The sequence below is a fragment of the Seriola dumerili genome, unplaced genomic scaffold (assembly GCF_002260705.1).
Source record: "Seriola dumerili isolate Sdu_G_001 unplaced genomic scaffold, Sdu_1.0 BDQW01000003.1, whole genome shotgun sequence".
In the NCBI taxonomy this organism is placed as follows: domain Eukaryota; kingdom Metazoa; phylum Chordata; class Actinopteri; order Carangiformes; family Carangidae; genus Seriola; species Seriola dumerili.
Window position 1 is genome coordinate 16,205,348 of NW_019174258.1, and position 72,089 is coordinate 16,277,436.

At 41.7% G+C, this 72,089-nt stretch overlaps 2 protein-coding genes across 2 annotated transcripts; one reads left to right on the plus strand and one right to left on the minus strand.

Annotated features, from left to right (window-relative positions):
- Positions 1-25,723: 25,723 nt before the first annotated feature.
- mthfs (methenyltetrahydrofolate synthetase) lies at positions 25,724-35,027 on the minus strand. The gene is made up of 3 exons (XM_022740675.1): positions 34,704-35,027; positions 33,208-33,472; positions 25,724-27,366 (listed from the first exon to the last, which is right to left on the minus strand). The coding sequence occupies exons 1-3, from the start codon at positions 34,812-34,814 to the stop codon at positions 27,140-27,142; spliced, it is 603 nt and encodes a 200-aa protein (XP_022596396.1). The 5' UTR covers positions 34,815-35,027; the 3' UTR covers positions 25,724-27,139.
- A 1,997-nt stretch (positions 35,028-37,024) lies between these two features.
- Positions 37,025-59,067, plus strand: fah (fumarylacetoacetate hydrolase). Its single transcript, XM_022740662.1, has 14 exons — positions 37,025-37,144; positions 37,690-37,800; positions 39,899-40,020; positions 40,363-40,412; positions 41,166-41,256; positions 43,507-43,604; positions 44,298-44,350; positions 44,551-44,650; positions 50,443-50,573; positions 52,289-52,364; positions 54,179-54,225; positions 55,640-55,741; positions 56,308-56,425; positions 57,562-59,067. The coding sequence occupies exons 1-14, from the start codon at positions 37,064-37,066 to the stop codon at positions 57,636-57,638; spliced, it is 1,257 nt and encodes a 418-aa protein (XP_022596383.1). The 5' UTR covers positions 37,025-37,063; the 3' UTR covers positions 57,639-59,067.
- The last annotated feature ends 13,022 nt before the right edge of the window (positions 59,068-72,089 follow it).

Genomic DNA, 72,089 nt, shown 5'->3' on the forward strand with positions numbered 1-72,089 from the left:
ATGTATGTATGTATTTATGTATTCATTCATGTGGATGTTGGTTTGACATATACCACCTACCTGAACATTGTTGCAGACCAAGTACACTCCTTCATCCTTCCACACTGCAACAATGGTTGAGGAACGGTTTGAGGAATAACGAGTTGAAAGTGTTGACTTGGTCTCCAAGTCAACTAAAAGAGGGGAACAGGGAAAAACGGATGCTGCTCAGCTCAAAACAAAATATAACAGAAAGAGGACTCTGTCCTTACAGAGTTGCAAACTCGATTTCTAACTAAAAAGGAAAATGAACCAAAAGAGCCTGGCTATAGTAATTCCGACAAACCAAAAAATACACAAAAAAGCAGCACTCCTGGTCCTAGTGTGGCTGACAACTTTTCTAAAGGTGTGATGTGCAATCAGTGTTAAACTAACCCAGTCGCCAACAATGGCTACAAGTACCTCCGACAAAATCACAATTTAAGTTCGAAACAAAGAGGTACAGAGGCGAGCTGTCTGGCAACGTCAGCCACCCTGAATGATGTGCAGGCTGAGCTTTTAAACGCTTCTTCTCCTCTTCTTTATTCGAACGGCTGCAGCTGTGAGTCGTTGACGGGAGGAGTCGCTGCCGCACCAATAGGAGACGCTGACTGTGGAGTTGGTCTCTGCTCCGACCAATCCTGTCGTGGAGTCAGCGCAGCCTTATTAACATAGGGCGCAGGCTGCAGCCGTAACACCAAAGCACACCTTCAGAGGTCTTGTGGAGTCCATGCCTCGAAGGGTCAGAGCTGTTTTGGTGGCAAAAGCGGGACCTACACAATATTAGGCAGGTGGTCATAATCTTATGGCTGATCGGTATATGGTATATATATATATATATATTGTTTTTGGACACACACACACACACACACACACAATCCCTATATATATATATATATATATATACCAATATATATTAAAAATTGAAGGGGTCTGAACACTTTCTGAATGCACTGTAGGAGGAGTTTTGCTCTTGTCTCATATGTTTAGATATCTGAACTGTGTAATTTGTCAAAAATCTCTTGAAAGTTTCATTATTTCCTGGAGGCTCAACAATAGTCTGTCCATAGCTGTTTTCAACTAAGGCAATATTTTTTCATCTTGTAACTGCCAAAAATTTTCCAGGCTTTCGCCCTAATCATAAAATATCTGTTTAATATGTATGGGATGTGAGGCTGCTTTGCTCATTATACTGTGTCTTAGCAGCAGAAGTTTTTAATGTACCTTTGGGCTGTTGGATGATATTCCCCCACTCCACCTCCAACTTATTTGTTTTCTGATGAGCCATACATAGGCCTTAAAGGCTTCACACCTAGTATAGGCTGAGGTTTCATCTGTATTCATCCCAAAAAATACATTCATTTGATTGCCTATGAAATTCAAATCACCACCTGTTATATCCCAAATTGGGCAGAAAGACTAAAAAATAATCAAGAGTGTGATTTATACGTAGTTGAGTAGAAGGAGTTTTTAAGCCATTGGGGTATGGGAATTATCAATACCTGAACTTCTGTCTAGTGATGGGTTCAGTGCACAGTTAAAGTCTCTGTAGCTTCCAGACAGAGCTGAGATTGTAAGAAAGAGGTTATGAATAAACTTTGGATCGTTTGGAGCACAGATATTTATCAGGTTCAGTTTTTCTGTAATAAGTATATACCCACCAGGTTTGTCTTTAATCACCCTTGTCTCAAGAAATGGTGTTAATTTATGAATTACAGTCAGAACGCATCTCGCCTGTGCCCTGCTACCTCCTCCTCCTGGCCACATGGCAGAGTTTCCTGACCCATTTGAACTTATCTCATCTCCCCCCTCCTCTGCTACAGAGACTGGAATCTCATTTGTAAATATGAAAGTGGTTAAAACTGCTTGTGAGCCTCTGAGCTAAGTTACCACATGACAGACCAGCTATGTTCGTTTTTCACACTTCCAGACTCAGTCTGTGAACAGTGACAGCATCATCTTAGACTGGTCCACAAAGTCCTCTCCTTCACCTGGTTTGTTAAGGATGCGAGACTGTTGTGTCACCAGTAGTCGAGTGGGAGGAATTATGCCATACTGGATTCCCATGGATTGAAGTTGTTGTCTCACTTCATTAAACTCTTTCTAAAATGTTGTGTACGCTAGTTGCCAGGTCATCGCAGAATCTCACCAGATGGTTGTTGTAATGAATCTGTGCCCTCTCATCACAGACTTTTCTGCAGACGTCCTCCGACCCTTGATCTAGTCTCCAGATCCAGCCGGTTTATTTTTGAAGGTCTTTTGTCATATTGTCTTTTACTGACAAAATCTCATCCAATTTGGATGAAAAATACAATTTCAAGTTTGTGATAAACACCTAATATCACCTCTCAGCTCTTCCCCACCTGTGGACTCACTGTCTTCTTCTCTCTGCCATGGGCTCAGCTGTGCTAGCGTTAGCCTCCCTATCTTCACAGTTATCAGAACTCAACTCAAAGGCGAAGTCAGACAACTGTGTCTGACATGGCTTGTTTGAGTTTTTACCAAGTTCCTTTTGCGAGAGAGGCATAACTACTGTCAATCACCTAGAAAGAACCAAGTATGCCAGACCATTTGCTAACTTCTCCCTCACTGCAGGATCTGCTGAGCTAAAGGCTGATTTCCTCAGAGTGAGGGGTCAAATATGAGGAACTAAACATTACTGCACACAAGTGTGTAGTGGATTCCTATTTTTTCTTTTATTATTATTATTATTATTATTTTGGAGTTGAGGGATACTCCCACTGGTGTTTATTGTTCACTAATGAAACAGACAAGAGACATCAGTTTTGGAGGAGGAGAGTGACATATGATGGAGTGGCATGTCTGTATGGCAAAGGGAATAAAATATTTCTTGTATATGCTCCAGCTGGCCCTTGGGGCTTTGGTGTGTGACTGTGTGCGAATGGTAGAGAAGTTCTATACGTGTAGGAAAAAGCACTGTCTGAATATGTGTGTGAGTGGCTGAAGGTGCTTCCATTGTAAAGTGCTTTGAGTGGTATATACAGTGGGGCAAAAAAGTATTTAGTCAGCCACCAATTGTGCAAGTTCTCCCACTTAAAAAGATGAGAGGCCTCTAATTTTCATCATAGGTTCACTTCAACTATCAGAGACAAACTGAGAAAAAAAAAATCCAGAAAATCACATTGCCTGATTTTTAAAGAATTTATTTGCAAATTATGGTGGAAAATAAGTATTTGGTCAATAACAAAAGTTAATCTCAATACTTTGTTATATACCCTTTTGTGGTGGCCGCATCAGTTGCTGTCCACCACCAGTGTTAGTAATTTTGTTTACTTTTTCTTTACACAAACATGTTCAAATAAATACATTACACATAGTCTTTTGCGTTCATATATTACACTTTATTTCATTAGACAGTGTGTTTTCTAGTTTGGGTATACACAATTTAGTTAACATTCTGTTTGTTGTGAATAATTACTTTTTCTTTGTTCTCTTCCTGAGTTCCTCTGGCAAAAGGCCGGAAGCAGGGGAAAGGGAGCCTTTTATGGATCGCCCACAGGAAGTGGGAAGCAGCCATCTTGAAGATGGGAAAAGGGGAAGGCTGAATTACCAGAGCCTAAAGTTCTTGTTTGATTTGTGAATGGACTATTTATTTTGAAATAGTATTTATTTTTTTTGGTAGATAGGCTTCAGTTAACTTGTTATGTTTAGTTATTTGATAATGATGTGATAGTTTAATCGTTAGTTACTGTCCCCCTTTTTGGGTTTGTGTTGGACTAGTCCATGTGTATATATAACCCGGTCTCATTTGTGAGGGAGGTCAGTTTTGATTGTGTTGTTTTAGGTTGAAGCCTTAGTTTCATTATTGTTTATTTGACCTCAGATTTGTGGGCCAAACTTTTGTTGTTTTTCCAGTTATTTGATAATAACTTTTGTAACTATTTTTGGATTTTTGGTATACTTTAATTAAATATTTTCCTTTTTACACTGGTGTCCTTTGTCTAACTGCTTGGTCCATGACACCTTTGTTGGCAATGACAGAGGTCAAACGTTTTCTGTAAGTCTTCACAAGGTTTTCACACACTGTTGCTGGTATTTTGGCCCGTTCCTCCATGCAGATCTCCTCTAGAGCAGTGATGTTTTGGGGCTGTTGCTGGGCAACACGGACTTTCAACTCCCTCCAAAGATTTTCTATGGGGTTGAGATCTGGAGACTGGCTAGGCCACTCCAGGACCTTGAAATGCTTCTTACGAAGCCACTCCTTCATTGCCCGGGCGGTGTGTTTGGGATCATTGTCATGCTGAAAGACCCAGCCACGTTTCATCTTCAATGTCCTTGCTGATGGAAGGAGGTTTTCACTCAAAATCTCACGATACATGGCCCCATTCATTCTTTCCTTTACACAGATCAGTCGTCCTGGTCCCTTTGCAGAAAAACAGCCCCAAAGCATGATGTTTCCACCCCCATGCTTCACAGTAGGTATGGTGTTCTTTGGATGCAACTCAGCATTCTTTCTCCTCCAAACACGACAAGTTGAGTTTTTACCAAAAAGTTCTATTGTGGTTTCATCTGACCATATGACATCCTCCCAATCCTCTTCTGGATCATCCAAATGCTCTCTAGCAAACTTCAGACGGGCCTGGACATGTGCTGGCTTAAGCAGGGGGACACGTCTGGCACTGCAGGATTTGAGTCTCTGGCGGCGTAGTGTGTTACTGATGGTAGCCTTTGTTACTTTGGTCCCAGCTCTCTACAGGTCATTCACTAGGTCCCCCCGTGTGGTTCTGGGATTTTTGCTCACCGTTCTTGTGATCATTTTGACCCCACGGGGTGAGATCTTGCGTGGAGCCCCAGATCGAGGGAGATTATCAGTGGTCTTGTATGTCTTCCATTTTCTAATAATTGCTCCCACAGTTGATTTCTTCACACCAAGCTGCTTACCTATTGCAGATTCAGTCTTCCCAGCCTGGTGCAGGTCTACAATTTTGTTTCTGGTGTCCTTTGACAGCTCTTTGGTCTTGGCCATAGTGGAGTTTGGAGTGTGACTGTTTGAGGTTGTGGACAGGTGTCTTTTATACTGATAACGAGTTCAAACAGGTGCCATTAATACAGGTAACAAGTGGAGGACAGAGGAGCCTCTTAAAGAAGAAGTTACAGATCTTTGTAGGTGACCAAATACTTATTTTACTGAGGAATTTACCAATTAATTCATTAAAAATCCTACAATGTGATTTCCTGGATTCTTTCCCCCCATTCTGTCTCTCATAGTTGAAGTGAACCTATGATGAAAATGACAGGTTTCTCTCATCTTTTTAAGTGGGAGAACTTGCACAATTGGTGGCTGACTAAATACTTTTTTGCCCCACTGTAAGTGCAGTCCATTTACCACATATGTGAAAATAATGTGTGTGAACTCTGTAAAACCTAAGAACAAGATGGTTCAATGATGTTTCTGAGCTGTATTGTATGACTCACATGTGAGCACCCTGAAGCCTGCACACTGGTCCAGCAGCAGCTCTCACTCTGTTGATTATATGTGCTCAACCTGAGCTCAATGATCCACAGCATCAGTCATCACACCATGTCTCAAACATCTCCTGATTTCAGCACGCATTTAAATGTCCCCTGCTCATGTACAAGCTTCACCTGAGTGTGTATATTGTAGTGTAACAAAGGCCACACTTTAACAAATCTTTGTTAGGGCACCACCTCCCACTTTTTAGGGAGGAGCATTACTAGTGATATTCATTTATATCACTATCACTATATCAGTACTTGATCAGTGTTGCCATTATATGATGTTATTGCCCTGTTTACATGTCACAAGTCACATCATGCAAAAAGAAAACATAAATGAAAAACAATTTTAAAAAAAATTGCAGATTAAAGAAATTGCCTTTATTTAGAAATATTTTCATAGATAAAATAAAATCATATTTATCCATTCTCATAGTGTTGTTTTCAGCTGAAGCAGGCAGATGTTTTCAGGGAAACAGCTGTAAAAAAAAAAAAAAAAAAAAAAAGCCACTGCCCACGACCTGCTCAGCAGCAGACAGACAGACACAGTCAGAGAGCAGCTGGTGAAAATAGTGGAGCATTTAGCAGCTGAAGAGACAGATTTCTCTCAGGAAATCATTCAGTAGATAATCATTGGTTGGCCAGCAACATTCACTGGAATGAATTGGAATTCACATGGAGTCTGATCTTATTGTTGCTGATCTATTGCAGGACTCACTCAAGTTAGTGGCAAATAACAACTACTACGCTGTAGCAACATAAATACTAACATTGGTAGCAAACCTTATCATAACAATGAATCAAATGACATTTAAAAACAATGTGACAAAGTGAAAAGTGTTTGTTATTGTGTTGAGCCTAGAGAGAATTATCAGCTCAATCTGCTACTCCCTTCAGCCTTACTCAGCTTTTCTCTACATTCTGATGGTGTCATTTTCAATCACAGCATCTCTTTTCTTAAAAAACCTCACCACCTGCTCAGCAGCAAACAGCAGACAGACACAGTTAGAGACCAGCTGGTGAACATGGAGGAAGAGCGAGATATTTCCCTCAGGAGTCCGTAGGGACCAAAAACAGAGCTAAAAGAGGGAAGAAAATCAGTTACTGCAGGGCGTTACTCAGCATAGTGGTGAGCATGGCGGAGCATTTAGCAGCTAATGAGCCAGATATTTCCCACAGGAGTTTGTAGAGACCAAAAACAGAGGTAAAAGAGAGGGAATACTAGACTTAGATTCACCACTCCACATGCATGAGTTAAGAAACAAACAAATAAATAAATTACGTACATGAAATAAAAAATAAAAAATGAAGAATGCAGATAAAAGAAAAGGTAGAATGTCTCTCAGTCCAGGCTGTTGTCCTCCTGCCCCCTATATATATATATATATATATATATATATATTTCTTAATCATAATATTCAGGTCACACATATATTAATACTCACAAACACAATGACTTTATAATGAATGTAATAAACAGAACATCATTTTAACTCAACTTAAAGGTTTAACAGTGGATCCTTTGTTGCACAACACAAACTTCAAGCTTCTATGAGAAATATGATGATTTACATTATTACAAAAGCTTCCGTGTCTGGCAGAAATAATAAATAGTCAGTTATAACAATGAATGCCACTTGTAGAGCAACAATATACTGGCCTTATACTGATGTGTAATGAGAAATTGGTCAGTTGGTTTTGTGTTGTAAAACTGGAACCATGTGAAGTTTAATTTTAAAAAAAACAAAAAAAACAACCTTCCATCCCTTCATTAGTGATGGTGTTAATGTTTTTTTTAATGGCCTTAAAAACAAGAGTATTCAGCACTGTCCGATAAGTCATTCAGCCTATAGTGTGTAATGTACAATGTAGTAAATCAAAGTGAGAACATGTGTTTGCTCAGTCACTGGAATAACCCAAAAGAGCATATTATTTCTGCAGTAACATTAAATTCATGGTTTATTGCTTCTATACACACAATAAATTTAAATTAAATCTGTACTTAGCTTAAAGTGCACAAGGTATACTTGAAGTTGTTCCACTTTAGCACATAAAGGTTCACTAAGTACACTTCAAATTGTGTTTTTGTACAATTTAATCACAACTAAAATATAAGATTATACTCGGTTTGTCTGACATACTCATGGTGCTGACAAGATATGTGTGTGTGTGTGTGTGTGTGTGTGTGTGTGTGTGTGTGTGTGTGTGTGTGTGTGTGTGTGTGTGAGAGAGAAAGAGAGATGTATTACTGTGTTGTATTATGTGTTTTGTCTTTTTTTTGTCTGTTTAGTTTGATTTGTGCTGTTTCATCACTGTGTGGAAGTTTTAATGGGGACTGCAGATGAAAAGTAGCCACAGGCAACATGTTTAAAATTGTAACATTGGTTCCTTTAAAGGACGCTTGAACAACCAGGTTTTGTTCACGAACTAACATATATATATATATATATATATCAGTTTACTTGGAATGTTGTTAAGAAATTAGCTATACATTATTATTTTGTTGTTATTATTGAAATTCATTGAAAATAGAACTGCCAGCTGGAATGGAATGCTGATGTCACTGATGTCCTATGACATCATAAGAGGCTCATTTGCATGTAATCCATAGCAGAACACAGCTTCAAAGTCATTTGCACATGGACCTGTGGACAGGTAAGACCTCTGTGGAGCTGCTGCTCCTTCACTCTCCTGTTTCTCTTTGGTAAAACTGTGTCGTGTTGTGGAACAAAGAATTTACTTTTCTGTCTTTTTCTGTTACGTGAGTCACAATTTTTCATTACTTACAATCCAGTCAGCATTATATTAAGATGTGCATTGATTAGTTTAAAGGTTTGAAATTGTTGCACTTGTGACTCTCTGCAGTTTCTTTATCCAACAACATGAAGATTAAAGATTGTGTAATAAGTTTTAATAGTATTTGACTAAATATGACTGCATTGTTTTTCAAATTCCTGTGTGTGGTTTGTTGATCACAAAAAAGTTTTCATGTTACAGAAGAAGCTTCTTTTGAGCTATTTGTTGACAGCAGTGGAAGTTCAATAACATTTGTTTGATTGACTGCAGTAGTTGCTACAATATTATGTTGTGAATTTAGATATGTAACATGTCAGTCATAGTTACATTTCTGCTCCGAATCCACAGTGTAATGAATAAAGATTTTGCTCAGTGAGCTACTCAAAAAAAAAAAAGAAGATCATCAAAGAAATTGTTCATTTCAGGCAACACTATTCATCAGACAGAGATGGGGACAAGAAGCAGCTGCTGATGTTCTAACAAAACACAGACCAGCAGAAGGTGCATGAGGAGGAGAGGCAAAGACCTGAGAGACAGAGGTAGGACAAAGATAAGTCCAGAGCAGAGGGAGTCACACTGAGGTAGGACACTGCGTAACCCTCCCACACAGTCAGTGACACCAGGGGACTGAATATATCAGTCACACAGAGAGCACCAGATGGTTTAACATTTCAAATCTGACAAAACTGAGATACACAAAAGTCAAATGCTTGAAAGACAACTGCAACCACCTAAATATAACTTAACAACCCCTTGATAGTCAAAAAGTATAAATGGTATATATGGTATATATATCCTAATCCTAACCCCCAACCAGAACTTAACTTAACTGGGTGGTGCAGTCAAATACAATACACCTGAGACTGTGACTGGCTGGCAACTCTGGGACACATGGCAGCAGATCATCATCCAGATCTTGAAATCAAATGATGACGCTGCTAAAACAATGATACACTAATGTTCACAGCTGCCAGAAACAGACACGTTAAAGTACCCTTCAGCAAAAGATGAACCTAATGTCATTTTGTAGCATGATATATACACATAAACGTGTCATAGTATGATAGCAAATGTCTAGAAAGCAGACACATGCCTCTTTTTGAAATAAACCTGACCTGAAGAAAGAACATAAGGCAGTTAGGGGGAATCCTGAGTCCCACAGGTATTGATTGTGCACCAATCAGGTAAGGCACACTCAAATTCTCCTTACAGCTGGACTCGTTTTTATCTCAAAGAAAAATCCAATAGGGTCATGCCACTCCTGAGAAAAGGTCAAGTATGGAAGACTGGTTGGCCTATGACAAGTAAGATCCCCCTGTGAAACCTTGGGACAACCTAAGGCGGGCACAGCCAAGAATACTTGGCCTTGCTGCCACTGTGTGGGCACTGTGCAACCTGGTTTCTCATGGTCTTACACAAGGACTGAAGACCTCAAGGGAAACGTTTAGATAAACAGCAGAGTGGTAAGGTTTTGAGGAGGCTTTGGTGTGCCTTGTCCTTTAGTGGTGCATGTTTGATACCTGGGACTGGTGCCCTAACCTTGACCTCTAATTCATGTTCAGGGTTTAAGAATGAAGTCAAACAGACCTGAACAGTGTTGGGCCTGAACACATGGTCAGACAAAGCAGGCCTGGTCAGGCCTACTTGTAATCCCTGAAGCCTGACCTCAAGTATGGTCTTTTGTCCTCAAACCCTTGAACAAAGGAAAGAGCGCCAAAGGCCACCCCACAGACTCAAACTCCCAGCATGCTCCACGTTTCACACCTGAAGTGGATTCTGGGGAGTCTCAAACTCACGTTCCTCATTGGCTACAGGGAATCCTGACGACACGGCCATGTTGTCACTCCATCTATAAATGCCCGCTGTGAATACACACCATTGCCTTTCCATTATAACTAGACCAGAGATAGTTCGCTTTCTCTGTGAGCTAGTTTACTAAGGGGGTAACCAACCTTGTGCACGTTTGTTTCCCCTTTTCCCCGTGGAGTTTGAACATTCTCCCCTCACTGGACGAGTTGAGACTTCCCCCTATGTTCAGCCGAACACAAACTAAAGGATCAAATATGAAATTCCACCAGCGCAGCTCAGCCTTCTCATTTTTGCCTGCAGAAGGAAGAAGTTACTTCTTCACGGAAAACCTACACCCACTACCCTCCGATTACGCTGACTCTGCTGTGTTTCTGTGCTGCCAATCAAGGAACCAGCTGCCATGATCATCATGGAACGAGGACGGCACCGTCAGGACTGCACCGGAGGACCCATGCTGAACTTTACTCACGGACATTCACATGCACCTAATCGCTTGGAAGCGATCCAAGTAAGAGGTTTACATCTAGGCAGAGACAGTGATTGCATGTTTAATTTAGCTGATGTTATTGAATTATAGTTGTGAATCCTTGTTACTTGATCTATTATTTTGTGTTGTGATAGACGGACCACCAAGTCCTTTGTATCATACTTTGAAGAGTGATTAGAATCGCTGGTTAACTGTTCACTGCGCTAGAAAAATCATGTGCCCGTTTCAGGCCTGTTGTGTGTGCCAACACAGGTGTAAAGCGAGCTGCTCAGCCCATAACAAACCAGGCAACAGGCACACAGCCTCCCGGCTGTACACACGCTCTCTGTGGGTCTAGCGTCTGCCACTCTCCTCTCACGGTCACCCAACTCCGCCACGAGTTGCCTTTCCTCTCTTTCCACCAACACACACACATTCAGACCTCCACATACACATTAAACATCCCTCCTCACTAGCGTGAGCACAAGAGTTCCAACTATTAGTCGGCCCTGCTTGTGGTTGTCTAGCCAAGACAAACCATGTCTGCCATTTTGGCTCACTTGACGCGACCCCTCACCAACTCATGTCCGCCATCTTTCAGATCACATCCACCATCTTGTCACCCACACACACACACACCATCTGAATGCATTTACTGTATTGCTGTCTTTTCTGTATTTTTAGTTAGTTGGATGAATGGGCTGCAAAAATCCACGTAGCTGGAGCCAAGGCTCCTGGAGGAGCAGATGACCAAAGCCTGCAGAATGTTGTCACTGCCCTCCTTCATTTCTCTACAACAGAGACAAAACCTAAATGACTATAGCATCTACACTTGCAATGAGATGCTACACAAGCTGGTGGACTACGCCAACAACCCAGCTGGCAAGCTGGGTTGTTGGCGTCAACCCAGTCATCCCAGAATTATTCAGCCATATGTTTTTGGTCCATAATAGCAAGAATCAGCTGCAACTGACTGAGAGTCAAGCGTGGGTCACCGGGCTGCAATGCAGCTACCATGCTGTGCAGAGGGACAACACAAGCTTGTGACAAGATGCTCAGAAGGCCCAAGCTGAGCTGACCCAAGTCCAGGCGCAAACGACCCAACCAGACACTGTCGACAGTCACCAGGAGCACCAGGTCAGTCAGGTAGGCACGGCAGGGCCCCTGTCAGGGCAGAAGTTGGCAGAGTGGGAGAGTGAGAACAGTCTACTGAGCCGGGACCTTCAGGCTGTGAAGCTCCGGGAATTCAATCTGCGTACCAAGCTTGAGGCTATCCAGCTGGGCCAGGTGGCCCATGCTGGGGACGAAACAGCCCCGGGCAACACAGCCCATGAATTTGCAGTACTCAATGAGTACCACGCACTTTCAATGAGCAGGTCGCAGGACATGCAGATGCTATCCTCAAGGGATGGGCAATGGTCCAACTGGAGCTGCAGGGGCCACTACTACAACTTGAGCCCTTCTCCACCCCCCAGGAGTGTGCAATGCACCACGCAGAGCTGTCGGGGCCACCATCATGACTCAAGACTGTCTCCACCAGCCAGTCATGCACAAGGTTCGGCCCAGAACCACAAGGGTCACCATCGTGACCTGAGTGTAACAAATGTTGGTAGGACCCAGTTGCAGCACGACACACCACAGGTATGATTGGTAATGACTTTTATTAGCAAGAATGAGGATGAGCAGGTGAGCAGCAGTATGGTTCAGAGTTATACACAGGTGGGTAGTCTCTTGTGGTATGGGGTGGGCCCAGGGGCCAGGGCCGGAGGACCATGAGTCAGGTGAGTGAAATGAGGTCACTGAGCTTGCACACACAGAGGAAAGTTTGTGAGGGAAGCAACAGTACTGTTAAGGAGCAGGCTGGAGACATCGTTAGGGAGGCAGGAGAATCAGAACCGGGTGAGCAGTCAGTGGGGCAGATGGACTAGGAAGGAGCAGGCAGGTGGGTAATCAAAGGTAGATGAAGAATCAGGAAATCAGCCAAATAGCCACTGGGACAGGCAGACGGGGACCAGGAAGTGCACATGCAGAACTTGTGGTCGGGGACGGAAGGCTGAGGCGTTTACCGGGGCAGAGACGAAGCAGGATGGTCAGGGACAAGCAGGGTTGTTACCAGGAAGTCAGTCTATAGAAAACCGCTGGAAAGTCTTGCATGAGTACTAAGAACAATCTTGCAAAGAGTGAGTGAACCAGAGATGCATATATACTGGCTTGATTGGAGATGAAGTGCAGCTGGGGGCAACAGGTGAGGACAGTGAGACAGATGAGGAGGTGTGGCAGAGTGGAGAGTGAGACAGAGGCAGGGTGAGTGGAAAATCACTGAGAAGCAGAGCAGGCTGTGACACTGAGCCGTCTCCATCATGAGAGCAAAGGCACAGACCTCGCTACCATGGTGAGCTGAGTGATGAAGGGACATCTGAAGATGTAAACAGCCTGCTGCTGCCAAGTCGTGGCTTGAGGACTTCACAACTCGAGTGCCTGGCAGGAAATATAGAGCGCTTCAACCCGTTTACTAGCGATTCCAATATCGACAACTACCTCAGGGAGATAGAGCAGTGCCTGGTAGATCTGCCAGGTGCCTCATCATGAGAAAAACTAAAGCTCGTGTGGAAAGCAACCATGAGGAGTGTCCATGTTTTCATGGAGACACTGCTGGTCAATACCAGGGACCGATACTCAATGCTTTGCAAAGCTTTGCGAGAGGGGTACTCTCCATACCTGGATGAGGCCTCTGCCACTTTCGGTGCCCTCACAATAACGCAGAGGAAGCACGAATCTCTGCATGAATATTACAGGTGCCACAGAGCTGTCTACTTCCAGGGACGAGACGCACCTTGCTTAGAGAAAGAGCATTCCTTCAGATCCCTCTTCCTCCACAACCTCCACGAAAGCATCCGGTATGACGTTATCATGCACTGCATCCCGGAGATATAAGATGCAAGAAATATGGAGGTATGCACAGATGGCGTGGGAAACACGCATCCACACAGCCAGAGGCCATGACGCTGATGCTAGGGTCCTGGAGATCCAGGCACCACAGAGTGACACCTTGGCACTAGAAGGCAATGAAATGCCTCATGCCAAGACCAACTTCAGGGCTGGGCCCCAAGGACATCAGGGAGTGCAGAGCTGAGGAGGTGAAGCACAACAACAGGGCCACGGCAGCAGGATTCCTTCCAACCCAACAGAGGATGCCGTTTCAAGCTGAACATTAAGGTACAGAACCAGTCAGGTAAGCCTACGAACTTCCCCAAGACGGACCGTTCAAAGCAGGAGATGGAGGACTTGGTTAGGAAATGCATGGCTGAGGTAGCGATGGAAAATGGAGGCACCTCACGGCCTGCCAGGACTGCTGGAGAACCCAAAGGATCCTGGCCAGGCCCCTCCTTCAACCTGACTAGGCCAAGCTCCTTCCCCTGCTGCTGCCAAAGTTTACTTTGGTGGGGAAAGGAATCAGGGGAGGCCCAACCGCCATCTCAGCCACTCACCCTGACCTTCAGCACACTCCTTTTCTGACTTTCCTGGGCGACCTTGTATGTAAAGATAATGCTTGGGTCGCTGGGTCACTGTTGTCCGAGAGTCAAGAGGCCCTCTGCCAACCATCATGCCTCCAAGACCACACGTTCTTCCTCTGTTCACTGGATAACACCAACCCATCACTGTACAGTCCTCAAGTGGACCTTGTGTCCTTGTCCCCAGAAAACTTGTGGCGTCATGGTCAGGGAAGTCTGCCATCAGCCAAGAGCTTCTTAATGAGTTGTGTCAGCACAACTCACCTTGGTTCCTCACCCAGTGAAGCCACCTTTCTGCGGGGTCACCGCAGACACTCCTTAAGGCCGTGGGGGTGTGTGCTGTCTCTATCCAACATGTCAACCACCTAATGAGTGTTGTCTCGCAACTCGAACCCCCACTCTTTGTGGGAGCAGACCTGCTTGACAGGCTTGGGGCCCAGCTGGACACGGTGAACCAAGTCCTATGATCCCAGGCTAATGCCAACCACTCTTTAACCATCAAACCTGAACATATGCAGTCAGGACAAACCATTCCCCAAGCATGTCAGTCTACTAGTGAAGCTGATCATGTGGTCCCTGCACAAACAGCAGGCTACCACTTTTGCTTCGTGACCCTTAAAGAACAGAAGCTCCCTGGCCCAAAGACATTCTTTCAGCCCTCGCCCCTCTTCTGGGAGCAGTCTGGGGTACACCGTTGCTTACCATTGATAACCGCGCCACCTACATCCTGGTACAGGACTTGACGTACCTTCCAATCCGGATAGCGGCGTGACGCCTGCTGGGGATGTCAGTTTGATAGTTCCTTCTATGATTTTGAGCTAACTGTGCCGATCATAGGAAAGCTTCCCCCTTCTCTAGTTAGAATTGGAGCGCTTGAAAATGTCCTCTTCACATACTCGATGAAAATGATCACCATCACCTGCCACATTACACTGCAGAGCGAAGCTATCTGCAGCGCAACCCCTGGCTAAGAGGGTGATCTAGTTATGTATGACCTTGTGACTCAGCCTGGAGACACAACCCCAGCTCGGTAGGGACCCAATCCCCACCCAAGGAGCTTGACCCCGGCTTTTAGTCTGAAATCGATCAGCAGCTCACAAATGCAGATGCGCTGACAAAGGAGGAGCAGAGGGAAGCACTTCAGAATTGTTTCATGACTTCCAACCGATTTTCTCCTGGGACTCCCAAGACTGGGGAGTCACAGACCTGCATACTGTCCACATAACGACTGATCCAAATGCGCCACTGTCCTTTGTATGTCAATACAAGATTCCTTTGGCAACTTATGAGTTGATCCAAGGGATCCTCGACCAACTGCTACAAAAGCAGATCATTTGGGGGTGTAACTCCACTTACAACTCCCCAATCTGGCCAGTTCTGAAACAAAATGAAACAAACGTGTCTGAACTCAGAAGCTTCTTGGGCATCTGTAACTACTCACAACCATTTGTCGAGGACTATGCAGAGATAGCCAGACCCCTCACAGAGCTCCTCCGTAAAGACGAGCTGGTCACGTGGAAAGAGCCTCAGGAACAATCCTTCCACCGCATGAAGGACAAACTGGTCAGCTCCTTACTTGGCCTACCTGGACAAGGACAAGTAGTTTTACCTGAAGGTAAGCTTCTCCTCCCACTGCTTGAGTGCTACTCTGGCACAGAAATATGACACAGATAAAAGAGTTGTCGCTTTCACAAGATGACCCCTAAGCAGCGTCGAGATTAAGTTCTCCGACTGCAAGAGGGTCCTCCACAGCACCGCTATGGACTGTGGAGCACTTCCACAGCTACATCGGAGGTCAGACGTTATTAGTGAAACATGCCACCAACTGGTCACCTTCCTGAAAGGCAACCAGAACCCCATCCTTTGATCAACATCTCACTTTCCCTTCCCTCCAACCACCATTATAAAGACAAGAAAGCCTGCTTAGACCTCCCTTAGGTCTATGTGGACGGCTGCTCACGTGTTCAGTCACTGGGGATTGCCACTCTCAGTAGACTCAGACAGGGGCACTCTCTTCACTTCGAGCATCATGACCACTATGTTTGAAATCTTGAGAGTGGAAGTCAACATCACCTACCATACCTAGTCATCAGGTCAAGTCCATTGTGCATCGCACCATTGTCAGCAGGCTTAAAAAGTATGCCAATAACAATGACAAAGACTGGGATGTAAAATTTCCCCTGGTGCTAATGGCCAACCGGTCAACCCTGCACTGTTCCACAGGAGTGATCCCCTTTGAGATGATGACTGCGAGGGAAATGACTCTGCCGCTGCACCTGCTGTACGGCCCAGAGGATGCGAGCATTGCCAAAGCCCAGTAGTAGCTAGAGAGACAGATGCATGCCCCTTCCTCCCCGCCAGCATGCACTAACACCTAACCACCACTTTTTCCAGCTGCAGGCTAGCACTCTGTTAAGAACAGTTGAATTGCTCCAGGACTCCTCCTTAGTGGTTGGGTCCTAATCATAGCACACATAATGTACAAATATATTTACAAAGTGCAGACCCGGCTGGACACTCTCCTGTTGGTCCCACCATGCTTTGTGCACCAGCTGACATCAGACCTCTCCGGAGTTAGAGTTACTAGTCCTAACACCTTTCTTTGTCTGTCTTCATTCCTCTGCCTTTGTCTCCAGTGGTGAACATTACACTGTAAGGAGTGTGAAATATGAAATTTGTTAATTTGTGATGCTTAGATAACTAGTGTGTAAAACCCATCTGCCTAGATGTATACCTCTTTATAGCTGCCCAGACGCTGAACCTCTGAACCTGTGGAACTATAATGACTTTGTCCTTTCCTCAAGGACTACATCCTTTGTTCTAGGGACATGGAGTCAGTGACCCTCAGGTCACCCCTCATAATGGATTAACGGCCATTTGGTTGCTCTGAAAACTGTGCAACACCCCAGTCATAAGACCAAAAGGGGGGATGTTGGGCCTGAAAATGTGGTCAGACAAAGCAGGCCTGGTTGGGCCTACTTGTAACCCCTGAAGCCTGAGCTCAAGCATGGTCAAGTTACTTCTTCACTGAGGTGTGGAAAAATTATGCCTGCTACCCTCTGACTACGTCGACTCTGCTGTATTTCTGTGCTTCCAATCCAGGAACCAGCTGCATCGACCCTCACGGAATGAGGACGGCACAGAGGATTGGATTGAACTGGATTTTACCGATGGATTTAGCTGATATTATTGAATTATTGCTGTGAATCCTTGTTGCTTGAGCTATTATTTTGTGTTGTGATAGACGGACCACTAAGTCCTTTGTATCATACTTTGAAGAGTGATTAGAATCGCTGTTTAACTGTTCAACCCTCTAGAAGAATTGTTTGCCCGTTTCTGGACTGTTGTGTGTGCCAACGCGGATGGAAAGCAAGCCGCTCTGTCCGTAAACAAACCAGACAACGGGCATACAGCCTCCCAGCCGTTCGTGCGATCTCTGTGGGTCTAGCGTCTGCCACTCTCCTCTCACGGTCGCCCGACTCCACCCACCCACAAACACACACACACACACACACACACACACACACACACACACACACACACACACACACACACACACACACACACACACACACACACACACACAAACAAACAAACACATGTACACACACACACACACACACCATCTGAATGTGTTTACTGTATTGCCAAAAGTCAGGGTTTTCAAGTGGTTGTAAAAGCTTTGTTTGGTGGTTTCTTCATGCAGGTAATGAATATACCTTGTAGCGTACATTCCTGGCCTGGCATCAGTCACAAGCCATTAAGGAAGTTCATTATAAGGACATGCAGAGTTACGGACCCACAGTGACAGTTTGTGACTCTTCCCACCATCAAACTATCAAATTGATAGGAAACAGAGACAAAGGACCCTTCTCCCACAAACAGACCATGCTGATAGCATACCAGAGAGACACAGAACCAGACCAAAGGTCAAAGGGTCACCTCCAGAGGATCAACCAATGGACACCAGGCAACTGGAGAATATAGGCAAAATCTCCAGTTTGTAATAATAAGACTCTGTCTAATGATATTTGATTGTTACTTATATAGAAAAGTAACACCAAAAGGACTGATTAATATTAAGGTGTGAATCCTGGCCTCTCTGTGCCATGCATGAGCACACACACCAACCTCCCTTCCTCTGTCCCTCTCTAGATAAGACTCATAAACTACAACCCACATTCCAATCCTGGGTAGTGACCAGCAGAACACTCTTCACAGACACAAATCTAAGGAAGATCATAAAATTAAATATCTAACTGTTCTGTAACTCATGAGATGTTCCTAAGCAATAGTTTAAACTTCTATCCCATAGAATGTTTGAAATGTAACATGTAGATTTTAAGACAATCTCCTTCATGTGACCATACTGTCAGCATCCTTCACACAAGGTAACACACACTACATGACATCCACAATGTCCATATTATTATTACAGTCAAAGAACTGCTGTGTAATCCACATTTATAGACTATTAGCTTTGGGAAATGTTTATATTGTTGTTTGATCTATTAACCACTTGTATCATGATTAATTCCAGGTTTGAAGGATGTAATATGCAATCAACACTTCTATTGCTCCTATCTGCCATTACTAGTGCTAGTAGTTTTATATGTTATTTAATTTAATATTTTGTGGTCATGGTGGAAGACGGATGTGTGAGTCTATAAGTAAACTATAGAATTAAATTATTCCAAAGTTCATTGGAAAATTACTCTCTTCTCCAAGTGGAAACACAGGAGAAACATGCACCAGCCCCCAGGGGATAAAACACTCGTGAACAATTCACACATGTTCAGAGAACACAGAAAAAGGTGAGAGGAGGTCAGAAATGTTAGAAACGAGGAAAAGTTAGAAATGAGAAAAAGTTAGAAACTCGGCGGGATGCTAAGAAGGAAGAAGATGTGAGAAACGAAGCCAAAAGCTAGAGGCTGAAAAGCTGAAGCTAGAAAACGATGCAGAAACTAGAAGCTGAGAACTTTGCTCAAAGCTCAGAGTCCCGGCTCAAAGCCCGACTCTGTAGCCATGTGAACTCTTAGCTCTAAGCTGCTAGCCACAAACTCATGGCTCTTAGTCATTTTTGCAATTTTCGCGTCTTTTATTTTTCTTTGCCACAAACTCCAAGTAACATAATTTTTGTCAACATGCACAATCTTTTATTTTTAAAAGCCAAGTGAAGACCAACTGAACCAAAACAACAGAAGTGCCTCAGAGTAATTTTGTAACTTTTAAATCATCATCAAGTTTTCCCTTTTGAAGATTTTGACAACTTTAGAGTTATCTGGTCAACGCCAGTCTCCTCTAAAGTTATCCAGCCAAAGTGAAGAGCATTAGAGTTTATTTCGCATCAACCCACAAGAGACACCGGCAGATAACACCTCTGCACAAGCCTGCAGAGAAGCTGAGCAGAAATCAAGAGTTCCCGAGACAGAAAGTCTCCTGGCAAACTCCACCAGAGCTGAACCGCTGAGACACCGGCAGAATCCGTCATTGTAATAACGGGACACGGCCTCCAGGAGAATCCACCTAGATCTCACGTCTCCGGGGTTACCACGGCAACCACAGCCACCTGGGTTCCAGCCAAGGGGCTCCAGTTACAGCGCAACTCACAGTAGGCTGGACTTAACAATCTGCTCATGACTGGGTTGATGTCAAAATATAGCAATATTTAATCATTGAACCTAATTCGTAGATGTAGCATCATTAGCTGTATAGCCATAGTGTATAGTCATAACATATTCTCTCCCACCATTGCCAACTCATCACACTGCTCATTTCATTATTATTTTCATCTTTATGATTATTACACCTTGCATTTACTCTGTAGATAGTAGTTTAGTTAATAAACTCCTTTATTTACACCCAGTTGTTGTCCTGTTGTTCTCTTTTGACGTAGAGACTGGAGATCCATTGAATCGAGAAGTCATGGCTTCCGATATGAGATTGATAAATTTGACAATGAAGTAATTCATTGTTGTCCTCCCAGAGGACCGGTGCCCCATTTCAATGCGAGTAAATTCTAAAATATGGCGTTAACGCTACAACCTCATCAGAAAAGGTCATTTGTATGGGAAATGTTTCATCATTGTACTTGTTGCTCTCTCTCATGAAAATGTAGTCCAGTAAAATAAAAAGTAAATGTTAGGTATATTTTCTGAGACACAGACTGTGTCAGGAGAGCAATCTAACGACAGTTTAAATATTTCATGTGTGTATACTGACAAAGCAAGGTTTGCTTGTTTGCTGCTGAGATACTCTGCAGTGTTTGGTGTGGTTTCTAAGGTAGATGGTTGTTAAATGGGGGTGGTTGCAATGCACTCATAATGCCTTGCCACTGTGCCCTACCTCAGTGATTTCTGCAGGACAGAGGGCAAAACTTCCTTTGAGCCCTCCAGCACTTCCTCCTCCACAGTGGACATTTTGGTTGGTAAAATTTTCTGCTGCAGACAATGTCTGCAATTAACGTTTACAAAGGCATGCCTCACACTCTTCAGTCATCTGACAGTATCTGAGAATCTGTTCACGGTGTTATAAGTGTAGCATGGTTCCTTTAAGATTGTAGTGAGGCAGCGTGTCCGCAAAGTGGGTGAGGCTCTCCATGCTTTGAGGGATGACATATATGGTAAAGTGTCAGTAGTCTACAGTGACAGGACTGAGACTGAGCAGGAAGCCATAGGCGTTGAAGTTTTCACTAATGCTGTGGGTGATGCAGAAATTGTACAGAAACTGCTGGAACAGTGGCCCCACACACTAGCCCAAGCCTATGACATCGCCCGCCATCATGAAACCACCAAGCGGGCAGCGTCATACGCCACCAGCCTCATGCGCACAGGGACGCACAGCATGACTGAACGGAGGCCCTGAGCTGCTGTTATCAGGGAGGGAGCCGAGCTGGAGGAACCAGAGACTGGTGCAGCACCCCCAGTAGCCAGCTGGAATCCTCAGCCTCATGGCTCCAATCACACACCATGTAAATGGAGGGGGCATAAAGACATTAAATGGAGGAGGTACACCATCATAACTGTTCAGGCCTTCACATGAGGAGAAACTGCCCCTCACCAAAGAAAACCATCAACGCCTGAGCTTCAGCAGTCTCCCCTGACAGCCCAGAACCTGCTGTGCTTCACCTTAAAGCCCGAGGTCAGGAAATTCACATGCTGGTGCATGAACTGGAGGTGTGTGCTGTCCTGGACAGTGGGGCACGGAAAAGTATACTACCTCTACACCACTATAATACGATTCACCCAGATGTCCGCCCCCCTCTTCAACTATCGATTGTAAAGATTCTGCTAGGTGTCTGACTCGGGGACATACCTGTCCTCGTGAAGCTCACATTCCTGTACAGATCAACAACCGGCAGGTGAGCGTGCATTTCCTGGTTGCTGATATAGTAAGTGATGAGGCTCTCAAAGGCCACCCGTTGCTGATCCAAGCTCATGCAAGCCTTGATTTTGGAAACCACCGCATTGTGCTGTTTGGAGAGGAAGTGCCATATTTCCAGTCACAAAGCAAACCTAAGGCACATGCAGTGAGAGTGGCCCGGACTGTGGTGCTGGAGGCCGGGGAAGAATATGTGGTACAATGCAACACCCACTTCAGAGAGCCAGTTAAAGGGGAGGTGATGCTGAGCCCCGACAAAGGCTTTGTAGAAAAACACAAAGTACTAGTTGCCCAGGTCGTGGTGGAAGCCCTGCCCCGTAAAGCTATGCTTCTCCGCATATTCAATCCTGGAAACACTGCCGTAACCATCAAAAGGGCCATTGCAGGGTTCCTCCATCCTGCCAAAGTCCTGCAGCCCGTAGAAGCCACAGCCCAGCCTGAACAGACCATCAGCAGCTCCCCCATTGTTCCCCAGCACCTGCAGGAGCTCTATGCCTAGAGTTCCACTGAGCTTACAGTAGATGAACAGCTCCAGCTGGATCAGCTGCCGTGTACCTATGGCAGTGTTCTCCACCGGTCCCGACGACCTTGGCCGCACCAGCTTGGTGCAGCATGATATCATAACCCGGCCAGGTGCCCCAGTCAAGCAGCCACCACGCCGGATGGAATGGGAGAAACAACAGAATGCTGACCAACAGATACAACAAAGTTTGGAGGCGGGGCTGGCCTACAGCAGCCACCGCAGCTGGACATCGCCTATAGTGATGGTACGTAAAAAGGACAGGACGTACCGCCTCTGCATAGACTATAGGGCCCTGAATGACTGCACCATTAAAGACACATACCCGCTGCCCCGCATCCAAGACACGCTGGACACCCTGTCTACTGCCAAGTGGTTCAGCACACTAGACCTCGCTTCCGGCTACTGTCAAGTTGAACTGATGCCCAGAGCACGCAAAGCAGCAGCCTTTTCCACCAGGACTGGACTGTTTGAGTGGACTGTCATGCCGTTCGGACTGTGCAATGCTCCTGCGACATTCCAGAGACTGATGGACCGCGTCTTGGCTGGCATGCAGTGGGAGACCCGCCTGGTTTACCTGGATGACATCATAGTGTTGGGTAGGGATGTGTCGGAGATGCTGGGCAGGCTGGGCCAGGTTTTCAACAGGCTCCACCGGGCCAACCTGAAACTAAAACCTACTAAATGCTTCCTCTTCCACCGCCAAGTTGCCTACCTGGGTCACATTGTCTCAGGTCCGCCGATTCATTGGCCTTGCATCATACTATCGGCGGTTTGTGAGAGACTTTGCCTCCATAGCCGAGCCCCTCCATGCCCTGACAAAGAAGCATGCCCGGATTCAGTGGACTGAGGAATTCCAGATGGTGTTCAATGAACTCAAGCACCTGCTAACCATTGCACCAGTCCTGGGTTATCCACTTGACCAAGGCACCATGATTCTCGACACTGATGCAAGTGATGTTGGCATCGGCGCCGTCCTCTCACAAGTTCAGCAGGGTCAGGAGTGTGTGCTGGCCTATGGGAGTTGTAAATTGTCCAAAACGGAACAGAACTACTGCACCACGCATGAGAGCTGCTAGCCGTGGTGGATTTCACGTCATACTTCCAGCAGTACCTCCTGGGGCGGCCCTTCACTGTTTGCAATAACCACAGCAGCCTTCGGTGGTTAACAAAAATGAAGGAGCCTGAGGAGCAGTTCGCCAGGTGGCTCGAGAGACTCGGTGAGTACAACTTTGAGATCATCCATCGCCCCGGCCAGTTGCACGGCAATGCGGACAGCCTCTCCAGGAGACCCTGCCGCCAGTCCTGTCAATGCAAGCTGCCAGACCCTTCCCTCCATCCAGTGAACCTCAGTCATCAGGCAGTGCAGTGTGAGTTGGACTCTGGCATCAGTCAGGTGATGCTAAGTCCAGTGGGGATAGAGGGACGCTCCATGCCCGCAACAGTGAAACCAGTGGGGGTATATCAAGTTTCACCTGCTGACAGTGACACCGACAACTTAAAGCCCCCAGAGAGAATTTACTTGACTTTACTTGACTAAGACCAACGAAATGGAGCTGTTCTGCGGCTGGGCTTCAACAGGCCCAGGAAGCCGACCCAGACATTGCGCCTATCAGGACGTGGATGATGGCTGGTGGCGAGCGCCCCCCATGGGTAACAGTCTCACCATGCAGTCCACCACAAAAACATACTGGAGTCAGTGGAGTCAGTTTTGTTTGTGCAACTGCAGAAGCTGCAGTTCTGATACCATAATACCATTGCAAACTTCCACATGGTTTGTATTAGACTCTCCATTGGTAAAAGGATTATTCTAAACATAAAAAGACAAAACTTTCTCCACTCCACTTTAAAATGAGTGGAAACAGCTGTTATATCTGGACCATGTTCTCTCTTGATTTCTATAGCTCTGCCCTCTGTGCTGTTACTATAACTCTAACACTAACAAATGCAAATAGATATTTATCACTTCATAGTAGAAATGAAAAAGTGGTGTCAAGGATTTCTTGTGAATTGACTTGACAAAACTAAACATGTTATTCTAGTATATATGATGGAAAATTGAAAATATTCTTTGTTTTCTTAAAGCAGACTAACTTTGTCTCCGAAGTTTGGAAAAGTAGGTGTTCCAGTGCTGTGATCAAGTCTGCAAGCTGCACCATGGAGATAGAATCAGACTGGCATCTAGGTGTCCAAATCTCCAGGACCAGGACCCCCACTGGGGACAAAAAGGTGCATTAAGAGCCCTGTTTCTTGAGGTCCACCTGCCCTCAGGCAGACCTGCATCTCTTACATTTAATAGGCCTACTGATCCTTTTTGACAGTGTTGATAAAAATTTAAATAAAATTTCAAAAAGATTGTTTCACTGTATTGATTCATATTTATGAATGTAGATTGTATTCATGCTCTATCATGTATGAAGCTGTCTTAAATTAACTGCATATTAATTATTTGAATTCATGCATACAGAAAAATTACTGTAAAGGCAAAACCAGATTAAATAATAATTAATGGGGATGCTTCTAAGCAGGCTTTAATTCCAGGTTATTATAATACTACAAGTTGTCATTATACTGATTTTACTTATTTCCAATTTCCCGTTCAGTTGAATGGGAAAGTGGGTTTTTTTTACAGGTGTGGCAAGAAAGCACTGCCACTGAGCCAGAACCATAGAATAACCACACAATGCAGATATACAAAAATAAAAATTATACTCTTTATTATTATAAAACTCAATTATAAAAAGGGGAAGGTCCCAATGAGATAACTGTCATGTATTAGTGAAATTACATTTTGAAGTGGGGATGTTGTTGTAACTGTAACTGTAAAACTAAAAACACAAAACTGTCTAAAATGGAAAGGATTGATCCAGTAGGAAGCAAGTGTGCATAGCAATTCACCATGGTATTTTAGTATTTATGGTATGATTTGATATTATGAATTTGCAGTGACTGTTGGTGCTGGTTGCCAACATCAAAAGACATGAAAATCAGCATGACTTTTTTTTTTTCTTTTTAAAGATAAAACATATTATGCCAGGCAACAGTTGTATGTTGTATGGTAACCTGACCTCCTGCATCATGCTACAAACCTTTTCACAACAAATTAACGTTTCAAATCTGCATGTTTTTCACATCACATTTGTCCAAGTTGCATTCTGGACCATGACTCCGGTCACACATCCATCAGTCTGCACAGAGAAGGACAAGCATCCAAATGATGTAACAACAAGCAAAACTATAATTTTGATTGTAGGGGGACTTCAGTATTTCAGTAAAAGGCACAAGAAAATCAATAAGCTGGTCTGATGAAACAGTCATGTAATGAGAGGTGGTCGACAGGCAGTTATTGTAAATGTATATGTTGTGGATCTTGACCTCAATAACAACAAATGTTCCTTCCACTGACAAGTTGTGCTTTTCTTTGACCCCTTTGACAAACAGCCCCCCCAAGTGTGCAGCTCACATACACTCAGAAAAGTCCAGGGCTGAGATCAAAAAGTCAAAATAATCTCCTTTCCTAACCACTTCACACCAAGATGTGAAGGACTTTCATGAGGAGTTTGGAAAAGACAAACACAATGCAGAGAAAACACAACTGCACTTACACTAAGCTTCTTTTCTTTAACCAACTTCATTTATAACAAATGGACGATGATAAATCCTCCGTTCCTAACCACAGAAACAAACAAACAACTGAAATGTTGAAATAATTATAAAATGACATGACAGAAATAAAAAGAGAAAGTTGAGCCATTAAAATAGTAATTAAATAGAAATAATGAACTGAGCAAGAGATCAGAATAAATTATATTCAGACATAATTGTATATAGTTTTCTGGCATAGAAGCTTTTGACATTTGTTAAGTAGATAAAATTAATTTTTAGGTCTTTACGCAATGAGAGGGGATTTAGTGAGACAACATTTATGTACAGGCTATAATATGTTTTTATGATGATGATATTGTTGACTATAAATTCAATCTGCTTGTTCTTCATGATGACTCCTGACTGGATTCAAAGAGAAGAATTCATATTTGTGGATTTGGGCTTCAGTGAATCAGACGAGTATTTCCATCAGTTTTGGATCGAGTCTCAAATATAAAACAGTTTCTCTGTTGTTTCTACATTTACTTGGCTCTGCCAAGGTGAAACTACAATGATGCATCACTTAAATTGTTGCTGCAGCAAGGAATTGTGGGACGGCATTTCTCCTTTCCTTTTGTAAAGGAAGCTCCAGTGTTTCCTAGGCTAAAGGAGATGAGATAGGAAGCATTGAAACTCCTTTCCTTATCATGTAGAGAAGTGGAGCAGCTCTGATACTTCAGTTCATTTCACTCAGTCTGAACCTTCCTAAGAAAAAAATACTTTTCGACCGCAGCCTAGGTCACTCTCTCACCATCTGTGTGTCTCATTACTAGATTGGAAAGAGTAAGGGTGAGACAGAGTTTAAAGGGCAAAATGGGCAATTGAATCTGCATGCATTACTTGACTAATTAAACTTTCATACAGCTTCAATATGCCAACTAGTAATAACGCAGTCAGTCTCCTCTGTGCTCCAGCAGTGATGCTAAATAGTTGCCAATCTTCTTACAAAAACGGGGCAAGAGCTTCACTGTGGCATGCTGTCAGTCACAATGAGGTGGAAGGATCTTCAACAACGTGAATGTAAAGGCAATGAGGGTCCATCAGCCTATGTTGAAACACATACAGGCCAACTTTATTTGCACTTCTTTTAATTTAATTGTCCATTAATATTTGAATTCTCCATTTGAAGTATTTAGTGTTCAGTAAAACCTGCCTGTTCATAGCTCTTGACAGCAACAGCAGCAGCTTGATATTAGGAGCAGAATACTGACAGAAAGCATCAGGTTTCAGTACCTTAAACACACATTATCAATACAGCCATTGAATTAGCAGCTTAACCTGTATGATACCACAACAGACGATATTTTGAGTCATGGCAGGAAAACCATAGGTGGAAATAATAACATTAACGATGGCTGTATTGCTATAGGAGATTCCAGAGGCCCATCCTTGGTCTCATTAGTTCCACCTCAGCTCTTCCTGCCATAACAAATCAAAATGTCTGCAGTGAAAAAAGTGTGTATCTGTATTAAATGAGAGTGCACAATTAAACATTGACCACTGGTGATTGACTCGCTAGTCATCATCCTCATACAGGATTTCATCAATGAGCACATCGTTGTCATCGACAGGGATTTCCTGACACAGCTGTTCTTTGAAGGCCAAGGCGATGGTGTAGGGCTTTCCTTTAGGGTGTCTGATGCAGCGCTCCAAGTACGTGTCATAGTAGCCCTTCCCTCGTCCCAGACGCTTCCCCATTTTGTCAAAACCTAGGCCTGGCATCAAGATCAGGTCCAGACCTCCTGGATAATGAGAGCAGACAGAGTCATCAGTAATGAAGGTCTGGAAAACCCTCGTCCAAGATGTGACTGTGTATTTGAAGTCTGCAGATAAGTTGATGATTCTAACCCCTGCATGCCAAATTGCCAGAGCCACTGGTACAAGGTAGAAAACAGAGCTCTGGTGCTGCAGGTCAAAAATATTCCCAAGTGCTAATGATCATGTGGTTTAAAGTGAAATACAACTATTGAATGGGTTGCAAAGTAATTAGTTACAGACATTCATGTCCCCTTCATGCTGAATTTGCTGGAGTTGTAGTTTGTGTTTGTGTGTTTAGAAGATGAATCTCTCCTCATGCATTTATGGAAGAACAGCACAAATAATCAGAAGACATGCAAACAGAGGATGTTTGTGTTTTCAGATTGATTCACCGAGGTCCGGAAGTGTGTTCATCAAATGTGAATTTAAACATTACTGTCAATGAACTGTAGCTCATTAAAGGCTGCTACTACAGTAAAGTGTGTGTTTGACTGCATTTATCGCAGTATTAACATCTATAACAACACCATCTGCACATTCTCCAGCGGACCTGCTGCTCCAACTCTGTCTCTCTCTTGTGATGACTTGTGTACATTTTATACATATTTGATTTGTGTCAATAGATATCTAGCTTCATCTCCTTTCCCATGAACATGTTCTGTGCTCATAATTTGACATATGCTAAACATTATGTCATAATTTTATTATTAACATTCTGATAAGAGCCTCAGGGTTTTTCAGGTAGTGTTGAACCTCAGCCAAAGTAAATATTTTGGAATCAAGATCACTACATTATTGTAAAGTCTGGATGGGAGAATGGCCCCTTACTTAACTGAGGATGGCAGCAACTACTGAGATACACGACCACCAGGAAGAAACACAGCATTCACATGTTGGCAGAGCTCTGTCTTTCACTGACTTTACACAAAGCTAGGCTCAATCCCAATGTCACCTCTAAGGCCTCAGCCCTGAACCTTCACAGACTAAACTCTCGTCACCTGGTCAGTGATCGACTGCGAGACGCTGCAGCGACTCAAACGGAATAAAGAGGAAAGGGGCAGCACTATATGACATAGCATGTTACCTTAACGATGCCAAAACATGTTGCACACAATTGATGTTGTGATTTTTCATTCCCTTCCTTCACTCCCTATTTGAAAACAAAATAAGAACACTGGATCAGATCTGATGAAAGCAGATTTGGAATTTATCATCATGCCATATCGGACAGACACTACACACTACTCTGAATCACAGTGAGCTCTGTGTTTATACTGTCATCACTCTTTTCTTGTAATGCTAACATTAGGGTTCGTTCCCTTCATGCTTGTGTGTTAACTGTTTTTCTATCTTATTATTTCTTCTGTTTTATGGCCTTTTCTTTATTGTTTTTTTTACACTTCCGGGCAACCCTTGGTAACTATGGTAACCCTGTGTTTAATGTCACAACGCTATGAACTTTGGGTAATTCCCTCAGGCAAAGTCTGCAGAAATGCAGACTTATGGAAAGTGTCCAGAAAGGGCTCAAATGTCTTTAGAGAGCCCTCGTGCTCTGGATGGTTTGACAGTGGGACAGAACTAAGCCGTCATGGACTTACTGGGAACGAGCCTCAAAGTCTGTGAGTCTCTGAGGGAGGACACTGGGATTGGACCGTATATTTCCAGCTTTGGAGAGCGACATAGATTCCCCATCTACCCATAACCAGGACCAAAAACAAACTAACATCTAGTCTACACATGTACTGTAGCTAATCTTTACCTTTACACAGTTCTCAAAAAAAAAAAAAAAAACATAAATATTTACACCCCAAACCAAACATAACCCACGCCTTTCCAACATCCCCCCTCTCCTCTGTCCATTTGGTTTGTCCCAACAAGGCTGACTAAACACACCAGGCCCTTGTCAACAACACTCTGATGGCCGCGCCTCAATGACAGTGCTGATCCCAGGAAAATCGCCTCAGAGAGTGAACAGAAACAGACTAGAAAACATGTCAAACAAAAACATCCTGAAAATTCATCTAATCTGACGCATCAATCAACAAACTGTGTGAGTAGGAGCTGTGCACCTGCTTGGTGAGGGGAAGCCTGCTGCTCCCTCACAGTTATCATTTGTTTTCTTAGCTTAGTGATCTCGCCTCACCACTGAACTGTGTTATGAGCTCTTCTTCTTCACTGCCATTTTCACAGTTAATCTGGTCCTAAGTCGTGTTGAGTGACATCCTCCTTTTGATGTAAATCTAGATATCTACCCTCGCGTTTCTTATGTTAATGCAGCAAAAGTTCAAATAGTACCCTTCACTCTTAATTTTACCATTTAAATATTAAATAGGTCTTTATTCATAATTTCAAACTTTTTTCCTGTTTTCTGATCTGCTCCTGTTTTAATTTGCTGCTGATGTAAACTCAATACTTCCTCCATGATCACCTGTTGTCCTGATTAAGCATATATTAGCATCGAGCATCGAGAACCAAGGGGCGGAGTTATTGTTTTTGTAGAGATTATTATTACTCTGTTGGTAAATGCATTTTTGAGGGGCTTGGGATGCTCTAAAACTCATGTAAGTTGGCACACGTGCTAAGGGGGCTCAAAAATTGTGCACATGCATCAGAGGTAGTGTGAGACTTGAATCAGTCAGCCAGACCCACACACGGTGTGAGACGACATGGGAGAAATAAGTGGGGAAAGTGGGATAAAAGAGGGAAAGAAAAAGGATGTGTTCAAGCTGTTCAGTTGTCATGTTGGGATTGTTTACTATAAAAACACTGTTGGTCAACTGTTGCAGTTTTCAACATAAAGAACAAAAAATGGAAAGTCAAGCTACACTTTTTATTTCATTTTGTAAGATTAAGCCCATTATTTTAACTTTTCAAAAGCCCTCTGTTAAGTAGTTACAACTTATTACTGCTTTTCCTCGAAATGCTACAACATAATTATTATAGTATTATTATATAGACAAAAGTATTATTATTATTATTATTATTATTATTATTATTATGGAAATGTACATTAAACTACTGTGATGCTAAATGTATCTTAGGCGTGTGCTGCAGTGGGTTACAGTGATACAAGAGCAGATCAGGGCCCATATTTATCAAGTGTCTTAAATTGGAAATCAGTCCAGACTGGCCAAAACTTCAGAGTGACACAAATGTTGTCCTACTTTTAGGATTAGGAATAGAAGTATTTTATCAGCTTTCTTAACTTAGGAAGTCACTCCTATCTTGGCCAACATTTAAGAGAGCTCCGGAGGAGTCCTAAACTGTTAGGAGTTGCTGGGAACACAACTCTTGCTAGTGCACACTATCTGAGGCAGAAGAGACGTCATTAATCACTATGAGCTTATTAAAAACCTTTTCTTTTTTTTTTTGACTAAACGTGTGTAGAATGCAAAAGAGTGCATGTTTCCTGCTCATAAACTCTCCACTATCTCTCCTAACAACATCAGAGTGACAAGGAAAATGTATCTTTGAAACAATGGTTTGAGTCTGTCACAACCAATAGCCTCTGTAGCAATAAATCCACCTTGGGTCCCTCGTACAGTGATAATAATGTTCAGATTTCCCAACCACTCAGCAAGCAGATATGAAAAAACAAGCTGCATTCACACAAATTTGTTTTATTCATTCATTCATTTAAACTTACCTACAGGAGAGTTATTTATGTTCACATTATCATTATTGACTTCCCAACAGTGCATGACATTACAGTAATAAATCATTTTCCCCACCTGTATGGACTATTAACATGAGGTGCAGCTGAAAAGTGAGTGGGACAGCGGAAGAGAAAATAAATTCCAGGTTTTCAGTGAAGATGTGCCTACAGCCTCGGTCACTGGTGCATGTGTGATTTTTCACAATAAATGCATGATAAGGCGCTGGTATAGGCTTTGTAAAAAGATGTGACTGGATAGTATCACACAGCTGAGTCAAGCTATTTAGCCCTTAAACTTAGGTATATGCATTTGTTTCCAGTGTTTTCTTACAGCCTAATGTGAATGGCTAATCGATAAATATTATTATAAGATTTAAGACATTTATTAATGTTGGCATCATGTTCTTGCATACATAACTTCGATAATGTCCAAATGCATGATGGGACACTATAGGACAGCAGATTATTCTAAGATCGAAATTGAGCATCCATTAGGGATCAGCTGATTTTTCAAGAGCATTATAGTAGATTTATACTGAGATAACGAAGGGATTTGCTTAATGTTAGCTGCTTTAATAGCGGTTGACATTAGAGCTGCAATGATTACTTGATTAGGTAATTGAAAAATAATTGCCAACTATTTTGATAACCAATCGTTTCCATCATTGCTGTTATAAGTAAAATATTCCAACCATTCTCTTTTTCTAGCCTTTCAAATGTGAGAATTTGCTGCATTTCTGTGGGAAATATTTGGATTCAGCCAAAGAGGAAATCTAAACATATGAAGTCAAAGGTCAGAGATTCAGGGACCTGGTGGTATTAGTAGGCTGATAATAAGAAATGGTGTCTTAAACTCAACTGTAGTCACTCATTAGATTTGTGATACCATGATCAAACCTGATCCTCCAGGGGAAGCTCATACATGAACGCTGGTGCTTTGGTAAATGCAGAGGTCAGATGAACTGACTGGATGAGGGACCTTGCGCAGAGTTATTTCTTGGATCTTTAGAAGAACAACAGCTCTATCTGCTGGTGATTCTGTGTCATTTCATTCTGGCTCCACAACTAGTGAAGTCAAGCCAATGTATTTATAGAGCACATTTTAAAACAACAAACCTAACAGTGAGATTAAATTATTGGATTATTTGATGACTGCAATAAAGCTAAAATACAGGAATGCTCAAATACAAACAGGATATAAGAGGATATAAGGTAATTGATTAAAACAGAGAATAGCTTGATAAAATCATAAGAGGAAACAACCCCACATAAACAACAAATAAAATACAAACAAATACAAAACAGAAGAGTGTGGTCAGACATGTCTTCATGATGACGAGAGGCTAAAGAAAACACATTTCCTGTCTGTCTTCACTGTCCCTATCAAATAAAGGCAAAATTATGTCAATGGAGGGGAAGATCTAATAGTTAGTGGCAAACTATTCCACAGTTTAGGGCCAAACAACTATGTTTTTAACTGAACATGCCAATACTGTCAATTACAATACTAAAAAACAAACAAACAAAAAAAATTTTTTAAGTTAAACAAGACCTCATGTTTAGTCTGTTATGTTTACAAGCTCACGCTGAGCACATCATATCCTCATAATCACGATTCATCATAATCATCCATCATAATTAGACCATCACTCAAAAGGCTTCAAATTAGGTCGACTCTGTATTAATGAATGAACTTCAGTGACTCCCACTTGTACTGAATATGTTTTTCCAGGGCGCCCTGCAGGGTATCAGACTGCCTGCGTCTGTTCAGGTACTTTTTAAAGTTTCTCTTGATATGAGCTTCCAACATTTTTATTTCTGACTTCCTAAAGTAGATCTTGAAGTGATCTTACAGCAAAAGGATCAGCACATGAAGCCCTGCTCTTTCTTCCTCAGGAGTGAATCATCACTGTTGGAGGGTGGCCATTTGTTTTGTAATGCTCATTTTTACAGGGCTTGTAAAAGCTCCGATATTGATTGGCTAATCCCAATATTAGTTTGTTAGTACTGAAAATTGCATTACAAGTACCAAAGCAATGCATTAACAGCTATGAATAAGTATGTGATCTGTTAAACAGCAATAGACAGATTACTTTTTAGACTGTAGATGATGTTATGTGTGTGTGTGTGTGTGTGTGTGCGCGTGTGCGTCTGTGCCTGTGTACATTACCTGCAGCCAGGGCCTCCTCTCGGCTGTGGTCATCCTCAGTAGGCTGCTGGATGTTCCAGGATGTCATAGGCAGCATCTCCATGTCCTGCAGACTGTTGAGCTGCAGCATGTCCATATGCCTGTTGCTGCTGTTGTATCTGGGGATGAAGCAGCTTTTACCCCATTTAAACACATCTTTGATGATTTCATTAGTCAGTACTTCATCATCCATGCTGAGGAACACTGCAATCCGATTACAGGACACATACTTGGGGTGTCTGAACAGCTGAAAGAAAAACACAGAGAGAGAGAAAGTTAGAATCAGTGTGGTTATCAGAGCCCACGAGCAGAGGTCAAAACAAATAATAATGTTCACATTAAAATCAAGATTCTAATCTTCCATGATTGATTCACAAATTAAGATTCAGTCTATCAGTCTATAATATTGCTGGTCACATTCATCTTCTCTTCCAGACCTAGAGGTTTGTTTCCAACCTGTCTGATCACATGTTACACATTATTCTTGACACCTCTGACTTCTGATGTTGCTGCATTTCCAGATCTCAGCAATTAACTTGAGTGAAATGTCATTATTATTGATAGATGACCAAATGACACAAATAAGACCCAAGTTGTAATTAACTGGAGCCATTCTTTAATGCCTATGGAGAATTGATGCCCACTCAGTCATCTGCACAGACGGAGTTCCTCTAATTCTTAATATTATGAATCTCAAAGCAGATATTTTTGACCTCTCAAACACAGGTGAAATTAATTATGTAATCAAATACATACAGGAGTTTCATTGCAAGGACACTGCTATGGTGGTGGCTCACTGGCACTGACACACTTACTGTGAATGAAAGTGAGTCCGTATTAATGTTTATTAGTTACACCTGCTATGTCCAGACATGTTGTTGTCTCATGTAGTGAACACAAGATAGTCCACACCAAATCTGCTGAACCAATACTGAACGTGTTTTAAGTCTACAGTTACCATGTCAGACTACGTTCAGAAATATGAAAACGTAACATTTAATTTGATGGTCAGCGGCAGAATAACAACTTCGACCTGACTTGAGACTTCTGTAAGGGTAGCTGGATTAACTTATCAATTCGGCATGGTTTACAGACACCAGAATCACTTTATTTTATTATCAACTGTCCATTTTCAACTCTGGCTGACACAAATTATTCCCTTCCTGATGTCATGTGTTTTATTGGAAGGAAAGCAACATTTTCTCTAAATAAGAGTTCATGTTACACAATTTAAAAACGGAATCTGTGAATTCTTAAAAGTATTGGGTCACATTCACACATTTTAACAATATCCAAGGAAGGGAATTGGAAAACATTTTAATGGAAGGTGTGTTGACTTTTCACCCGTGAGGAAAAGTGCCAGTAGGAAGAGAACGGTGCTTTTATAGTATTAACTGGTCATAGCTTGCAAAGCTAATTGCTTACTCCATACTACGAATTAATTTGGAAATCTTCCAGTCGGTGTTACCTTCCCTTACCTTCTGTGAAACGACAAGAGATTGTCGTTGTTTCTCCTCGTTACTCAGCGCTGCAACACGTCGCTTTATTTCTTTCCGCAAAGTTTGCTTTGCTGCTCGCAGTGCAGCCATTCTGGCTTTGCTAACTTACTGCCGAGCTAGCTAAAAGACAGATTTAAGAAACAGCTATGTGAAGAGTATTCAGTATACGTGCGGACTGTTAGTACTGTGGAAGAACCGATTTCGACATAGCGTTTTGCTTCGTGCAACTTTCGAGTTAAACATTAACAATCATAACAACACATGGCATTCATGTTTAGTGGATGCCACCTAGCTTCACCAATTGACGACAACAGCTGACTGCGGCTGTCTATACGTGCCGTAAATCGTTTGAGCTGGCGTGTGTGCTCGCGCATGCTCATAGCTTACACTTATATTCTTAACATCCTAACCAATCATCACTCTTCATGCCTAAACCTAACCGAGTACTAGCCAGTCAGAGGCAGGGGAGTGGCGGGTCTTTGCTCACCTCGGGTGGGCTATAATTGCTTTAATCATATGATTATAAGCACTGTATAACCACTCCACAGCATTTTGTGTGTTTATGAACTAATCATATTTCAAAATACATCTGTTGCTGCTACTGCTGCTTACTGTTGCACGGGGGATTTTCTCAGAGTCTTTCTGGAAAGGTGGAATTTTCAGGGCTCCATAATCTACTGGATGATAAAAGTTGATGTTAACAATGAAAAAAAAAAAAACTATAACTAGCCTTTTTTGTTAGCATTCAGTAACTAGGCTACAATTCCCACAAGGCTTTGACTGCATACGACTATGGCTTAATATGTAACAAAATAATCACAAAACAATTGTTTCTCTCAGTTGAAAGTGTCAGTAAAGTACAGATCCCTGAATATCCTGTACTTTTTTATGTATCCAGTTTTCCCAATAATGGTCAGAGTAGTCATTAAAATGCATCAGTCCCCATTAGGAATGAAGGATGTTTTTATGTAACCTCAAATTTCAGAACAGAAACTTTTTTTCAAGCACAAATTTGGAACTTTTAATTAAAAGAATTCTTAAGAATAAAACAGTACACTTGCTTGATTCCTTGTCTTCCAGTACTCTGTCTACTATAAAACAGAAATATATCAGTCCCTATCGAGAATTATGGACCAATGTGTTTTTACACGACCTCAAATTTTCAAATTTTATGACAGAAACCATTTTAAAACCCAATTTTTTTGATTTTATGATTCTCCAACATGCTACTGTAAAAGTGTTTGAATCTTTATATGTCTGTAATGTGACTCATCTAGAACAGAAAAATATTTGTCGCATCCAGGATGGATCAATGTGTTTTTATGTTATGTTTTATTAAAGATTTTTATGGTTAGAGTTAGGGGAAGATCATGGTCTGGTTTATTAAACCTTTTTCCCTAACCATAATCAAAGTGATGTTGCCGAAACCTCGCCATAGCCTAGAGTTTAGATGCAAATCATGGTCTCGTGTGTGAAAGCTGGGCACTTTGTGTGCTTGCCATTACTTTATTTCCAAGAATAAAGTAAAATAATAAAAACATAATAAAATAATAACACAGTTGAACCATACTGAAATCATTCCAAGTTATTTGGACACCAAACTAAAAACTCATCGTGATATAGAAAAAGATACATGTATTACATTTAGTATCTTTGGAAAGTCACTGATGACTAAAAACAGAAAAATATTTTGTTTTATCATTTCCTAACAATGTTTTGTGTCACTCCTTACACATGCAGTTGTTGTACCTTTAAAACTGAGTAGCAGTATTATGGTTTAGGTTGATTAAGCTACATTAGAAACATGCACTTTATTTATTTTCAGTCCAGGATTTTGTAAATGTTTGGCCTTGTACTAGACATTGGATTCAATCTTTGGAAGTTTTAATATCTCCCTGTGGCCTTACTTGTATCTAACCATTATTTTATGTCCTAAACTAAACATGTAGAGCTCCTTATTTCCTTTAAATTGTTTTAAAATATAAATTTTTCTCTCACACCTTTTGTACCATATTATACTCACCCCTATTTTTAACTTAATTTCTCTTGAACTGCTGCTACAATTGGAATTTTAGAATCTGTCCTTTTCTATCAACTTTTACTAACAACTGAGGAGGCCGATCAGTGCCTAGACTACAATTTTGCTTAGTCATTTGCCAGGCTGGTTTGCATTAACTACCAGAAGTCTGGTTTAGGGTGGATACTATAGGCAACATGTGATTGGCCATGCGGTGGGAGGCGGGCCTGTCCAAAGTTTAACATCTGGAAGCGCTTACAGCTGCTGTTCAGTCACTCAGTAACTCAGTAAGGTTGAGTGGAATACCACTGGAAAAGAGAAGATGTCTTTTATAAAAGTAGATGCAACTTCTGACTTCTCCTACCACAACCTCCCTTATGGAATATTCTCCACACCTGACAATGTAAGTGCACTTTGCTCTTCTTCTGTTTTCATTGACATTTGCAGTGGACTGTTGTCAAGAGAGACACATTGAGGACTTCTGGTCAGGATTTTCAAAATAAAACCTTTAAATAATTTTGGGCCAATGAGGAAAAAGTTGATCTCTCTTGGGGACTTTTCACAGTTTGCTAAAGTTTCAGATATATCTGATATCTGAGGGATATTTGCAAAGTGTGTTGAAGTGAGTATGGTAGCAATGACTGGACTGTGGACCCAGGGCCTTTTCACTTTCATCACGAAATCCTGAAATACTAAAGCCAGTACAAACCTCACACCCAATCAGTGTTTATAGAATGCAACAAAATGAAGATGATTAAAGGGAGAATACAAAATACAAAAATAGTCTTTCAAAACGACAAGTATTTAATATTGTTAAAAAATGATCCAGGTTAAACTATCCTTTTCTGGAGGAAACACTGAAAACTATAAAGAACAAATTTATAACCACTTGATAGATGCAGGGGAGGAGAAATCATTTAGTAATGCAAATGTGTTTTACTTCCCCAGCCCAGGCATCGTATTGGTGTTGCCATTGGAGACCAGATACTGGACCTCAGTGTGATAAGGTCTTTGTTTCAAGGACCGGTGATGTCCAAACATCAGGATGTCTTTGACCAGGTAAGCTTAAGAGTAATCAGAGAAGAGGCACCGTAACTCACTTTACCTTTTTAGTCCGACATGAATCAGAAGTATTATGTAACATCACAATGAACTTTCAGTATTATCATATTACAGTACTTTTGAAAGGGCCCATTATCATATTATGTATGATAATGGAACCTTTCAAATTAAGTCCTGGGGCCGTAATGTTCCTGTCATATTAACTTTATTTGTGACTGAGGTTCAGAGGCTCCTGGATGAGGTGTTAAGTGAAGTTAAGCAACAGGAGCATACTAAACAGCTGTCATACTAATTAGATTCAAAGTCTGGTGATGCAGCCACTGGCACTGGTAGAACAAACACTCAGGGCCTGTTCTTCAGTAAAAGCAGCAACACCGCAGAGCAAAAGTCTTGCATTCATAATTTTACTGAAGTAGAAGTAGAAGTTCAAGTCAAGTCAAGTTTATTTCTATAACGCATTTAAAAACAACCTCAGTTGACCAAAGTGCTGTACAACCTATACAAATAAATATAATCTACAATCCCTATTAATATAAATCAGCAATAAATATGAGCTAAAATAAACAATAAAACATCAAGAAATAAAACAAGAGTAAAATAAATTGTGCTTGCACAATAAAAAACAAGGTATCTTGCTCAAACAGGTCTGAAAGCCAGCGAGAGGAAATGGGTCTTCAGCAGCGTTTTAAAATGAAATGAATGAAGGGTCTGGGCAGCTCCACAGATCAGGGGCCGCCACTGAAAACGCTCTATCGCCTCCGTTTGTGCGCCTCAATCTAGGAATTTCCGAGAGCAATTGGTTTGTTGACCTCAGTGCTCTGACTGGAGTGTGAGGCTGTAAGAGCTCAGAGATCTAAGGTGACGCCATGCCATTGAGACTCTTAAAAACGAGTTATAATAAAATTTTAAACTGGATCCTGAAATAGACTGGAAGCCAGTGTAGGGAGGCTAGTACAGATGCGATGTGATTACGCAGCGGGCTGCTGCATTTTGAACAGGCTGCAGGTGACGACGTGACGACTAACCAAGTCCAACAAAGAAATAATTGCAATAATCTAAACGAGACCACCAAAACACCTCCCAGCTTCCCCCATGTTCTGGACCGCTTCCTCCCTAAAGTGACAGAAGGTGAGCAACACAGGTAGTGTGGTATAGACGCCAGGCTCGAGGTTTGATCATACACCAGTTGGGCAGACACATCTTGACAGCAAACACAGAACAATGCAACAACAAACAGCCAAACAGGCTTGACAGATGGCACTCATAATACAGAACCAACCCTGCCTGTATTTTTTATAGATTATTAAATTGGATTATTATCACTAATGCATGAATGTGTTAGCATCATTTTTATGTTGTATCTGATCAAGCAGGAGCTATGTAAAACTACTTCATACATTTGGGTAATTTATATAACATTGAATCATAGTTGGTGATTCTGGTCATTTTTTTATATGCAAGATATTAATTTGCAAAGTAACCAGTACAGAAATGTGGTGGAGAAAAGGTATACAGTAGCATGAACTCAATGTACCCAAGTAAAGTACAGGTACCTCAAAAGTGCACAGGTAAAAATAAAGCCTCCTGGAGCAGCATTGATTCTTAGAGGGTGTCTCTGTTATTATTTTTTAGTCAAATTTGGAAGTGCAGGTCACATGATGCCCTCGAGTGCAGATAGACTTTCCAAACACATTTGGTAAAGAAGCAGCAGTAGAACAGTGAAAAAACACCAGAGCATCACACTTTCTTCACAACCAACTCTTTAAATGATCACAACCAACAGCTCAGATACATTTAAAAGCTGCAAAGATTATCTTGAATTATCTTAAATGAATGGGGCTGCCATGTTTGGTCACCTCATTCAGTGTTTAATACATTCATGGTGAACATGGACAGGGTCAAAGGTGTTGTGTAGGGTCTATTATTTTTACTGTCAGTCGTGTGCACATTTTCTCATGTTTCTCAAAACAATAATAACCTCTGCACTTCCACAATGATAATTTGCCATTTTCCATTCTGGAAATGTGTCAGCTGATTGTTAGGACAGGCTGCTCGATGTTTCATATTTTCATTTTTTCCTGTGTGTCCCTGAAAGCCCACTCTGAATGCTTTCATGGCTCTCGGGTATGAGGCCTGGAGGGAGGTCAGGAGGACCTTGCAAATGTTGCTGTCAGCCAATGAGAGCACACTGAGAGATGACATCAGCCTTCGGAGCAGGTCGGTTTTGTGTCTGTAGATTCAGAAGTCAATCTAGTACACAGGCTTACATGGTCTAACATGTCTGACATAATTATTGTGGTAAACAAAGTGATTTTTCCACTATACAAATTGTCTGTGTTTACCTGTCACTTACCTGTAAAGGCAGTTTTGTGTGCACTCTAAGCCAGACAAAATAAAGTCATTGGAAATGTCCTTAAAATGTTCTGAAAAATAAACTCTGTGGAAACCCAGCCTTATATTTTAAATCTGTATCCTTTTTTATATGCTGGCTGATTTAGGATTTCCTTAGGACAGTTTATTTCATCAGAGATTTTTGTCTTTTTGTCTGTTTCTCTGCAGAGCATTTGTCCATCAGAGTGCGGCCACCATGCACCTTCCTGCAGACATCGGTGAGCCAGCCTCTCTTCTCATTCTGAGGGTTTAATCTCCTGTTGTCAGAGCAGTTTATTTCATCAGAGACCATTTCCCTCAGCAGAGCACAGGGCTGCATCCACGCAGAAATGTGATCTCCCTCTTGGAATCATTTTTAAAATTGATGTCCCATCACATTTCTTGAATAATGCATTTGTTCCAGTCAGTGTCAACAGTCTTTCATTTTAAGACTTGTCTCACCTTTTGACAGAGATTGATGCTTGAGCTTGATGTGGCTGTGCTACACGTCACTCTGTGTTAATGTCAGCGGCTGACAAGAGTGTAATTACTATACTGACAGGCGACACTCCGCCCACATTTGTTCCCCTCACTGATAGTTTTACATTCCAGTGTAACCCTGTAAACTCTAAAATCTAAACAGAACAGAGATAAATATATGGGCTGCCCCAAGGGTGACCACATACTTTTGGACATATCGTGTAAATGATCTACCACGTCTCTTCTAATTCTTTTGTTAGCCTTACATCACACTGACAGATTCACAGTTATTTGCTCCTTAGCTAAGCAGCTAAAGAAGGAGCATTAACATAGTTACGTGGATTTGCTGCACAAGGGGGCACTGTTTAGCCACATATTACATTTCCATTACCTTTGGCTTGGCACAGTCAGTCAGGCTTGTGCTGACAGACTTCACTGAGAGAGGGTGCAGGCAGTAGATGTGAATACTTCAGCCGGTTCCTCTTATGAACTCTCCTCTCTGTTTTTCACAGGCGATTACACAGACTTCTACTCCTCCAGAGATCACGCCACCAACGTTGGCATTATGTTCCGCGGGAAGGAGAACGCGCTGATGCCAAACTGGTACACTATCAGTCAAACAAGCAAGAGTCACTAACAGCTGTTGATAGAGTAAACAAAAAGCTTACCAGGAGGCCTTGGTGCAATCCCAGTGTTGGGCCAGATATTGAGAGACTGCCTGAAACAAAATGTTCAAGGCCCTCTGCAAACAGTGATATGTGAAGGGACATTACAAGGTTTCTCTAATTGATTTGGGCCTCAGAGCGTCAGTGTGCATTTAAACACTGCAGCAGGGCCCGGGGAGCATCCCACAGCAGCACGCCTCAGTCACACTGCACAGACAGCCTTCATTTATTCTAGGACCCTAGTGTGAGGAATGCTAACAGGGCTAGGGCACCTCTGTCTGACATGCTGCACTCTGGTTAAGCAGGTGATTGGCAGGCTGCTCTTCTTGGCTGTCAAATCCATGTGAAATTTCATGGGGCAGGATAGTTTTTAGCAATGGACCAGATGTTTTTGAATCTGTGCATTATAGGTAAGGAGACCACTATATATTACCAAAACGTATGGTGGCCCTGAGAGCTCAATACACTCCACTGGGATTATGTTTTTTTGCCGCTGTTTGCTGATCATCTATGAGAATGTTGTTCAGTTTTGACGGCCTGTTACTGGTGCATTGAACAAGGTGGGAGGTGGGACTACACTATACAGTGTACCACAGGTGATTTGTTTTAAGGCCATCAGGCTAGTCAGTGACTAGAAGCATTCAGATCTACCGACAGCTCCCCTCGGCTTCATGTCATCTCAGTGAATTTCAACTCATAGTGCCTCCCTTCTGATTGGCTCGCTGTTTTCTGAGTGAACCAAAAAAAATAGCAGATTTCAGGTAAAACATTCACAGAAACCAAATCCTGCAAGGTTTTGATGGTGGGTCCAGGTGGGCGGGGCTTGAGGCATGGTTGAGTGCAGCGACTGCTTTGTTGTGACATGACACCTTTAATTAAGACAGCAAAGAAAAAAAAAATGTTGGCCTGCTCCTTTAATTTGTAGGAAATAAAATAATCTCTGTCTCTTTTCCAGCATCACACTGTGTCACAATAAAACAGCTGCTTTCATGCCGGGAGTCAGCCAGTCCAGTCAGTTCTCTACTGGCAGCCGCTGCACAGCTCCTCAGGGTTCAGTGCTTTTGCTACATTTATAGCAGAGTTTGTGGAGGAGAAGGCATTTGTTGTTCACTTTACCCGTCTGTCATTTTTCCTACCAGCCACCAGATGATTCAGTCTTTCATTCTCAGGCTTGTATCTCTAGCCTCAAGGCCAACTGTGCTGGAAGTGTTCACTATAATACCACTCTACACATTGTCTTCACAAGCTCCTCCATAACTTGGCTGTGATAATATAGAAATATCCCCACACTGGAGACAACAAGGAAGGCTCCATCTGGACACAAAGCTAACACATCACTAATATTCATCCTCCTGAAACCATCACTGAGCATCTGTGATGATTTCACTCATTTATTCAGGGTTTTCATCTGTAGCTGGAGATTCACATAAACTCATTAATACTTGATTAGAAGTATTAATGTAACTGCTGTGACTACTGGGTCGAGTGATTAAAAAAAACAGAGGTTGTGTCCGAAATCACTCACTCATTCACTCCTCCCTCCTCACTATCCAGGGAGTTCTTTGTAGAGGACTATATAGTGAGCTCATCGGTAAAATGAAAAAAACACTTTCACACACTACTCAGGTCATTTTCTTTGCACTGTTTTCTTTTCTTTCAGTGCGAGAGCAATGCATGATGGTATATATTGCTTGGTTAGTGACCATCGGTTGTGCTCTACTTTTCACGATGCATTGCCGGAAACTTTGAGTCCACTATATAGGGTATAATAATTGTCACTGTACATTCAGATAGTATAACATGGTGAACAGACTATATGGTATATATATGGGGATTCGGACATAGCCAAAAAGATGGTGATTATTTATTTACTTGCTTCAACAAGTTCCCATCTTTTACTCTGAGCTCATTGCTGTGGCATTTCTGTACTTCACTTCCCAGAGATCACCTGGGCCGTACTGATGCATCTCGCATGGTGTCTCTTCATTGTCTGTGCTCATCGTCATTAAAATTGAACTGAGCAGTTTAACAAAAGACCCTTAATTCTATGTACATGTCCCTATGCTCTAAATGATTTGTTTTAACATAATTCCTACTGCAGTAAAATATCATCACTGTTCTGTAAATTGCCAACTTTATTTTCCCATCGTGGTCATCGTTGTGCTAACTCCGGTGTTGTGTCATGCAGGCTGAGGCTTCCAGTGGGATACCACGGCAGAGCTTCATCAGTGGTTGTTTCTGGGACCCCCATCCGCCGCCCCTCAGGCCAGATGAGACCTGACCAGAGTAAGATCCTTCCTGTTGTTTGGTGCTAGCAGGTTTGTGCACTGTGCTTTTATCAGAACCTGAAAACCTGCTGCTACTGGCACGATGAAAACAATGAGCTGAAAGACGCTAAAGCACTGAACAGAGCTGAGAGGAACTGTGTAGTTCACTATGAGCTACACCTCTCACATTTTACATGGTCATTAGATCTATTGTTAAAACAAAAATATTACTAATTGCAGCCTTAAATTGGTTATAATCATTGTTTTAATAATAAAGTATCAAATATGTTGTGATTTCTGCAGCTGACACAAACATGACTGCAAATGAATGATGATGCTGCTCTGTAACAGAAGGGATCTGTGAAGTGCTTGCTAAAATGTTTTCCATAAAAACTCTGAAGTCCTAGATGTTTCCTGTAACAAAGGTCTATATTGTGTGTGCTCATATTACATTAAAGCAAACCTTGAGTATGCAGGTTTATCTGGCCGTGGTTATAATATGTTCTTGTTCTTCTGTCCCTGAGCAGCCAAAATATGCACTTAGTGCAGCTTTAGCCCCTAAATTTAATACTTACCAATTTTTTGTCCCTAAATGTGAAGTGAATTCCCAAGACGTGACTCTTTGAACAGATTTTGTTCAACAATGTGGATGATATAACTACACAGAGCCTGCGGCTGATGATAACCGTGTTTGCCTTTCCCTCTCTCTTAGTGAAACCTCCGGTGTTTGGCCCGTCTAAACAGTTGGACATTGAGCTGGAGATGGTGATTACACTGTTTATTTAATCTCATCAGCTGTATGTCTGTAATGTTTGAATAGATACTGCGATAATGCCTGAGAGAAAGGCCTGAATCACCCTCCTCTTTTGCCTTTTGTCAGTCTGTAAGATTTACAATAATGCACAATAGCATATGTGAGTATTTCATTGCTGTTATATTTAAAACTGCTACTTTTCCATGATTAGGCCTTCTTTGTTGGAGGAGGGAATAAGCTGGGGGAGCCCATTCCCATCAACAAAGCCCATGAACACATCTTTGGCATGGTCCTCATGAATGACTGGAGTGGTAAGAGGCTCTGCACAACACGTCACACCAACATCATCCTTACTCTTTGTGCTTGTAGATAGGAGACTGTCCTCCTGTAAAAAAAAACAAGCTCATGGGTCATCTGTGCATCATGTTAATATGACCCATAGTTACGTTTTGCTGTTAAGCAAAATCTAGTTGCAAATCATGACTGTTATTATTGTAACCATGACAACTTCGGCCAGTTCGCCTGCTGCTGTAGGGATGCTATTTCAGAAGACACTCCTGGGTCGTCTCAGAGGTATTTTAAGAAAAAACCCAAACATATATGGTTGTTCAGGTTGGAGGACTAGTTGAAGGCATAATAAAACTAACCAAAATTTCCTGGTTTTTAACGTGCAACTAAATTACAGCCATGTTAATAAATGAACTGTCATGTGCCTCCAAATCAATCAATTGATTAATCATTTTCATCTCAGTGGAAAGTAAAAAGCGTTAAAATGTAGAGTTTGCTGGTTTGATACTGAACTAAATGTGTATTTCAGGACTGAAATACCAGTAAAGTTTGCGTGACTGGTCTGACGTCTGGACTGGTTCTGGTAATGAAGCTGATGGGTTGCTGCCAAATCACCAGTCAGCAGTGACGTTTCACTTAGGAGCACACTTGTTCCTTAATTTAGCTCTGCATTATACATGTTGATGCAGTCACTTCAGATTGAGGCAGATGGAAATGGTTCTAGACTAAATGGCAGAGGCAGTCCTCATCAAAACATGAGTGGGAATATGTATTATTGATTCAGCTGGGAATCTCGGGAGAGGACCTGCATGGTGCTGTTGCTCTCTGACTGTCATTCTCTCTAATATCCCAGCCTTCCTCCTGGCTCAGTGATATTGTAGCCTGCCAAACAGTTCCCCCAGTCTCTGCCAGCAGAAGTAAATTAAACTCAGCCTTACAACAACATATTAATTCTCATCAGGAAAATATAAATTGCTTGTGACTCCGCCGTCTTATTTCTGCTGTCCTTTGCTACCAACTAAAGTATTTTATAAAATTCAGCACCAAAAGGGGTGAAAACAGTTTTGGAGGACTCACCCTTCATCGCTCGTCACTTCATGTATTAAACATGAGAAGGCTGAAAGCAGATTGCCCATTTAAAACAAGGTTACAGCTACAGTCTCTTTAAAATTTGCACAAGCAGATCCAAATTGTTAGGCCCATGCAGTTGCACCTGAAAGTCTGATAGATTGAAAAAAAAAAAAAAAAAAATCAACATAGCATATATTTTATATGTGTGGTACATATATTAAGTGCATGGATTTTTCAGTGTTTTGTAATGTTTTTTAGACTGTTTATGTATCAGAGGATGGAGATCCTGCTGCACATGTCAGAGGTACTTAATGTTGGGTTTTAATGTTGTAGCTGTTAACCTCACAGATCCCCACTTAATTAGTTGTAGCCCCTGGATCCATAATGTAGGACTTAAGTATTGATTTAGAGCTGTAGAGATAATACATGAACATCTCATTACAGTAAACACACTTAAACATTCTCAAATTGGGTAAATAGTTTCTCATTTTTCTATGGGCCCCCCACACACAATCTCAATCCACCTGCATAATTCATCAACAGTTTGTGAGGAGCAGGGAATGTGTGAAGTCAGATGTGGATTGATTTGACTCTTAAAGTTTTCCTGTATGTGTGAGGGCAGTGATTGTTGAGGCCAGTACACAGTGAGGGAGCTGCCAGATCTGAAACAACTGCAGGACTGTTACTCAGGAGTTTTGCTGAGGTTGAATAAAAATAAAAGCAAAATTACATCAGTACAAACTAGACCAACAAAATACATATCCACAAAAATGGCTCAGGTAAAACGTGTCATATCACTCATAAATAAGATCAGGTCCCATTTTTATCAAACAGCTTAAAGTAAAATTTTGAACTGAAAATTTGGAGAGCGCTCCAGAGGTCTCTGAAACATCTTAGATCTGAGACGTCTGCAGCACAGAATCATGGGAGAACATCTTTTAAGACATGCTTTAGAATGAGTGTACAATATATTTTTGGTCAGGGTCAATGATACGTTCTCTATAGGAATAATTCAGAATAAGAGTCATTTTGGCAGATGAAAATCTATTGTTTTATTTCCATTTACTGAATTCACCTCTATCCACCCCTCTCTTCACTGTCACATGTTCAGTATGGCAGCTCTCTGTAATCTTCTGTAGTGTGCCCTGCCACAGCCTGACTGGTTGGGTTTTAAAAGTAAACAGTCAGCATCATTTCATCACAACTAGTTGTTATTTTCATTTTATTAGTCATTTGGCAGAGACCTCATTAGCCCTGTGTGTAGAAAGTGCAGCAGCTATTACTGCTTTATGGCCTGAGACAGAGTGAAGAGTGAGAAGGAATACAGTAGTGGCATTTTCAGCTCCTATGACTAGCACAGTGTATACAATCAGTATTATAGACAGTTTAATATGCGGACTGCAGCAGGCACACTCACAGTGTTTATGAAGACTGTACATTTACTCACTAACAAGTGAAAACTTGAATACTTGAACAATAAAATAGAGGATGAAATGATGTTGAATCACTTTGGTGTCACATTGGCACTCAAATGAGACTGTCCTGTAAAAATCCAGACCACACGTCATCTGTGCAGCAAGTTATTATGACCCATAGTTACGTTTTGTTGTTAGGCAACATCTAGTGTCTGTAGTAATGATGACAGGAGCGAGGCGAAAAGAGCGGTGACGTAGTAGCTTCACAGCCTGCCAAAGACCGCGTCAGGAGGAAGTTGGGGGGACGGGTGGGTCAATGAAACACGGGAATTTCACACAGGAAACAAGTGTGGAACAAATAGTTTTTGTTGTTTCTTTTATCCATGACCAATCGACAAAGTCAACCATGTTGTTATTTTTGTAACCATGACAACAAAGATCGTGTGATGTGTAAGGTTCGTACTTATTCTAACGCAGATCACAATCTTATCCTAAGCCTGACTAAGTCATGATTTATATAGTTGTAACCATAGCAACGAAGGTCTGGGACTCCGCTCAGAGTGTTTATTATTGTTACCAGGAAAACCAAGTTTCGGCTTTCACATCTTTTTTTATCCTTTTAACAAAGAAGTAACCTGCTGTGTATCACAGCTGAGCTGACAACACTGCTCACAGTCACTAGTGAGGAGCTCCACAGCTACTAATTCAGTCAGTGGCAACAGTGATTCACTAAAGTCAGTTCAGATTAAAGACTCATTGACAGAGATTTATTCATACAGGCACTGAACACCTCTGTAATAAAACAGAACACCCGACACAGCTCTTAGAAACTTATGGATTAAATTCTGATAAAACAAAGATTCATGTCAGGGTGTTTGTGATGCTCCTAAAAGCATTTACATGGTTTTACAGCTGCTTCTTTTCTCGTGTCTGTGTTTGGGAACAGGTGTTTTCAGGACAGTGTTAGTCATGTGATCTGCAATTCCATCTGTGGCATCAAGATCCCCTCATAGCCCACCGCTTGTGCTCCCATCCCACTAACTCTCAGTCTGGTTGTCTAATGATGTTGTCGTCAACTGACTGAAGAGAATTTAAGGAAATGAAGGGAAATTCAGTGTACCATTATCATGTAATTACAATTTGTGGCCTCAGGCACTGCTGTTCACATGGTCTCAATATAACACTTTTATGTAACAGAATGTAAATGAATGCAGTTCTTAAAATGATCAAGGATCCTCGTCAGACCTGTGACTGGAAGAATATTTTCTCACATTTTCACACATTTTGTTATTTATGGTTTCAAAACTCGCATAATATGTCTTATAAAATCATTGTATCATGATAAGTGAACTATATTATAACCCATTACATATACAAATCTATTAGCCGCAAAGATATAAATCAGACATACATACATCAGAAAATGATATGTCTGGAAATGCCTGTGAAATGTTTCTGCACATGATGCAACACATTGTCCAGACTGAATATTTCAGGTACAGCCCATCACACTGGTGCATAGATATTTCTGTACAGTTGGCTCCGGTTTTGTTTTGTATTGTTTTCGACTCTCTGCAGTACAGTGTTTGAGATTTCTCAGTCTGTGACATTTCTGCTGAATGTGCAGCTGAAAGTTAACTGAAGCTGAAGCCCCTCAGGAAATCAGTCTGTGCAGAGTTCACCACAGGCTCTCAGGAATGTTTGCCATCCAAAATTTCTACCATATACTACATGTTAAATTAAATGCCCCCGCTTTTTATCCCCTTCCCCTCTGTTCTCAGTGGCGCATTGGTGGTTTAAGTGAGGAGTCATTTCTTAAAGTCTCCCAGTGGGAGAGGAGAAGGCTCAGCCAATGAACCGTGTGTGAGCACAGAAGAAGACACTGAGAGCTGACTAGCATTAAAGCTCTCACAGCTGAAGATTATCTCTCTGTTGCTTCATTAGCCTCACAGTGGTGGAGACTTATGCGTGCACATGGGTGTGGGAAGATAATGGCATCGGAGTATTTAATTTAACCCCTGAGCTCATAAATCAAAGTAAGGCAGAGTGTAACTAAGTACATCTAATCAAGTACTGTACCTCAATACAATTTTTAAGTGCTTGTACCTTAGTATTTCCATTTTCTGCTGCTTAAGACTTTTCCTCCAGTATTTTTCACCTTTTTCATTCTAATTGAATCCTAACCCTTTATTTTGTCAAAAAATATGAAAAAAAATTGCAGTGAAAAGAGAATATTTCAGCCTGTTTTCCATGTCAGTCAGTTTGTTTCAAGTATTTTCTAAAATTTTGTTTCAGTTTTCATAATGTAAGTGTGAAATTATATACTTTATACTGTTTTATTTAAGGTGCGCAGTATATAGTCATTTGAATTAACAGCAAGGTGATATACTCTTACTGAACTGTATTTTCCACTTGTTTTAAGAAAATAAGTTATTTTATGAAGTAATTACAGCCAGAATGAACTGCCCAACAGTATGAATCAGCTGCTTCTTGACCAGTTATAAAACACTAAAATGCTTCCTACATATTTATACATCTTTTGACTTTTGATACATTAATCAAGTATAGCTGAAAATACTTGTTTACTCTTACGGTATGTAGCTAACTGCTTAATGCTAGACTTTTATTTGAAATAGAGCATTTTAAATGACATTTACTTAAGTAAAGGATCTGTGTACTGTGAGAGTGAGGAAAGTTTGGGCTGTCTGTAGCGAAGGGTTTACATGAATTCAGATGAAGGATGGATGAGTGCTGTGGATGGAATCAAGCTGGAACACTTTGAAATGTTCTATGTAAATAACTGATTTCTGGTTCGATCGTTAATATGTTGATGAGCAAACAAAACACTTTCATTTATACATTTAGATGATATTAAAGTGTTAATTTTACATGTGTTCCTAGGAGTGGGTTTACATACCAGCCAGTCTGTGGCAGCACAGATGGGGCTGATTTGGCTCATTGAGCAGAGAAGACTCTGACCGACAAACTATTGTTTTGAGAAATGAATTTTTTTCTACAGTTGCAACAGTGAGGTCAGGAGAGGAGCAGCAGTGACTGCAGAGCACATCTCACCACCAATCATTACACTATGATGACTAATAATTTGAACAGTAACATTTCATAGTCCAGCTACCCATAAGTCCCTCCTCATCACGTCTTCAGCTTGGTCTTTTTCTCTGACCATAAATACTGTAACCTACACAGTCTTAATGAATCAATTCCTGGCCTCCTTGTAGTTTAGATTCCCTGCTGTTGTCTGACATTAGTAAATTACCATTACAGAATCATAACTGTCTACTTATGCTGTAAAAATTTGTGTTGATTCTCAGCCAGGGACATCCAGGCGTGGGAGTATGTTCCTCTGGGTCCTTTCTTGGGGAAGAACTTCGGGACAACAATCTCTCCTTGGGTGGTCTCCATGGAGGCACTGTTACCCTTTGCAGAGCCCAACTCCATCCAGGTTAGTACAAGGGTCACAGCCTACACCCATAAAAAGAAGTGTCCAGTGCCGATCCTTAAGTCCAAGTCACCAAATTAAACTGAGTCAGCAGATCATGATGTAGAACAATCAGATAAAACTCACTCACTGGATGAAACAGAAGCAGGTGACTAAGACCAACCATGGTACGGGCAGCGGCGGCCTAAAGGTTAGAGAAGCAAACTTGTGACTGAAAGGTCGCCCGTTTGATCCCCGGACTGGCAGCATTATATCTGGGTAGGAAATGTAAAAGAGCAGCACTTATCCAAACCCTCATCAACACTCCTGTGGTGTCTTTGAGGAAGGCCCTTAACCCCAACTGCTCCAGTGGAGCTGCTCAGTGGCCAGCAGGAAAGACCATGGTTGTACTGGGCAGTTGTAGGGGGAAGCTTCCAGGTGTGAATGTGTGTAGCTGTGAATATGATCAGGGCGTTCCTGTAAAAGAGAGCTTCTCTCTCAGTCAAACTGCCCTGGATAAATAAAGGTAAAAATAATCACTTGGGTTGAAACATGCTGATATGTAGTAGGTAGTTTACTTGATGTGTGCTGGATGACTATGTTTGCTGACAACAGGAAGTACTCAATGACCTTTATTTGTATGGTGCTCCTGGTATCTTATTATTGCATGAGTATGCTAATAGCAGAACCATTACCACTGCAAATAGAATGAGGCAGAGAGTAAAACCTGACTACTTCTAAGACAATTTCTAATGTCAAATTATTCATTTAGGTTTATTAAGAGATATAATGATGTGACATTTAATCAGGAATTGTTCTGTATAGAAGAGACTGCATTCTCCAGTAAAAAACGAGCCCACAGGTCATCGGAGCAGCAGGTTATTACGACCCATAGTTACTTTTTGTTGCTAGGCGACATCTTGTGGTCGTAGTAATTATGACAAGAGCAAAGGGAAAAGTGGGTGACGTAGTGACAACGCAGCTTGTCTAATGTTGAGGAAGTACTTATTTTAACCCAAATCCCAATTTTTTCTTAACCTAACCAAGCTGTGGCCATTATTATAGTAACCATGATGACGAAGGTGAGCACGTCAATCTTGGTACAGTCCGTGTGTTAGTATTATTGTTACCATGACAACCAAGGTCCAGTACACCTGCCGCAGGAGACACTCCTCTGGGTCATATCAGAGGGTTGATAAAAACTACCCATGGTTGGAGGACCTGTTGGTAGAGAATGTTCAACTAAATATGGTGTAAACACAAATACTTAACCAGACCTGCAATTACAACCAGAGCGGAGTGTACTACACTGACAGAGGAAATGGGTTAGGGTTAGTGAGGCCAGTATGGATGAACGTAAAGAAACAAAACAATGAGTGTGACTGTAACAGAGCAAAAGTATTGATTTTTAAACCTAAATATATTTGAACAAAGGTGAGTTATGCAGCATTAAAACATCACTTAGAGGTACAACTGTCATAAACCATCAACATAGGTACGTGCAGAAGTTGATAGTGGTTAAACTGTGCAGAACGAAGCACAGCTCAGTCCGTGAAGGTCTGACAATGTAGTCTGAGCCTGACGAGCCGAGTCTGTACATAAACCCGTTTTCATTCTTAGAACAGCATGACCTTTGCTCCAGCGCCACCGTGATATTGAGTTAATGCTTTATTGGTTCGGGTGTATGTAGTGAACATCCATATCAATTCATTCTGTTTCTGTTTCTCCTCTTTCTGCAGGATCCGGAGCCCCTCCCCTACCTGCAACACCAAGATGCTTACACTTTCAACATTAACCTGTTTGTGTCACTGAAAGGTACTGTACACAAAGTGACTATCATCAGATCCACTGTAATGGTTTCACTGTGTACTTATGCAAATAAACACACACTCCCACACGCACACACACACACACACACAGCCACACACACACATTGCTTAGCAGTAAAAGCCCTGGGGTGATCCATGGTAATGAGTAGCCATTAAATTCTTCTTATGTCTCCTTCTCTCTCTCTTTATTACTTTCTCCATACCTCTCTCATCCATGTTGCTTAATATATTACCAGCTGTACTTTCCACCAGCACCTCTGAGGGTTTTCATTTCTCCTACGTATAACATTTTTAAAGTCTAAAGTTGCAGTATTTTAAGGTGGGCTCCTTTCTTAAAGATAAAACACTCAAGTTTTATAATGTTCGTAGTTGGTCTATGCATGTCAGTGGTCAATGATCACTGACTGTACATACATCTCCTGATGCCTCTGGTATTCCTGGAATCATCAGGTGATTCGGGTCTTGACGTCATACACCCTCCTCCAGGTGACCCAGGTGGTGCTGATCAGACCCCAGCTTGTGTCCAGAAGGTTGAGCTACTGAGCTACTGTTAATCCCCTGAACCCAACCTCCACTGGGGGACACGTTGCGCTCCATCCATCCTGCTGAATGGATGGCTTTCCCCTTCCTTTCTCCATCGAATTGCTGAGCCCGCTTTGCGTCCAGATGGCTAGCTTACTTTATTCCACAGCTCCCCTCTCTTGATCCACAGCCATCTTGAAGCTCTCTCTCCTTCGATGCCCAAATTAATGAAGTCTCTGGCTCAAGAATGGGCTGCCAGTCTCTTGCACCCGGTCTTGCTGTTGGGACCTCCTCACCCACTCAACTCCTGCACTGATGGCTTCAGCAATGGTCTTCAGGACCTGATCATGACTCCATTGGCCTTTGTGCAGCAGCTGAAGATGTGCTCCAGGGTTCCCTGCTTGGAGCACAGTGGGCACCCTGGTGACTCTCTCCGTGTGTGCAGATTTGATAGGCCTTGAAACACATCGTTCACGACCTGGATGAAAAATTGAATGTGGTGTGGCTTGGTTTTCCTCTTGACTGCATTCTCCTACCTAGTCCAAGCTCTCTGTTTCTTTTTTCTCACCACTTTGCAGGTCCTCCACTTCTTCTCTCACCTCCTCCTGAACCAGGCAGCACCTTTCCTTCCCTCTGATGGTGTTCATTTGAGGAGTTGCCTCACTGGCAGGAAGTGGAGGATATGTTTTGACTGAATCATTAGATTATAATTATTACTCATGCTTATTAAAGCTGGTGTGGAAGAAATTTAGAAAAAACAAAAACGAAAAAAATACAGAATTTGAAAATACAGCCTCCCTCCTTTCTGCTCTCATATGCACACGTTTCATACACACATACAACACAAGCAACACAGCCACATCCATGAGCCTTTTACTACAGTTAGCAGAAGGCTAAACTGTTAGCAACATTCAACATAGCCACTCATCATCTGCTTTCATGGTAAATCTACCTACACAACCGACCACTACAGATATTACAGAAACATGGAGTTAGCAGCCTTTTACCTGTCCAGGTGAAGTACAGCAAGTTCTCTCCATCTCTGAAACGCTTCACCAATATCGACACATGGGACGTGCACACGCATTCGTAGAACAGCAATCGGAACGCTCTCTTTATCTACTTTTCACCATGGCGGAACGATACTTTAAATGTCACAGTGTACAAAACATTGATTCAGCTTTCACCATAACTCACTGCTTCATGTGAAGAGCACTGTGATATGTTATGAAGTGGTCTGTTTCACTATAAGTAAACCTTTGCTGTTTGCTGTTTAAGGGCAAGGCATGGCAGAGTTGGCAACCATCTGCAAGTCAAACTTTAAGGTAAGAATCTTTATGTTAGCCAGATCCACTGAGCTACATTTTGCGTACAGTAAATAATACAGCATATAGGGTGTTTTCTGGTATTATGCAGGTCCATCACATGGTGTTTGGTACATCAGTGCAGTACATCACACCAAAACAAATACATACATTTCTCAATTAAAAAAAATTTTTTAGATGAGGCAGCACCATGTTTTGGAGGCCCCAGGCACATGGGAACCTGTACATGTTTGCTGCATAAGTCTTTTGTGGTATGAAGGAGGGCTGCAACCAGTGATTACAGTCTGTTCATTATCAAATATCTGTTGACGTGGGCTTCCACCCATGTCAGGTCAGTATCCGGATAATCTGATTGTTGTGACGTTAAACATCTGAACCCACAGCAGTCGTATGCAAAAATGTAGTTGCTGGGAGCTGGCTTTACACTAACCGAGTGACTAGCAACAGGGAGGGGCCTTTCCACTGCCAAGCCATTGGAACAGACAGTTAGTGAGTTTCCCAACATATGACTGTTGGTTGGTGGTCTGGAACTTAGCTCGGTTGCAGCAACCATTTTGCTGAATTACTTCATTCATCTAAGGAGCTGATAATTGAAAGAGACCAATTTGGGCTGTGTCTGACAATATGCAGTTACTATTAGTGGTAACATGATGGCAAAACAACCTGATCATTGTAGAATAGGGGGTAATTTGTGGAACTTAGTGTTGCATATGCTTTCACTGAGTAAAACTTAAATGTTAGTTTACTTTGTAGCATTCACCCTCCTAAATTTAGGATGTTAAATTATTGTGACAAACTGCAATCTCAGGAAAATGTAATTCCCACACCAACAGTCACTAACTAAAGATGACATTGTCAGAAGTTAAGTAGCACATCAACTAAAGCAGATGCCACCTCCTCTGTAAATAAACAAAATGAAAAAAATCTTTTCAATACAATTATTTTTTATCAAGTGATACTATGTAACTAAATGAATGATATTTGGAGGCTTATTTTATTTTTCAGTTTTATTATCTGTATTTTCAATTATTAAGCTTTCCTTAAGCGCAGGTGCGTTGTAGAGCCCTCCTCTCTGACCCTCGTCTCTTGCTGTGCAAATGGCAACTCATATAGATTCAAAGAAGGATTTGATATTTCCTTCTCACTTTAATCATTTTACTACAGCCCCTAAGAAATTCTAAAATCATTTCTGGTTAAATTATTGTAATAAGTTACATCCCTCTTACGGCCACTCGTGACCTTCAGAATAAAAATTATACCTTGTGCAGTTTTAACACAGATGGTGATGAAAAGTTAGTGCAGACTACCCCAGAGGCAGGTTTGTCCTCCTTGATCCAAACAGTGAACCAGTATGAAGCTGTTTAGCTTAACTCTACTGACTCATAACCTTCCATTCTTATCTGTGTATCTCTAGTACATGTACTGGACCATGAAGCAGCAGCTCACACATCACACAGTCAACGGCTGCAACGTCAGACCAGGAGACCTGCTGGCCTCTGGTACTATCAGTGGACCTGTAAGTGTCTGGTACACTATGATTTTTGAGTAGCTGTGTATGTGAAGATATTGGACATATTATATTGGACATGGTATATTAATGCTATGAGGCACCATGGTTACATGTCAGGCTTACATTGTTGAAATGAATGATTTTTTTTTTTCTGTATACTATCTGTCCCTATCTGTGATTCATGCTCTCCCTTGAATGTTTACATCTCCCTACACTTGCTGTCAATATGGGGCTCTGTTGTAATCTTGGTTACTATGGTTACTGCTGATGGGAGTGGAGAAGCTACACACTCACTAGGCTAGAGATAAATAATGAACTTTAGTGACCTGTGACTGACCTAAAAGAAAAAAGACTAACTGAAAAATAGAGACAGACGTAAAGAAAGAAATTCCTTCACGTTTCTTTTTTCTTTCTCCTGTAAAGCACTTTGTGGAGTAGTCTTATAGTCGGAAATAGTCAGACAGCAAAGTTTGTTACAGAAGTTACAGAGAGGTTTTACATTTCTCAGCAACAATTTGACCAGTATATTTGTGGTGCACAATGCTCATAGTGCATGTTCTGTATCCTGACAGGATCCAGAGAGTTTCGGCTCCATGCTGGAGCTGTCATGGAGGGGCTCTAAGACCATTGATCTGGGAGGAGGAGAAACCAGAACCTTCCTGAATGATGGAGATGAAGTCACCATCACAGGTTAGACTGAACCTTCTGCACAGCAGCTGGATCATTCACTGGGAACATATGGAGTGGCACTTTTTAAAAACTGGCTTTCAAACGATATTATCAATAAGGGCTAAAAATAGCAGTTTGAGCAGCAAGTTTTTATTTCATTATTTTTGTTTCATTATTTTTATTTCATTGTTTTTATTTCAATATTTTTGTGTGAAGTCAGCAAAAAGTACAAAATTCTAGTAATGGTAAGGGTTTTCAGTTATAATGGCGGTGCAATATTTGATCTTACACAAGGGCATAGGTTTGGTGTCATTATTGGTGGAGACACAACAGCCCTCCCACCCCTCCAAAACAAAGAGGACTTTTTAATGCTGTCAACCCAATGGACATGTAACATATAAGATCTGAATTTATATTTCAATAAAAACTATACACAGTAACAAAGATTTAAAGAAAGTCGCCTTTAGAAAATGATCTATTAAAGGGAACTGACATCAACATGTTTATATTCAGTAGTCCTACCAGTGCTGCAGTTTCCCTTTTCTCCTTGATTTCACATTTAAAACTTGCTCTACATTGACCAGCTACAACAATAAAATGCTGCTAATGCAGGTATTAACAATTTAATAACGTAAGACTGGTGACGTTAGGTAGCTAGCAGGTTTTTATTTTAAATCAATACAACTGCTGGCTGGTTAATTTACGACCTATAACTTACACTGTGGGTGGTGAAAAAGCTCCTGATGTCTCTTTTATGATGGCATGATAGAGGAAAGGGGGTCATCTAAAATACTAAATTTTCTCCCATGCTTGAAGTCTGGACTGACAGTACTGATAACGGACCGTTGTTAGCTCTCACCTCCTCTGTGTCTGGAATTAAGTGCGATATTTGCCTTTCAGCCAATCAAATGCTAGAATACTCAAATTGGTCGTCTTGGAGACGTAGCCCCTTGGAGGGCATACTGGAATCATCTAATGACTTCACTCCAAACATAGTGCAACGAATGCAAACAAGTTCACTCAAATATTGGTAGGGACATACCGTCCATATGCAAACCTACGCCCATGGTCTTACATAATATGACTGTACTGACTATTGTCCGTGTTCATAATAGTATGTTTATATATAATAATGTTGCATCTCTTCCTCTGTCTAGGTTACTGTCAAGGAGATGGATACAGGGTGGGCTTTGGACCCTGCATGGCAACCATCCTACCAGCCTTACAGCACTGAAACACACATACTGTTACTCATGTGGGCGTGCTTTTGAGGAGTGTAAATACTGGAAGACATAAGCCTACACACCTACAAGACCTCACCCTGCTTTGATGTTTGCTATCCATGAATGAAAATGATGTGGGTTGGATAACAAAATTATTCTCCAATTATTCGCATTTTTTTTATATGAATGATCAAATATCCGTTTTTAAAATCCTCAGATCCATCTTTGCATTTGTGCCTTTTCTCAATAATAATGTTCATCTGCTCTAAATGCAGTGAAGTTAGTTATGCAGTGAACGTTTGGTTACAGTTAGGTTACTTTGTGGACTGTGAGTCACCCTTAGTCACGACAGTCCCATAGACATGAATGCAGTGAATGTGAATGTATATGGACCTGTCGCAGTTTACAGGACTGTCATGACTCAGTAAGATAAGCTGTTTGTCATGTAGCAGACATAGAGACTGTATCTATGAGATGGACAGACTGAAAAGAGACATACTGATCGTAACTCTCGGTTTGTTCCTTATTCAAGAGATTTTATCTCTGGCTATTAGATGTGAAGCCGTGGAACTTGACTAAACTGTGTCTGGATTCTGCTTTATTTGGTCTCACTAGTGATCATTAAAGTTGATGTTTGAATCTGTTACTGACAGTACATGTGCAGTTGTATGTGAAAGCATTTTGTAAAATGTGCATAACGATGATGCCCTTGCAACTGATGCAGGTTTTTTTTTTATTATTGTTCTCAATCAACTGTTTTGCACATTTGGCCAAAAAAATATAGACGTGTCATGTTTTAGTCATGTTGCATTTATCAAAGAAATCACCAACAGTTTTATAACTGGATACTGTGTTTACAGATTAGCTAATAATGTGCAGTTTATACGTACGTATATTCAAGGAAACAATAGTGTTGCTCTCTTGTAATGTAAAACAAATATAAATTCCAAGGATAAACTCTGAGAATCGCCTTATGCAGCATTGTTTTATATCTGATGACTGAATCATCAAGAATCAATTCGGATTCAATTCAATCGAATCAAAATTAATCGACACTGGACTTTGTGAACTGAAATTGAATCAGTGTCGATATCCAGCCCAAATATACCACCAACCAATCCTCTCTCTCACTCACTCACACACACACACACACACACACACACACATACACACACCTCTCTCTTAGAATGACATCTCTCTCTTGAAATGACGTGTTTCCAGCTGTTGTTAATAATTGAAGAGCTTTTCTCAGATTCAGTCTGTGTAGTCTCAGAGGTCTGTACAGTTGTAGTGACCTTGTTATTGAAAGTCTCTGCAATATTCATCCAGCGGAGGGATTCTCCTACATCACATCACAGTGTTACTGCAGAACCAGGATCAGTGTTATTGATGTTTTATGTACGCTGGCTCCTGATTTATAATGAAATCATCAATTATTAACGTCATCGTGTTTGTGTCTTTTGTTCCTCTGTTGACTCACTGTGCCCATCAGACGTTGGTGGTCTTTAATCATAGCTGTATTCAGAATTTGTTCCTGAAATGATTTGCTCTTTTGGTAAAAGAAAATCTTTATACTTAGAAATTCTTATATACTGTATACATATTTTTTATTCATTTAAAGTACGAGATAGGTTTTTTCCTTGTTGCTGACCCAAACCAACAATGAATGGAAGTATTGGCTGTGTATCCAAAGCCTGATAGATCTCATTTCTCTGTGCCATAGAGCTACATTGTTGTCCAAAATCTATTAAAACACATCAATGAGCCACACTGGATGCCATGAACACACACTGTTATTTTGATTCAATCCCACACAGAGCACCAGGCTGCTGCTGGAATTAGTCACCAGACTGAGTAATGCTGAGATGTTGGAGTGTTATTTTCTCTTGCTATACACCAGATGTGAACATCGAAATGTGTTGAGTGTTTTAAGTATAGAGTTTTGCACACCTTTCAGGTCATAAAAGTGCAGGGCACTCTCAAATGATTTGCTAGCATCGAGTGGAAGTACAAAACAATGTACTTCATTATGCTTCGGGTATGCTATGGGTACGTATGTCTGTTCAGCTGGGCTGAATTTTAAGTCTTTTTTACTTAGGAAGGTTTCTAACACTGAAATGACATGGAAGTATCCCCAGTCTGTCTTTCTCTGTCTATCTATCTTTCTCACAACTGTCACCTCAAACACAAGATGTCTGCTGTACATGTAACATAATGTTCTGTACTGTGACGCACATTGAAGTTTTCTCAGGGAGTACCTGGTGAGTAAAGAAGTAGAAGTACCTGAATGCAAAGTGATCAACCTACTCCTGTGAATTGTACAAGCTAAACATAATGACACAGATGAAAAGTCCAGCAGTAATGGAACACATGTAGGCTATAAATGCAGGATATAGCTCCCATGTTGTCCTTCCATTTACATTCAAACACTCTTCATATATTAGTTAGAATAGTCTGACCAATTGGAAGCCCCGTAACCACTGGTTTTACAGAGTTAATGATTTTTGGGGCTCGTGGGCAGCCCATGGTCTTTGAATCTCTCACAGGAAGATCCACTGTAATATGTCAAACACTGTGTGAAAGAAAAGCCAAGTTCTTGATTTATTTAAAGAAAGAAAAGAAGAACAGCTCTTGAATTATTGACTGAAACCAAAATGTAACTTTACAAAATGAAATAGTCATGATCTTGCAGAGGAAAGGGACACTGGTTTTGGGACTGACACTTGTGCTGCAGTCTGTTCCTGTAATTCTGACCTCCATGTTCATCCCCTTGCACAGGTGGTGGTGGGACTGATCCTCTTCCCCAGCTGGCTCCAGGATGCCTCCAGCAGCGATACAGATGTTATGGAGCACTGCACACACCACAACGACATTAGGAGTAAAGGTGTAATCCACTTCCAGGGCTTTGAAGAAGATCACTCACCACCGTACCTTCATCATGCTCACGACTCTCTCTACGACAGATCGGGCTCTGTCATGGTGAGCGTTGAAGCGCCTCCACTCTTCCCCTCACTGGCTCCTGGTATGGGGTAATGAGGTTGGCTGGTGCAGTCAACATGGGTATACCCCATTCCCCACCATGAGCTAACCAGCTGGTGGGTAACAGCCCCTGACTAACGCTAGAAAGGTTCTTAGCACCCTGGTGTCGCGGATTGAAGCAGGGTAAGCGACAAATACAGTGGGATCTAAAACAACACTCTCCCATTCAAGGGGATAGGAGTCTAGTGGTGTCCAAGACTGTCTCAGACTTTTGGACCCCACTGTATGTCCAGAAATTTGCCAGCGCTGTCACAGATTGCCTGAAGCTGGATGCAGTGGAAGAGTTCCTGTTCAGGTTATCTTGTGCATGTGGACTGTGGGGAACTTTGATGCAGGCATGGCATCCAAAAATGGCTCCCACACAGTGGCTGAGCGCAGCCAGGCCTGTTGTCAAGGGGTTCAAAGCCATGGCCAACTTCAGCACACTGTGCCCGAGTGGAGAGCTGGACCACTTTGTCCAGGAGAGACAGGGCTGCATCACACATCAGATGTACAATGTCAAACATGGTCATCTTTGGCTTATTGCAGACCCAGTAGACAACTGTGTAAGACAGTCTATGTGCCAGCCAGTAGACCACCAGGGGGACCTCCAAATATTGACCCCAGTCATGGGTCTTGTTCCTCCTAAGAAGGCCATCATTGCCTCAATAGATGACCTAGACAGGCGATAACCAAAGTGTATGTCTTTTAGATAGATGGATCTAAATAGATCTGTACAAGAGGGACATGGGGGGCATTTATTTTGCTCCTCCCCTGTAAAAGACAAAGTAAAGTTGTCACAGGTGACAGTCTTGTTATCAGTATATTGTGATGTTTTCTTGTGGTGTCATTAGGTCTGCTCCACAGGATTAGATGATGTCACCTGCTGGTCAAACAGGGGATTCCTCTGCAGGTTATGCCACACACCCACCTGTGCTTAAGCTAGTCTTCCCTGTTTGCAACTCGCCCCTCCTTTTCTTCCTCTGTGCTCTGTCTACCAATCCCCAGCCTTCTGTCTAATCGCAGGATGTGATAAAAGCCGCAGTGTGCAGAAGCCAGGTGAACAGTCTGCCTCTAGTTTGATGTCAACTGTGTGTTGAATAAATTGCTCATCTGAACCACGATAATTAACTTGTGCGATTGAAATATAGTTGACTAGTTGAAGCACTTGTTCTATATAGGTTAGTTGATTTTTTTTTCACACACCTTGGTTGTGCACCACACACAGTTTACCTTTGTTTATTTCACATTAGGTTATGGGTGATGGTCTCCCATGTTTCAGTTCAAAAGTCTAGAGTAAACAGGTAAGAGCATTTACTTATACTGTTTATTTTAATAGCGGTATATAAGCATAATGCATCATTACATGAGGTAAAACATAATGGCTAACTTCTACATAGGAACACAGCACGAACAATTTCAGTTATATTCTGATGGTGTGTTCAATGTTCAAAGCCCATATTAGCGTCCTCTTCTCATTCGTTAACACAATGCCATGAGCCTCTGCAGCCCTTACCTTACCTCCTGTGAATGTCTCTTTGCAGAAAGCTCCATACCTCCCATTTCACTCTTTAACTCTGAGAGTCCCCAGCTGCCCTTTATAGGCCACTAATTGAAGATTGGCTCATCAGGATCTTTACTACTCAGCTGGGTTGTTGGCTATTCATTGAGTGCAGTGTTGGGTCCTTTATTATCTGATAAAAATCTTTGGAGAAACACCTGTTTGTGTCAGCCTGTATCAGCCAAACAACTTGAAAGCACAATCAAATCAACATTTGACGTGTCTACAGAGTTTTGTGGTGGTTCTTAAGAAATTATATTTATGACTTACAGGGGCTAAATTGGGATTTGTGAGGAGGGGGAACCTTTGTCCAATTAAAAAACTTACCAGAGAGCAAAATGAATTGACTGGATTTAAAATGGTGCTATGCACACTATGAGAGGCAATACACCCCTAATGCATTTCATGGCTTGTGTGCCTGATGATGTCTGATAATTGATATCAGTATAACCTATAAATCTCGTTAACATTGGTTTGGTGTAGAAATCTGCTCAAATATTTGTCTTTGTAAACTTTACAGAATTACTTATGAAGACCCATATGCTGGGACATTTACTGGCAGATTTGAAAACACAAGGGTGATATGATATGTGAATATTGAAGGACAGGGAGCTCAGCTCCGAGAGGGTGCTATTTGGACATGATGAGGCGGATGATGTTTTGAATTCAACATGTTTGAAATGTAAAAATGTTGATATCTACAGTGGTAGATTTGGAGGCCTAACATATAATACCTAGGAACCATTTAGTTTCACTTGTGTGACTGGTAGCCTATATTCATTTTTTAATTTTAATTCCAACCTTAGTAATCATGTAATATTTTTCACCAGGTTGTCCATGTTTATGTAGTCTGCATGAAACAAAATGATAAGAACGAACCTGGCAAAATATCTAAGAATGCACTTTGTAGTTTCACCACAGCAGACCCACGTCACTAACATCCACTACTGCATAATTACATAGCTGTACTTATTAAGTAAATGCACTTAAATTCTCTCTTTCAAGGAAAGATCAGTGTCAAGTCATGATGTTTTCCAGTACAGTCAAGGAAAAGTGGTCAGGAAAGGACATAGGATGTAATTTCTTTTGAGTAATAGACTGCAACCCTCCTACCAGCAGCCAATCAGCAACAAGCACATACTGCTACAGTAAGCCCAGAGGGCAAAACGTGTCAGTCACTTATGGCACTGTTTAAGTCAGCTAAACATTTTCACACTGTACTCAAGAGAGTTAGTAACACTGTTTAGGGTTGCAATTCTTTCATTTATATGGCTGATAGTTAGGTTGGTAACATATAAAAGGTGAATAGGTGGGAGAAGGTGAAAGCTTTTGTCAGTGTTATACTTTACAGTAGAGGCAGAATGTACCTGTGAAAGTTGATGCAAAAATATCAGTAGAAAAAATAGTTTTTCCATTTTTGGCTGGTAATAAACTGCAGTTAAAAACAGTCCTAAACAAATGTTATTTTCATGCCCACACACCTACAAAGTGCAGAGGACAATGATGAACATTCACTTACTGCAGATATTGTAAATTCTCTATAGGCACAAACTCACCCTCTCCCCCATCTTTAATAGACTGACATGTACTGCAAAACAATATCACCCTTCCTTCCACAACTTGACAGAGTGGAGTCACTCATAGCTCCATTTTAGCTAACCTAAATAAAAAACCTGTTAATGTTCTGAAACAGGATCTAGAAAAACAAACGGCAAGCATACATTACACTGCTCCTGCTTGAGCATTGAGCCTTTCAAAACAAAAAACAACAAAAAACTATATATCATATAACAGGCTGACTCGTGCTGAAATCGACTTGTTGATGGATAAAGAGTCAGTGGGGATAAAGACAATCTCATCAGTAACAGCAGTTCAAACTGCTCTCGCTCTGAGGTTTTATCTATCACACTGTGTTTCTGGCTCTCTGGACTGTCTGCATTACAGATACTGATGTGCAGTAATGCTGTGATAGACTTGGATGAACTTAGTAAAAGTCATCAGCGCTCTAAATGTGAATTTTATTGCTGCATCACTAAGATGTCAGCTGGGTGTGTGTCTGTGTGTGTGTGTATGTGTGTGTGTGATCATATTGGTATAATGAGCATCAAAATTACTAGCACAGCTGGGGTTCATGGAGACTATGAATGTATTATTTAATATAGAATTGATATGAAGAATAAACCAAATGACCAATGTCTTTTACTGCAGTGGAGACAGTCCTATAGTTCCCCATTAAAAAGCTTCAGGAACAACAAGTGGAATTTACGGAGGCTTCCTGTACATTTACATACATTACATCACCAAACCAGCAAGTTATGCGTCTTTTCTCTTGTAAAACCAAAACATAGTTTGAAATCACAGCTCAGTCTTTGACAAAATCACCAAACACATGAATGAAAGATAGACGATGTAACAGTTATAAAAGCAGGATTTTATAATCGGTGGTCAAACATTCACTTGGACTCAAGGATGAACTTATCAGATTTTGCTGGTCAAAGTTCAAGGTCACAGTGACCTCACAAAATATGTTTTTGGCCATAACTCATGAATTTATGACACAATTTAAGACGAATGTCTATTAGGATGAAATTAAATGATCCTGCATAATCTACCTTTAATGATGAGTTGGAGATGGATGGTGCATTGTACTTGTATATCAGCAATGTGAACAGGAGTGGGCTAAGCACACAGTCCAGGGGAGGGACAGTACTCCTCCAGCACCACGATCTGGACAGACTACCAGTGAGGAAGTCCAGCACTGAGATGCAGAGGAAAGTGTTGTTACCTCTCCAACCGGGTCCTAGCGGGCTCATAATCTGGCATTGTGGGATGGGTTTGTGTTGAAGGCTGAGCTAAAATCAATGAATAGCCTTATTTTTTTCCCCAGGCACTACGGGGCTGGGTGGAGGGCAGATGTTACAGCATCATCAGCGAGACCAATGGCGTGCCGTCAGGACACGCAAGGCAAGCAGTGTTTCTCAGCCATGGGTGTGTGTCCCGTTGATATTTGGGCCTCGTCCAGCTGAGGGGAGATGATATTGTACTTATTATTATGTGCAGATGTGTGTGGAAACTGTACTTGCACATTAAAAAATAATCTCAACAGTCTTTTCTTTTTAAACATTAAGAGTTAGCAGTAGCTACGAATCTTTTTGTTTTGTTTCTTTGGTCTAAAAATGTAATTTGTTTTTTTTAATCAAAGAACTCGGTTCTCTGCAACATCCGCAGTAGGTTTGACAACATGTTGTGGCAGGAAAACACAGGAATTTGCATTCATTGTCAGTTAATGGTAAATATGTCACTGATTTACAGGGTTCAGACATTAAATCTGCAATTAAACAAAATACTAAGATAAGAGTTAAGTGTTTATAAGTGAGAACTTGTCTCTGAATGTGTGAAGAAAAATATTATTTGAGACACGATTCTGCAAATAAGTTGATTCAGTGAATATTAATGTGTGTGTGTGTGTGTGTGTGTGTGTGTGTGTGTGTGTGTGTGTTAATGATTTCCCATGAAGGTGGATTTGCCACTGTGAAGCTGGCTCCCTGCGGGCTGAGAGGGTTGACGGGGGCAGAGATGAGTGTGGGACAGAGTCAGAGATGAAAGCAGAACTAAAACTCAGTGAATTGGTAAATGTCAAGAGTGGAGGAATCCTCTTCAGATCAGCCTGCTGACTCTGGGTTGTGCGCTAGCGTTTGGTTTATCTCATCCAAACAGAGATAGAGTGGAGCATCCGTTCCTAACTGATGTGATGCTCAGCAGATTCTTACTTTCAGGTTTCTGAGGGCAGCAGCTCTAATGTTTTGGTTCACTTTAATCACTCTCATCAGCATCGTGTCCAACAGCAGTGGGTGGGAGTTTTCAGTGAACAAGACTAGGTCAAAACCCAGCATATGGCTGGACCATGTGGCCAATGTGTGAAATTTAGGATGTAGTTGAAAGCTGCTTTGGAACTGCTGTAAATACATTCACATTATCTCCTCCCTTGGGCACAATTACAGCAGATAATAGGCTTATAGGCAGTTATATCTGTGTCTGTCTCGCAGTCAGATTAGAAGTGATGCATGCTGGGTGTTACAACTGCAATCATATTGTGTTTTTTTTTTGTTGTTGTATGTTTTTCTCTCTGTGGCCTGAGAGTTGGTGTGACATGTGCACGAGTGAGTGTATGTAAGTAGGTGTGCCAGGACGAGCCGGTGATTGGTGGATAGCATTGACACTTGCGGCTGATTGGTTCCTGTCGGATGTCCACCAAATATAAGGAACCACTTTTGACCACCTTTTCTCCTGTTCTTTTTTGTTAGTTAGGAAGGTTACTTGTTATTTGGTTTTGCTATAGGTTGTGTTGGTGTTTTGTTTCCATATTGATTTGTTTTGCGTCTGAAGCTGGAATAAACTCTCAGTTTATTGGAAGGTACTTGGAAAATAAATACACCAGTTAACATTCACTAGTAATTTGTTCCTGTGGCTGCTTGTGAAGATGGGGTACTCATGGTATGTCTTGGCCATCCTCAGATAGGATATAACACTGGGTAACATTGGGTAACAACAACACAAACAAACCAGCCCCGGACGGATGTGGTGGTCATATATGCCTCCATGCACCTCACAATTTTTATTTCATGGAAAAACTTTCACCTGAAGTGTATTTATAAATTCAATTTTTGGTCTAAATCTTCACTGGATGCACCGATCCCATGGTCCATTCTGATTTTCCACTTGGTAAGTGCAGCGATGAATTAATGGAGATAATGAAAGTCCTTAAATCCACACCACAAAAAACAGATCGAGTCAGGTCAAGAAGTTGTTTTCAGCGTCTTAGAAACGCAGGGTAGTGGCATAGAGGGACAGTGAGTGCTTAAGATATAATTAAGATATCATTTGCTTCAAAAAAATTGATAGGCTAGCTCAGCTGGCATCTGTTCACTAATCAATTACAAGTTTAATTAGTTATGAATTAGTTAAATTATATTTGTCACGCCTAATCAATCATTGGGTAATGTATGATTTCCATTTGTGGTATATTTCTAGTTAGATATGTCAGCTTGTAACAAGCCCCAAGGCTCAGTGACAGGCTCGGTAAACATTATCATTTTATAAATCCATCATGTAGTCTTTAAATAAACTCTTACAACTACAACCAGCATGTTGAGTGACTTATTCAAAACCAGCCTCACATGACAGCTTTAAGCAGTAGGCTACTGGGCCGGTGGCTCAATAAGAAAAAAACAAAAAAAAAAAAACAGAAAAATCCAAATGCTTCAAATAGTTGTTTATCTAGCAACAGATGCCCTGCAGACAACAGACAGGAGAAGCAGAGAAGCAGAGTGGGTGTGGAACCACAGCTCCCAGTACAGCTCCCAGTTTTAGAGAATAAGCAGTAGACAGAGGACAACAGGAAACTTGTCTGATGAACATTCTATAGCTTTTTTTCATCAGAAATTCTAACAAGCTGATTTAAGTCCTCAGAGTCTGTGATCATCTCAGAAAGACAGAGTTATATCACAGAAAGATGAAGGAGATTGAAAAACTCACTAATCTCACTCACTCTATGCTGCTAACCGAGAGCAAAGTGAAAAAAAAAAAACTAGTTTCATGTGCAGGTTGTTCTGTTTCATGTACTGTTCTACAAATCATAATTAATGAATCTCTGTTTATTTTTAACCTGCAAAAATCCCACACGATGCAACCATAAACTGGCCAGAGCGGCAGAAGACCACCCAATCTGGCAGCACTGACGAAGAGAATATGGGTGCAAAATGCAGGGTGTTCACATCCCTGGAGCTTATTTTCTTTCTTCTCTCAACAGGTCAATCCTTTATATATGTATTTAAAAAAAAAAAAACAAGACACTTTTTTCTTTGTCTTTTTTTACTCTGTCCGTCTTTAGCTGTTTGTTAGTTAGCTAGTTGTTTGTTGTTTTATGTTTATTGTTATCTGTTGTTTGTCCATCCATCCATCCATTTTCCTCTGCTCATGGGGTAGGGTCGCAGTGGCAGCAGGCTAAGCAGGGTATTCCAAACGTCCCTCTCTTCAGCAACGCTTTCCAGCTCCTCCTGGGGGATCCTGATGTGTTCCCGGGGCAGATGGGATATGTAATCCCTCCAGTGAGCTCTGGATCCAACCAGGGTCTCCTGCCAACTGGACGTGCTCCAAAGGAAGGCGACCAGGAGGCATCCTGATGGGATACCTGAACCACCTCAACTGGTTCCTTTCGACATGAAGAAGCAGCGACTACTTTGAGTTCCCTCCGGACATCCAAGCCCCCCCCCCTCTAAGGCTGAGCCCAGACACCCTACAGAGGAAACTCATTTCAGAACAATTCAAAAAACCCTAAATAAATAGGAGACATCAAATTAGATCGCCCAGAAAAGGGAAAGAGCCAGACCTGGGAGGGGGGCCCTGACCCATGGAGCCACCGCCTCATGGACCCAGCACCCGCGGGGATGGGCATTGGGGTATGGTGCGATACAGACAAGGGCAGGGACCTGGGCGTGCTGATCCCTGGTGTCACAGACTGGTCTGTTGTTTGTGTTTGTGTATATTACTGTTGTCTCGTCATGACATGGCCCAAATTCAAACCCTGTCCATCTTGCCAGACTCCCAATCAGACAAGCAGGAAAATTGCCTGCTACAGCAGCCAAAATAAAATGACATGAAAAACTATTGGACAGCCGGTGGGGACCGGATGTCAAAAAAAGAGAAATGTAGAGCATATCACTGATTTGGCCTGTATAACAGTAAGTAATAATGCTCGTATTTCATAAATTCATTTTAAGTGAAACAGTTTTAACACACTGAATGTCACAGAGTAGGTGCAATATGATCTGGCCTCACCGTCACTAATGCATATAATAATGTAGTGGGCTTAATTCATGTGTGCCAACTGCTTTTATTCAGTTCAGGTGTGAAAACTTGAGGCTCTAATCTACAAGCCCATTTTATTTTTTGGCAAAAAAGACAAGTGTTTCAAATAAGTGGGTAGCAGATATTATTACCCAACTACCCCGACATCTACCATAAGACATTTCTTGGAGAATAAGACAGAAACAATTTTTTGCTAAGAAGTACTGATTATTTTAAAAACATGTATTTTTCTTTGTTAATATGTACAGATTTTAAATGAAAATCAGCTTGTACAATAGTGACTTCCATGACGCTGACACCCGCACAGCAGAGCAGCACGTCGGGTAGTGCAACAGCCCGAGGAGCAGCCAGAGACCCTCGCTGAGGAGCAATCTACTTCTTTTGTCAGTCCAACTCACCTCCACCTCTCCTTTCCCACTCTCTCTGCCATGCCACCTCCACACTCCTCCTCCACCTCTATGCTCTCAGTCTTTGCGACAGAGGAAGAGCGGCCTTTGAGTCTTTGAGTAAGGAAGGTCCAGGTGTGTCTGCTGCGGTGCTGCCACTGACTGCACAGAGTTCAGCGAGCGTGCAGCAGAGTTGAGCGTGCACAGAGACATGTTGAGAGCGTGAGGGACACACTGAGCTCTGAGCAGGTAACCCTCTGCAGTCTTGTCCATTTGAGTCAGAGCAAGTTTTTCCTTAGTTTTTGTCATTCAAATAAAGTGTACTGGGCTGGGTTTCACAAAGTCCTTTTAGCTTAGACTACCAGTCAAAGTTTTACAGGGTTTTTACTGCCATTATAAGACTATGTCTAGAGTGCTTTACCGCTCTGGAGAAAGGATACTGCACATTTAAGGAGGTAAAGAAGTGGTAATCGGGAGGGTCAGGAGAATTCCCGGTGTGCCATTAGTGTTTCATGGCCAGGGCCGGACTGATTATTGTGTAGAAAAATATTGCGTTATAGAAAAGTAGGCTACCATGCTGCGGCATCCAGCCATCCTGAACTGAGTGCTTCTCCGCTGTCGCAGCCCCTTGTCTCTCCCAGCGCGTGAGCCGCAACCAAGTCTATATTTGCATTAGGGGGGTAAATGAGTGGCCCCTCTTCAAGTGGTAGGATCCCAGTGTGCCTTGAATTGTAATTGGTCAGCTAATGACCAATAACATGTACTCTACCTTGGGATCCTTGGACTATGACCAACTGCATGTAGGCATATACAACCACTACATTCGTCTTGGGCCAGGTTGCTTGTGTTATTTGGTAGAATAGTATTCATCTTGCTTGGCTGGACAACATGACAATGACCACAAGAAAGTGACACTTCTTGAGAATCATACCATTTATGCGGGGTAGAATGAACATTTTTTTAAATATATTTTCAGGATAAAAAAATTAAAATCAATGTTACCCAGCATGCATCACTTCTACTGTCTCCGGCACAGATAAAACCACATATTAGCCTATTATCTGCTGCAATTGTCCCCAAGGAGAAGATTATTTACTGTAGCCTTTCCATTGTGGCTATAATGTGGTTTTGCCCATGTATATACAGTCTGGGATGATGACGTAAACTGGGCTCAGGTGTGTCAGTGGGCGGGGAAGCACAGGTGATTTAGGATTGAAGACAGTTGGAAATGGGAAAAAGTCTGGGGGACATTTTCTCTTGTCTGTCATTCTTCCGCGTTCTCACATTTAAGAAAGTGTCAAGGAAACAACACAAGGTAATGTGTTCATTTATAGACTAATTTATACAGTGGTGTAAACTGATAAATCACATGCTGAAATATGTTGTCTTAGTAAAGTCCATTTACTTGTGTTCTTGCTGTTAGCTTAGCTGTGAAGCCTGTGTAACGATGTTCGATGGCTTAAGTCTCAGATTCATTTTGTTTGGGAGTGAATGATTTTTTTTAGATTTTTCATTTTCCTGCCAAGTTACTGAGACAGGAAGTCAAAGATGTCTCCAACACTAATAGAAAGAATTGTAACACATAATTTAAACTGCAGAACATCAAAATCAATTCTTAATTCCATTTTAAGAGTTGATCGATTTTGGGCTGTTTTACCTGACCGGCCTCTGATCAACAGCCACATAACCCGTGTTCTCTCCCTGAGAGAAGAGCCTCACACAGCTTCCACATTTATTGGCAGTGTAGGAGAGAGAAAACATGAAATGTGATTCAGTGAATGGTTTGGAAGTAAAAAGTCCAGTTAACAGCGTGTTTCTGTCTGGGCAGTTAAGACTTAGAGCAGCAGCCAAGACCGCTGACTGAAAGGCCTGAAGAAGAAGAAGATTGGCTTAACTCCATCCTGCTGAAACTGTCAGAGATGTTCCACCCCTCCATCACAAAACCACTGACAATCAAAAAAAAAAAAAATCTAACTTTGTGAAAACTTGTCTCCCACAAAGGTTTTAACTCACATAATAACAGCAGGATTAGGCCAGGAACACACTGGATACATGGCGTGTGCGTGGCGAAGGCGGAACATCATGGTTTTAGTTTTGGCGCCTATGTTAACGGGTTAGAGCGGACACACTGCCTGTGTCAGACCGCATCACATGATTTAGAGAGTCGGCTTCTCGCCTATTTTTCACCCACAACACATGTCCCAGCAAAAATAGACAACAGGTCATACTGACATCATCCCAGCAACATTAGATAAAACTGACACCTTCCACTATTTCTCTGTCTAGGCTGGATCTGAATATGACACAGACATGAAAAAATATAAATATATCTTTAACCATTTAAGCCGCTGCATGTGGAGACAGAGACACTTCACTGACACTTTCTGTCAAAATAAATGAGAAATCAATCTATTGTGACAAAAAAATCCAATATTCCAGTAACCTGCAAACTCTCAGCAGAGAGGCGCCAGTATGAACACACAAACATGTGCCAGCCACAGCGGGTCAGCGATGCAGCCACCACGCACATACAACACAGGCAGCGTGTTCTCAGTGTCAGACACAATAGAAAAGTGTTGTTCCAGTACAGGAAGTGTGACCTTCCATCCACTAAACCAACGTCATCATTC

Coding starts and splice junctions, on each gene's coding strand:
- mthfs (XM_022740675.1), bottom strand. CDS start 34,814: ATGGCTGCACTGCGAGCAGCAAAGCAAACTTTGCGGAAAGAAATAAAG. Junction 33,473..34,703: donor CTCTTGTCGTTTCACAGAAG/GTAAGGGAAGGT, acceptor TTTTTCTTTCAG/CTGTTCAGACACCCCAAGTA. Junction 27,367..33,207: donor AGAGGAGGCCCTGGCTGCAG/GTAATGTACACA, acceptor CTCATTATCCAG/GAGGTCTGGACCTGATCTTG.
- fah (XM_022740662.1), top strand. CDS start 37,064: ATGTCTTTTATAAAAGTAGATGCAACTTCTGACTTCTCCTACCACAAC. Junction 37,145..37,689: donor TATTCTCCACACCTGACAAT/GTAAGTGCACTT, acceptor TTACTTCCCCAG/CCCAGGCATCGTATTGGTGT. Junction 55,742..56,307: donor CTGGTACTATCAGTGGACCT/GTAAGTGTCTGG, acceptor GTATCCTGACAG/GATCCAGAGAGTTTCGGCTC.